Here is a 61002-nt window from a genome sequence, read left to right as displayed (position 1 = left end):
TCTGGCTTTAAGCAGGAAACCCACACACACACTGCTCTTACACATGTGAAAGTAAAACACTCATACACATTAAAAATAAATCTTAAAAAAATAAAAGCTAGGATTTGTACTAAGCCAATTTCTCTCTCTCTTTTTTTTTTTTTCCCAGAGAAACAGTGTACTGGAGAACTAAGTAAAAATCACTGCTAAAATGTACAAAACAAAATTAGAAAAAAAATGTAATAAATGAAAAGATAGTTATCCCTTGTAAAAGCTTTTAGAAATAGTTTGAGAAGCTTCTATGTCCTTAAACCTTGAAAGACGGAGGCCAAACCATGAGTTTAAACCTGCTTGTAGCTGCTTTTCTCACTCCCAAAAATCTAGATACATAACCATATCTCCATAAAACTCATATAACATGTGATTGATCAGTGGCGAAGCTTTGTAGATTATATTTGATTTGATCGTTGCCAAACAGAACTGAGGACCAATGAGATGGCTCAGCCCGGTTAGCTGTTCACTGGCAACTCTGACCAGTTCAGGGCAATTCCTGAGTCACACAAGATAAAAAGACAGAACCCAGTCACCCGAATTATTCTCCGACCTCCACATGTGCTGTGGCAAGCCAGCAGTTGCCGCACCCCCAACACAAATAAATGACCGAACTGCAATAAACTCTGAAAGGTGAGCAAAGACAGCGGCCTTTTATCCCAGTGGATCACTGTGGAATGGCTGTGCCTCTCACCCTGCAAATTCAGGCAACCGCCACAAGAGGGCAGAGAGAAACCACAGAGAAGAGCGCGCCTCTCAGCTCTTTCCTGCCTTCCTCTCTTAACCAAAGGAGCTTCTCAGAGCAGAGAACCGCAGGGGCAGAACCAAAGCATGTGGACAACTGGGCACCCCTTGTTTACAAGGCTGGCAGGCTTAGTCAGGGATCTAGAGAGTAACAGAACACACACACACACAGGATAGATAGATAGATAGATAGATAGATAGATAGATAGATAGATAGATAGATAGATAGATAGATAGATAGACAGACAGACAGACAGATAGATGAGTTTAGATAGATGACTTACAGGCTGAAGTCCAGCTAGTCCAGAGATGGCTGCCTATCAATGGAAGGTCCAAAAGTCCAGTAGTTTTTCAGTCCATGAGTGTGGATGTCTCAGCTGGTCTTCAGTAAAGGCCAGAATTCTACACAAGTAGACTGCAAGGACAGTGAAGGAATGGACTTCTTCTCAGCGAGGCAGTAACAGGCAAATAGCAAAAGCTCCCTAGTTCCAGCGCCTTTTATAGAGGCTTCTAGCGGAAGGTGTGGCCTGGATTAGAGGCACGGCTTCCCTGTTCAAAGATGAGGATTAAAATTAAGCAAGGAATCCCTCACAGGTGTGCCTTTTCATTTTGGGGTTTTACATAATACCAGATAACTGGAATCCAGTTCTCAGTCAAGAATGGCCGTCACAGCTGCCTTTCCAAACCCCACTTCATGTTCTGGACACAGTTTGACATTTTTGACATTTAACCTTGTGTTCTTTCTTTCTGTAGCTTCTGGTGTGTGTTTGTCTGTGTTCACGTGTGTACGTGTGTGCATATGTGTGTGTGCCTGTGTGCAGGCTTGCTCAAAGAAGTCAGCATGTGTGGGCTGAGTTGTGGGGAAGCAGAGCTGGGCTGGAGTGGAGTGGAGCTCACTTGGTGGAACTCTTGGCCCAGCAAATAAGAACCCTGGGTTTGCTTCCCAGACCACACACAACTGCTTGTGATGGGGCACGCCTCTTCTCCTAGCGCTCTGGAAGCAGAGGCAGGAGAACCACAAGTTCAAGGTCATCTTAAGCAACGTGGGGATTTCACAGTCAGCCTTGGATACAAAGAGCCCCGAATGATAAAATACAGGATATAGGAAGGGAGGTTGTAGATCAGCAATTACTGAGCGTATGCCTTGCATAAACAAAGGCCACGGTTTAATCCCTACCACCTTCAAGATCCTCTTAGTTTGTTCAGTCTACAAAGCTGGCTGTCTAAGCTGGTCCTCAGTATATGTTGAAATCCCAAAGAAGTAGGCTGTAATGCCAGTGAAGAAATGCCTCAGCAGCAAGATGGATGAACTTGCCAGAGAAAGGGAGGGTGAGTGGACAAAAGGCAAAGACTCCCTTCTTCCAGGATCTTTTATGCAGGCTTCCACTGGAAGGTGTGGCCCAAATTTAGGGTGGGTCATCTGACCCCAAAGGATCCCTCTCAAATGACCCAGTCCAGGAAAATCCCATCTGAAGGGGGCCAGCTTCATGAAGGGCACACAGATTAGATACCCAGTGCAGAACAGCCTCCCAGAAGCTCCTCACACCAGCAATGTTTTATGGACTTAGCAGGTTATATTTGGGATTATGCATACTGATATACATATTTGCCATGCCATAACAATTAATGAAAGGAGAGGAGGCCATGGATCTGAAGCAGAGTAGGGAGGGGAAATGCCAGGGTGTGGAGGGAGGAAAGGGAAGGGAGAAATGTAATTATAGTATAATTTCGAAAATCTTTTTAGAAAGTTAAAAAAAAAAGAAAAAGAAAAAGAAGGTTCTAAAATAAAAAAAGAAAAGAAAAGAAAATTCCTGACAGATGTGCCCAGGTGCTTGAGTTTTAGTTGATTCCAGATGTGATCAAGTTGACAACCCAAGATTACTCATCATACATGACATACACACAATGGAATAATTTTCATATGAAGAAAAATTATGGCTGAACATGGATAAGGTATGTCAAGTGAAATAAACCTGATAAATGTTGTATTATCTCACCTCTGTGAGATAAGATAATCTGAAAATCTCTGGTTCATGGAAGAGAAGAATACAGTGATGGTTTCCCAAGTCGGAGATGCGAGCAAAAGGAGGGGAAGACAGACCTCAGACACAGGTTATGGGTTTCGTGCTTAAAAGCTCACCTTAAGAAAAGCTGAGGGCTACCCTAGGATCCTGAGTGCTCACTGTAGTTGCCAGCTCACTAATATTTTCTATCAGCTTGAACCCTGTGTCCAAGCAGTTTTTCCTGGTGGACACACCACAATTCTACAAGCCTGATTTAATTTTAAGTTTTTCTATTTTAAACTATCATTTAGCAAGAGAGAGAGTATGTGTGTGGACAGAGTATGTTTGTAGAGAGCATAGGTGTGTACAGTGTGTGTGTGTGTGTGTGTGTGTGTATACATGTATGAGTGCATGAATGTGTCCCATTGTGTATTTGTGGAGGCCAGAGGACAAGCTTTAGAAGCTGAGCCTCATTGCATGCTGGATCCCAAGGCTACATCTCAGGTTCATAGGCTCACCTGACCAGCACTATTACCCAGTGGACAATCCTGCTGGCCCCAGGCCTGCTGTAGCAACAATGAAACAAAAAGTTAGGAAGGCATGAGATAAGGGCAATGCCACCTGGTGCTTGTAATCCCAGCTTTATCTGTACCTGCCCATTTACTTTATCTTTTTTTTTCTGTCTTGTACTGAAGAAACAATTAGTTTTTAGAGATGTGTTCAATGAAAACTGTCTTGTCAGCACCATCATGGGCACTCAGGTAGTAAAACTCTTGATGTGCTTTAGTTCTGAGCTTCACATGAGTAGACTCACCTGGAGAATTCTTTTCCCCAGTCAATATTTGGAACTTCTGGTGTCTTTGCTCCTCAGAATGGCCTTCGTAGCACACCTCCTCAGAGCTTACTGGAACTTCAGCATCTCAGGCTTTCCTCTGAAGAAGGACGAGATCTCCCTGTGCCCCATATGCGCATTGGTCCTGAGAAGTGTCGTCTTAAGTGTAAAGTGGTGTGTCTGAGTCTAAGACAGACTCTAAAGTGCTCTGATGTTGGTTATGACATGTCCCAGGACTGGATCCCAGACACTATCACTGAACGTGTAAGTGCATGCAGCCCTAAGGCGACTTGATATGCTGGCGTGGGTCGGTGATGGTGGGGGCTCCCACTTTCCAAGGAGAAGGGGAGGGGGGCAAGGGAAAGAGTGAGGGGGTGGGATAAAGAGGAGAGGAGGAAGGGAGCTACAATTGGCAGGAAAGTGAATGAATAAAAAGAAACAGCTTTTTTTTTCCTTTTTTTTTCTTTTTTTTTAAACATCAACTCATTTCATTACAAACAAAACTCTTTAATCTTCTTTTGATGAAGCCTCAAAATGTGCCTGGCCTTGCCTACATTCTAGAAGAAAGACATTTTGGAATCAAACTTGCAAAGGGAGGGGGCTGTGTGATCTCTTGCCAGTCCGTGGCTTGAGCTCACTCATGCAGGTCAAGATGAGAATTAGCACTAGCAGAGCATTTCCATGAAAATTTCTGCTCTTTTCATGACAAAGAGAGCTGTGCTACCCTGCACTCAGTCTTAACTGCAGCTCGGCTGTGCATGTCTGAACGTGTATGTGAACTTGGCACCAACGGTGCATTTCCATTTGCTATTTTAAAATTTGTTTCAGAGTCTGGGAAGATGGGTCAGTTGGTCAAGCGCCCACCGTGAAAGCATGAGTTTGGATCTCCAGCAAATGTAAAAAGTCCTCAGTGTGATGGGGTGAGTCTGTAGGTTCCCAGCCTGGAAGGCGGCAGGAGAACACCTGGGCCCCACTGCCTAATCAACCTAGCCAAATGGGTGCACCCCAGGTTAGGAGGGAGACCCTGACTCAAGAGCTGAGGTGGAAAGGGGCTGAGGAACACGTGATGTCAGCCTATTTCCTTCATATGTATAGATGCATGTATACACATGCAAGTGCACACACAGACACACACACACACACACACACACACACTGACACCATTCAATTACTCGGCACTGAAGCAAAGCAATGCTTCTGTAAGTGACAATGTTTGGCCACAGGCCCTGGTGAATACCCCTACTTCCACCAGGGGTAAAGGGTCACATGGGACAGGAAGCTCTGCTTCTGGAAACTTGGACTATCCAGAGAGGGATGGAATCTCACCAGCAGGCAAAGTTCTCATCACATACCTCTGAAGAGTGAAAAGATGTGAATTAGGAGGCAGTAGAGAGGAGCAGAGGGCTAAGAAAACAGCCACCACAAGGTGGAGCCAAGTCACACAGGACTGATGGAGGAACCAGACTTCAGGTACCCCAGACTTTAGCTGTCCACCATTTTCAAATTTGGGAGTCGGTTTGGTTCTTAAGTCTGAGAAAGATGATGGCACTGAAGGCCAGGTGAGGAACAAGATCCATCAGTATAAAGCCATGATCAGAAGTGCTCATCTTGCATGCGTGAACCTGCTTCCCAGTGGCAAGGAGTTACAGGTCCACAGGAAACAGTAGACAGCAGGAAAGAAGAGTCAATCCGGGTGCAGGAAGATGTGTGCTGGGATTACATCCTCGTTATGTCTGATTTATAGAATCTTTAGTCTCCAGATTCCATTTAGGAATATTAGGGCAATATTAGTGTCATCTTGTGGGGTTCTTGTGAGACTGTGTGCAAACTGCTCACTTTTAGTGAGTAATCCCCAAACTTGGAAACGTTAAGCCACGAACACTCAACATATCATATTGATTGCTGAGTGAACACAGTGGTAGTTAATGTTGTCAACTTGTGGGGGTCCAGAGGCATCCAGAGACAAACCTGTAGGTGCGCCTGTGAGGGATTACCTACATGGGAAAACCCACCTCAACCTTGTTTGGGGCTCTATTCCATAAGCTGGGCTCCTGGACTGAATAAAAAGCTAAGCAAAACTGACTATGAGCATTTAATTCTCTCAACATTGAACAAAATACCCCAGGTTCCCCCTGAAATCCCTTCCCCAGGATTGACTGGAATTCAGAATAAAACCTGTTATCTCTTGTGCTCTTTCTCACGGGATACCTCATCACAACTTCCAGGTAAGTTCACATTACAGAGACCCTGGTGAAATCAAGTGTGTGTAAGGCATTGTCTCTCATTTTTAAACTGTTTCCTGTTAAAGTCTGTTGAAGCTGAGTGTGGTGGTCGAGGAGAGGAGGCACCATGAGTTTGAGGGCAGCTGAGCCACACAGCATCTCTCTCAACAGGAACAGTAAGAGGCACAGATTATAGATGATCAAATGCAGTTGGTGTGTAGAAACTGCTTGGCTGCTGTGGCTGAGGCTGTAGGCCGATGCTTCCTGCGGTACCTATGCTGGTCTCAATTCCCGGGAGGAAGCACTCCTCCTTTCTTAGCCTCTAGATGCTTCAACTATAGGGCCGAGGGGGTTTGAGTTTGTCCCCATAGGCTCTGCTGTTTGAGTGTTTAGGCCTCTTTCTGTTTGTTTGTCTCTCGGTTGCTGTCTCAGTATGGAAGCCCTCACTGCCGCTCCACCCCCATGCCTGCCTGCCACCCTGTGTGACACCCTGGTGTCCATGGACTCACCCTCCAAACCTGTGAACAAGCCCCTGGGAAAAGGCTTTCTTTTGTAAGCTGCCTTGGTCATGGTGTTTCTTTACAGCAACAGAAGAGTGACTAAGACAAGGCCTAAGCCAGAGGCCCTTCTGTTAAGCAATTTTAAATAATCATCTCAATAAGAGTTTATTCCATTCCAGGGATCTAAGAACTAACACATTTTAAAGATGAGGAAACTGAGGCCTAGGCAGGTAGTGATTTTTTTTAATATACTATTTAGCAGCAGAGCTAGGATTCACCACTGAGGCCTCTGTACCTCCGAGTCCGTTCTGGGCTCAGGCAACAATTCCTCTCTAGTAGTTCAGCCTCTTGTCTCACATTGCTTTTCTCAGGTACAAATACAGAATAAACCCCAACAGCACCATGGGTGATAGGAATCCCAGGTCCAGGCTAGAGAGATGGCTCAGAGTTTAAGAGCACTGGCTGCTTTTCTAAAGTTACTGAGTTCAATTCCCAGCAATCACATGGTGGCTCACAACCATCATTTGTGAGATCTGGTGCCCTCTTCTGGCCCGCTGGCACACATGCAGGCAGAATACTGCATAATAGATAAATAAATAAATCTTTTTAAAAAATGGGGTATTCATATTACCTTAAAAAAATATGAAACGAAGAATTCCAGTTCCATTTAAATGAATCCCACTTAAATGTGACTTTGATTGTGACCCCCTCAGGCTGCCTGTGTCAGTATCTTGCCAGGTCAGCCTCAGTAAAATATCACCATTTCTTTGATCTTGTATACAGCATTAGCCAAAAAGGAGAACATGTGGTCCCTTCCGTGAAACTGAGTCGATGGAGCCGCCTTATCAAGTGCTGTACATATTCACACTTAAGAACACACACTTACAGTTAGGTATGATTAACCTTTATTATTCATAAAAAATGAGCTTTCTAAAATATTAGTAAATTTCCACTTTAGTTCTGTTTTGAAGTGTTGGTACCAGTGAAGTAACATTTTTCTTCTTTGAATCTTTTCTTGTAAAGTTACAGTCTTCTCCTTTTCTAAAATGGCAGGAAGCTCCTCTTCCAGTCCTTGATGAAGATAAGGGGGGCACCCATGGCCTTGAGTAACTGCAGAGGAGCGCTGTGGTGACTTGACATGTTTCCACAGTGGCCAGCTGTCATCACATCTTCTACCATAGGAATGGAGCCAAACGAGCAGGCCTCATATATTCTGTAACACTCTGTGTTCACTCCTACAGGACACAAAGTGAGGTCACTCTGAAGCAAAGCATCTTGGTAATTCTTATGACTTTCAGGCCTATCTCTCTTATGAACATTGACGCAAAAATACTCAATAAAATACTTGCAAACCGAATCCAAGAACATATCAAAGATATCATCCACCATGACCAAGTAGGCTTCATCCCAGGCATGCAAGGTTGGTTCAACATATGGAAATCCATCAATGTAATCCACTACATAAACAAACTGAAGGAGAAAAACCACATGATCATCTCCTTAGATGCTGAGAAAGCATTTGACAAAGTCCAACACCCATTCATGTTTAAAGTCTTGGAGAGATCAGGGATACAAGGAACATACATAAACATAGTAAAGGCAATATACAGCAAGCCTATAGCTAACATCAAACTCAATGGAGAGAAACTTAAATCAATCCCACTGAAATCAGGGACAAGACAAGGCTGTCCATTGTCCCCATATCTCTTCAACATAGTACTTGAAGTCCTAGCCAGAGCAATAAGACAACTAAAGGAGATCAAGGGGATACAAATGAGAAAGGAAGAGGTCAAAGTGTCACTATTTGCAGATGATATGATAGTATACTTGAGCGACCCCAAAAATTCAACCAGAGAACTCCTTCAGCTGATAAACACCTTCAGCAAAGTGGCAGGATACAAAATCAACTCAAAAAAATCAGAAGCCCTCCTATATACCAAAGACAAAAAGGCTGAGAAAGAAATTAGGGAAACAACACCCTTCACAATAGCCACTAATAACATAAAGTACCTTGGTGTGACTCTAACCAAGCAAGTGAAAGACCTGTTTGAGAAAAACTTCAAGTCTCTGAAGAAAGAAATCGAAGAAGATATCAGAAGATGGAAAGATCTCCCGTGCTCATGGATTGGTAGGATTAACATTGTGAAACTGGCCATCCTGCCAAAAGCAATCTACAGATTCAATGCAATTCCCATCAAAATACCAACTCAATTCTTTACAGACCTTGAAAAAAAGATTCTCAGCTTCATATGGAGAAACAAAAAACCCAGAATCTCCAAAACGATCCTGTACGACAACAGATCATCTGGAGGTATCTCCATTCCTGATCTCAAGCTGTACTACAGGGCAAAAGTAATAAAAACTGCATGGTATTGGCATAGAAACAGAAAGGAGGATCAATGGAACCGCATAGAAGAACCAGAAATAAATCCACACACCTATGAATACTCGATATTCAACAAAGAAGCCAATTCCATTCAATGGAAAAAAGACAGCATCTTCAACAAATGGTGCTGGACCAACTGGATGTCTACATGCAGAAAAATGAAAATAGATCCATATTTATCACTCTGCACAAAACTAAAGTCAAAGTGGATCAAGGACCTCAACATAAAACCAGATACCCTAAATCAATTGGAAAAAAAAGTGGGGAACAGCCTAGAACTCATTGGCACAGGAGACAACTTCCTGAACAGAACACCAACAGCACAGGCTCTAAGAGCAACAATCAATAAATGGGACCTCATGAAACTGAAAAGTTTCTGTAAAGCAAAGGATACCGTCATCAAAACAAAACGACTGCCTACAGATTGGGAAAGAATCTTCACTAACCCTTTATCTGACAGAGGACTAATATCCAGTATATACAAAGAACTAAAGAAGCTGAAAAGCAGCAAACCAAGTCATCCAATTAAAAAATGGGGAAAAGAGCTAAACAGAGAATTCTCGACAGAGGAATATCAAATGGCAGAAAAACACTTAAAGAAATGCTCATCCTCATTAGCCATCAGGGAAATACAAATCAAAACGACCCTGAGATATCACCTTACACCCATCAAAATGGCCAAGATGAAAAACTCAAGTGATAACACATGCTGGAGAGGTTGTGGAGAAAGGGGAACCCTCCTCCACTGCTGGTGGGAATGTAAACTGGTACAACCACTCTGGAAAGCTATCTGGCGCTTTCTAAGACAAATAGGAATAGTGCTTCCTCCAGACCCAGCTATACCACTGCTAGGTATATACCCAAAGTTTGTTCAAGTACACAAAAAGGACACTTGCTCAACCATGTTTATAGCAGCTCTATTTGTAATAGCCAGAACCTGGAAACAACCCAGATGGCCATCAACGGTGGAATGGGTACAGAAATTGTGGTATTTTTATACAATGGAATACTACTCAGCAATCAAAAAGGAGGAAATCATGAAATTTGCAGGCAAATGGTGGGATCTAGAAAAGATCATTCTGAGTGAAATATCCCAGAAGGAGAAAGACAAGAATGGGATATACTCACTTATATAGACCTATAAGATATGATAAACATAATGAAATCTATACACCTAAAAAAGATAATCAATTGAGCGGACATGGGGTAAGATGATCAATCCTCATTTAGAAAGACAGATGGGATGTGCATTGAACGTATGACAGGAGTCTACTGAGTGCATCTGAAAGACTCTAACTAGCAGTGTTTTCAAAGCAAAGACTCATGACCAAACCTTTGGCAGAGTACAGGGAATCATAAGAAAGAAGGGGAGTTAGTCTGATGGGGAAAGGATAGGAGCTCCACAAGGACCAAATATATCTGGGCACAGGGTCTTTTCTGAGACTGACATTCAACCAAGGACCATGTATGGATATAACCTAGAACCTCCACTCAGATGTAGCCTGTGGTAGCTCAGTAACCAATTGGTTTCCCAAAGTGAGGGGAACAGGGACTATTTCTAACAGGAACTCAATGACTGGCTCTTTGGTCTCCCCACCCCCGAAGGGAGGAGCAGTCCTGTTAGGCCACAGAGGAGGGCTTTGCAGCCAGTCCTGAAGATACCTGATAAAACAGGATCAGATGAATGGGGAGGAGGTCCCCCCTATCAGTGGACTTGGAAAGGGGCAGGGTGGAGATGAGGGAGGGAGGGAGGGACTGGGAGGGAATGAGGGATCGGGACACGGCTGGGATACAGAGTTAATAAAATGTAACTGATAAAAAAAAAAAAACAAATAAATAAATAAAAGAAAAAAAAGAAAATAACTAAGTTCACATGAAATAAATAAAAAATGAAACAAAAAGATCCAATATGCATATAAATAAAGAGTTTAATGAAAGACATTAGAAGATCCAGGCTGGAGAAAAGGCTCGATCAGTAAAGTGCTTGCAAAGAAGAACAAGGTCCAAAGGTCCCAGTTCTGTCCCAGGACAAGTAATCCCAGGGATGGAAAGGCAGAGGCAGGAAGATCCCCAAAGTCCCTTGGTATCTGTCCTGGCTAATCTTTTGTTAACATGAGCTAGCGTCATCTCAAAAGAGGGAGCCTCAATTGATCCATAAGATACAGCTGTAGGTCATATTCTTAATTAGTGATTGATGAGGAAGGGCCCAGCCCATCCTGAATGGTGCCATCCCTGGGCTGATGGTCCTAGTTCTATAAGAAAGCAGGCTGAGCAAGCCCTGAGGAGCAAGCCAGTAAGCAACACCCCTCCATGGCCTCTGCATCAGCTCCTGCCTCCAGGTCCCCACTCTGCTTGAGTTCCCGTCCTGATTTCCTTCAGTGATATGTAAGTCAAATAAACCTTTTCCTCCCTGACTTTCTTGTTGGTCACAGTGTTTCACTGTAGTAATAGCAGCCCTAACTAAGACAAGTTGGTACCAGGATTGTGGGGTGTTTTGTGAGACTGAGCTGACCGTGATGTTTTGGGAGGATTGCAGAAGGACTTAAAAGTTTGGATGAAAAAAACCATTCAGTGTTGACAGCTTAGTGGGCAGCTGCTGGAGCATGGAAGATAAGGATGTTGAGAGCGGTGCTGACAATAGAGGCCTGGCTTGGCAAGGTTCAGAGGAAAGCAAAGACTCTGCTGGGCCATTTGTGTGAGGAATCTGTGGTGTCTGAACAGCTGGAGCTGAAGAATTAGCTGTGACTAACAAAAGACCAGCACTGTTGAAGAGAAATTTTTGTGTGACTGAGACAATCAGTGCTGGTCAGCCTCAGCTGAGGAACTAGCAGTGATTAAGAGCCCAGCATCATTAAGGTAAAGCCTTCTGGAAAGTGTTTTCTCGGGGTCAACACACAGGTGCTGTGTTCCAGAGGTGGCCAAGGCTGTTGCCAACAGAACTTGGTAGTGTAAGAGTTACCCAGGTGGTATTGGTTTTGAAGGCCTGAAGGAGTGTGGAGATCAGCTGAGACTTGGCTCTGTGAGAAGCCAGGAGAGGCCACTGGTGAAGGTGCAGCCTCAACAGCAGTTGAAGGCCCAGGATTAAAGGGACCATGCAGAGAGCCTTTGAGAGGCTATTGGGGAAGTCCATCCCAGTTGCAGTAACATAAGATGACCACCAAGAAGAGCAACAGCAATGGAATGGAGCCTTCTGGAGCTTAGAAGACAAGCTGTGTGTGCTGCAGGTGGTGGGGCTGGAGAAGTGACCCAAGCCCCTTGGAGGAGCCCAGAAGATCATCTGCAAATATTAAACAAACCCACAAAAGAGAAACACGAACACAGTGTACAAATCTGGGGCAAAGCAGTCACTGGTAAGTCAGTGTAAGAGGAAAAGCATGAGAAGACAGTGTAAACTGTATCCTGTCCTGGTGTAGAATTTGCTAGATTGTGTATTTCCTTTAACAAAGTCAGTTTCAGGGAGTCTGTTCTTAAGGCAATGTAGGTTTTCTCTACTGTGTTCCTTGCTCTCTTCTGAGTCTTGCTCACTAAATGAACTGTGAGCATCTGAATTATTCTGCAGTCTGTTTCAGGCAATCTAAAGTAGACTTTGCTTACAAAAATAAAAATAAAAAACGTTACTCTTCAGAGTTCTTCCAGCCCCCCCCATTTCCCAGTTTCCAAGCCCCTTCCACATGTAACTGTTTGTTACAGTGGCACCTCCCTTCCAGGTGTTCTACCCACATAGCACAGTTTGCTGAGGCTGCTGTAGCGAACTGCCTGTGTAGTGATTGCGAACTTTACAGCTTCTGCCTTCCTCAAGGCGGGAGTCTGTCTCTGGAAGGCTCTGCATGTCAGCAGCTAGGTCACATTGAGACACTCTGCTGTGTAAGACAATAGTCACAGGATCTAGAGATTAAGGTATGACCTGGAGAAGCAGGGCATTATTTAGCCTAACACATTTGGATGTTTTATACAAGGGCCCACATTTTCACACTGGTTGTTAGTGTGGCTTTAAGAGCATGGCATAATGGAAATGGACCAAAGAATATCTTTCAAAATAACTGACAATGGGTTCTCAGAGGTTGTAGGCCTGCATATTAATGTTACCTCATGTAACAAAACAAAGCATCGTGGTTGCCCTTAGGAGACAGGATGAAGTGTCTGTCAGCTTGCAGAGGGGATCATGCCTTCAAGGACTTCTGAGCAAATGGGGAGGTGATATCTATCCCCTTGACACACTGAATGCTTTAGTGTACTTGTGGCTTCAACACAAGACATTTAGTCTCTCCAGTCACGATACTAAATTAATTCTAATAATGATGGTAATTTAGTTCATAATATACATTTTGCTTCAGAATATGAAGGGTAGCCAGGGTTTAGTGACATTTGGGGTTCCTCAGTATAAGTAAAATGTCCTGTCATCTTTACAACTACAGCCACTGAAGTCTACAAGCATACAGTAAGCTGCCACACATGACCGAGGATTGTCTTGGTCACCGCCTGCAACCGACCATGGAGAGAAATGTGGCAGCTCAGAGTCAAAAGAGAAAAGAATAAAACATACATTTTCCTAACATTCTAAAAAGGCTAAGACAGCAGATGTGTCTGGTTTTGTTCTTTGACTACCAGGTTTGTATCTGTGGGAACATGTTTTCGAAGGCACTCTTGATCCCCGGACGTGACTGCGCAATGGAGGGAAGGACAGTTGATTGTAGAAAGAACACAGTACAGGTACTGTTAGACAACACTGACCTTGCCTGCCGCGTGACGCCTCATGGACCTACCTGAGGGAATATACTCTCATAAGTATGCTCTATATTTTATCATATAGTATGCACAGTATATTTATACTTTTATAAACCTATTTTATATCTTTATGCTTCAGCTTGGGAAGAATACAGAAATCTATCCTGGGAATGAATAAATAAATAAATAGGTCCTGCTTACACTTTAGTAAATGTTTTCTTATTAAATTAGACATTTCAAGGTAATTTTGGAGGGAAAGCTGGAGACCTGCCTCAGTGGCAGATGAGTTGCCTGGCATGTGCCAGGCCCCGGATTCAGTAACCAGTGCAGAGAAGAAAGAAATTAAAAGTCTGTAAATAAATCCTGGGGAGTCTTATTTCTGTTTTGGTTTTAGCTGATGATATGGAAAACTTCATGTCCTACATTTCATACACTTGACTGGTAAATGAATACAATGTTCTATGCCTTAGAGGATGAAAGTAAACATTACTTTCATGATTTTCTTTTCTTTTGTAGCTAGGTTACCTGGAAATACTCAGAGTCCAACTTTTACTTATTAAAACATTGTATGTCATATCTACTATGATTTACGTAACTATGTAGGCTCCCTTTTTTTCCAAAATTCAAAACTGTTTCTGTTTTGATTTTTAGATTCTAAAGAACCAGTGCATTGCCAACACTTTCAAGGGTTTTACTTTTATTTAACTTACTTATCACTGTATAATTTATTAAGTTTCAAATAGAATTAAGATGATTTTAATTAGAAAAAACATAGTTTTATCATGAAGGTACTGTTTCCAGTTGGCTTTTAACGGAAATAAATATTAGTTCTTTTTACATGTTTACTTGGTTTTTGTTATTGTTGTTTCAAGACAGTGTTTTTCTGTGTAGCCTTGGCTGCCCTGGACTTGCTTTGTAGACCAGGCTAGCCTCAAACTCACAACGATCTGTCTGCCTCTGCTTCCTCAGTGCTGGGATTACAGGTGCATATCACTGAACCCGACTTGTCCCTTTTTGTGTTCAATTAAATATTTTATATAATGTTAGTACAAGAGGACATGAGGACATGAATACATGTTAGATCATGAATACATGATCCAGTCCAACCTGCATTCCCTCCCCACCAGTTCCTTCTCTGTACGACCCACCACTTCTCCCTTTAACCTTATGTTCACATGTGTGCCCACATACACACCTCGGCAGCCTGCAGCTACCAGCTGGTTTTGAGAACAGGTTTCTCGTAGAAGCTTAGTGATTAGGCTAGACTGTCTGGACAGTGAGCACCAGGGATCTGCCTCTCCATCATGAATCAGCCTTTTATCTTAGTTCAAGAATTGTCCTTAGGTCCTCATGCTCACGGCACAAGCACTTTACCAACTCAGCTAGCTCCCTGGCCTGTCATTGCTTGACTCTCTCAGAGGAATCATACATGCAGTGTAAACAGGTATTTAGCCTCATTGTTCTAATCTCATTGTAGGTTGTATGTATACTCCTAAACTTCACACTAGTTAGATTTCACTGCTTGAAAGAGTAAGTGGATCTTAGTGGTAGGAAGGCTGTCATAGAATGTGCAACACCTTGGGTTCAATGGCCAGTCCAAAAAAAAAGTGAATGTCTATTGCATGCATAAATTGCTTTCTGTGTTTGTAGTTGAGCAGTGAACATGTCAGTGGACTAACATTGCAGAGACGTTTCTGGAATTGAACTAGTATATAGAGTGGAATATGTGAGACTCTCATTTCTTCACTGAAGGCACAGTCATGCCTGTCACCCTAAGCTTATGATTACTTGGTATTACCACAGTGATAGAAAAGGGATTAAAGCAAAACATCATTAACTACCACCAAGAAAGGCTAAGCCCAGTTTGCCTTTCTGAGGTTTGTATGCAAGATTTTATGTCATCATGGAAGAAACCGTGTTATTTCCTCTTAGAGAACTTTGTAGTCAAGTTCTGTGACAGATTTTTAAAATACCTTATTAAACAATGAAAAGTAGTAGATAATGTATCCAAAATTGATGAAGTCTTATAGAATCGCAAGTTGTAGTCTCAATGAAGTTACACTGCTACTAACTTAAGAGAATTCCAAAACTACACTGTTTGCACAGTTGTTTCAGACTCAAATGATTTCTCTGGGCTCTCTATATGGAAGTGCTTACTCTGAAGACATTTTTCAGTTGAGGCAAACAGTAGAAAAATATATTGAACATTGTAAGTTCTGATGCTTACACATATGCTAAGTAACCCACAAGAGCAAATTAGAATTCTGTACATGATTATTTTCAGTTAATGGATTATCAGTAATAACCTTAGATAATTAGAACATAGCACTCACTCTGAACATTATACTACTCATACACAAGCCTTATTTTTATAATGTTAGTGTATAGTAGGAAATTTTCCTGTTTTAAGTGTAGTAGCTAAGGGTTGGAAATACAGCTCAGTTGGTAGAACTCTTACTGAACATGCACACATCTGGGCTTGGCTCATGGACAGGGAGTGGGGCGCCACATGGACAGGGAGTGGGGCGCACATTCTTATTCCTAGCACACCGAGAGTGAGGGCATCCATAATTCTCTCCCTTAACTAGATGCTCAGGCATCTTTACCCCTTCTTCTCTTGGGCCTTCCCTCACCCTGAGCTCTCTGGGAGGTGATCTCCCTACTCCAGGATGTTCTGTGCATTCCATCCTTCTCTTCTCAGACCATGTTCTGTCAGGTGCTGCCTCTCTCTCCTTCATTTTCCTCCCCAAGTACTCTCCGTTGATCCTCATCCAGAATTTCAGAACGGTTGTCCACACAACCGTTCTGAAGATGAGTTGCCGGGTAAAAGTGGTTGCCCTTAACTCAGACAACCTGAATTCAACCCCAAGGTCTGCATGGTGGAAGGAGAGAACCAACTCCTCCAAGTTGTCCTCTGGCTGTCACAAGCACACCTTGGCAAACATGCACACAAATCCTTTGAATTATGTTAAGAATCTCCTGAAGCTTGATGCTTTCCTTTACATTGTATCTTAATGCCTTGCCTTCAGTGAAGAAATGAGAGTCCACTCTCATATACTAGCTGAATTTCTACATCCAAAGCTTTCTATTATTCTGTCCCACTTGCTCAGAAGAACTTGCATTATACAAATTGCACTTCCAAGAGAATATTAATTAAATCTTATTCTAGATTTTATATAAAATTATTGAAATTCCTTTGTTCAGTTTTGTTTATCTCTTGCTTGTGGTGTGTTGTTTTCGACAGCTTCATCACTGGCCCCGGTGTGGTTCCAGGGTACTTCTCCATAGACGTGGACAATGTGGTCCTTGTGTTAAATGGAAGAAAAAAAGCAAAGATCACCCATGCCACCCAGTGGTTACTGTATGCACAGAATTTAATGCAAACCCAGAAACTGCAGCATCTGGCTGTTGTCTTGCTTGGAAATGAATACTGTGACAATGACTGGATAATGCAGTTCCTCAAAAGAAATGGAGGCTTTGTGGACCTGCTTTTCATAACATACGACAGCCCTTGGATTAATGGCGCAGATGTTTTCCAGTGGCCTTTAGGTGTAGCAACGTAAGTACAAAATAAGAAAGGCATCCCTCGGGTGTTCTGAACAGAACAGGGAAGATGGTGTTTTAAATGGCAGTAAGCTCACTGGTGATGAGGCATGCCTATCTTTCCTACCATCCAAAAGAGTAACCTGGAGCCTCAGTGGCAATAGTAACTGCTTTGTTGTATTTTACCATCTTCTGAGGAGAACTGAAGACTACTTGTTTGTTCTAAAAATAGATATAGGATAAAATTTTAAGCTTAGTAGTGTCCTGAAGAGATGTTTAGCAGAGAATGAACAAAGACAGAGCCATAATTCTACTGAAAACAAATACTGTTGTGGCAATATTTTTATATACTGTATAGACTTCCCTTGGGTTTGTGATTGGCTGACTTGATGTTAATCTCAAGTGTAAAAGCAGAGGTTAATTAAATGATATTTAGGGTCCTCAATATATAATCATCCTCCAGTTTAAAAAAATGGAAAACATTATTTAAACTTTCTGTGGATAGATTTTTAATAGTAAGAGATAGGCTCTCAGTAGTATATAAACGTTCTGAGGTCAGGAGTTTTCTTCCCTGATTTAAAATAGTTCTGTAGAAATGGGCTATAGAGGTGGCTCAGCAGTTAAGAACAATTACTGCTCATATAGGAAACTCAGATTCATTTCTAAGCACCCACATGCTGTGTCTCATAGCCATGTGTGATTACAGTTCCAAGGCTCTGAATCCCTGTTCTGAACTCTGTGGGCGCTTGGCTACACATGGAGATAAGCAGGCAGACAAATATACTAATATACACATAAATTTAAAAAAAGTAAATTTTAAAATAATGCTTATACACTGTAGGTACTCACATATTTGTGTAGGAAATGAATCATCTCACTGATAGAATTAAATCCGACATTCGTTATTATGTCACTGGTTACCACCATTTGTAGATTCAGACTGCTTTAGCTGTACAGATGTCACTAGAGAAATGCCAGGGACAGGTATTCCCACCCCTACATGGAAAACATTCCAGGCGAACAGGTTTAGGCTGGGACCAGCCTTAAAATTTCAAAAACTTTGTAAGTACACCCAACCTTCAGAAAAATCTATTTATTGAAAAGAGTCTGTATTTGTAGAAATATTTATACTTTATCCACATTGTATGACATCACCTACTCACCTAATAGAAGACAGAAGCATAGTAATTCTGGTGTTGCCAGCCTCACCCTGTTCCCGATGAGGAGATATTGGGTAGCATCCGGAAACCTTTTGGTTGTCTCAACTGAAGAGGGGGAATTATAACAACTGGTGTCAAGGGGGTAGAGCCCAGGAATGTTATTAAACATGGTGCAGTCTATGGCACTCTTTCAAACAAAAAGTTATTTGACCCAAAATGCCATAATAATCTTGTATACAGCATAGACTACAGGCACACATTTATATGCAAACCAGTGCCCATGGAATGAGCCTCCTCTGTATAATAACAGGTTTGTTGTAAGCGGTGATTGATATATCTTCTCGTAAACTGCTGTTAGTCCTAAACATCTGTATAACCAAATCACCACACAGAGACTGGGTTTATTTAGTTAACCTAGAACACAGTGCTGGGCAATAGCTACTCCATCCTAAACCTCCAAGCCCTCATGGTTTCCTAACATTTAGATTTCCCACGTTATACATGCTTTTTGTGAAATATTGATCCAGTCCATCCCCATGTAGTTCCAAGATCTCTCCTCCAGCTCTCTCTCCTAGCTCTCCTCTCCTCCCACTGCCCTCTGGCTCCTCCCCTCTTTCCTGTCCTCTGGCTCCTCCCAGCTCAACATTGTGTCTAATTTCTTTATTTTGGACTGTTTGCACACAGTTGAGACAGGATGCTTAAAATAAGTATCACAAGGCAATTACCGGATTGAAACCAGACAGATGGGGGGGGGGGGAAGATATCAGCATTTGAATAAACAAGGGTAAGGTGTATACATTTCAAAAGAATGTTATACCAACACAGGTTTTATTCATTGTTTTATTTTTGGAATTTTTTTGAAATTAACTTTTCAGAGTTCATGATTATAACAGTATATTTTCTTTTCAGTGGACAAATAGGACTGTTTATGTCTATGGTGTACAATGTGCTTAGAAACCATTGAACTTAACACATGGCTTAACAAGCCAAGCTGTGGGGCATCCTGCCATATAGTAATTCATTACTTGCTTTTATAGATACAGAAAGTTTCCCGTGGTTGAAGCAAACAGGTCGATGATGCATGATGAGAGGCCCTACATCTGTAATTTTTTAGGAACTGTCTATGAAAACTCATCAAGACAAGCACTGATGAACATTTTGAAACAAGATGGAGGTGATAAACTTTGTTGGGTTTCTGCAAGAGAGCAGTAAGTTCAATGTTTGCATGGTTCCTTCCTGTTGCTCTCCAATCCGAATGTAACCTTGTGTACGAATAGGTTTCCAGAGAAACAATGGTAACTGCTTATTCCAGCCTCCTGTCTGAAGGTACAGCAGTAACTAAAACTTAGGAAACTGGCTTTTCTCCAGTCTTTCCCATTATACTCAGGAAGCAAGTATTGATGGAATAATTGAAAGTCATTTTGCAATAATTTCTTTTGCTATTAAATAAACACATGGAGTATAAAGCTGAGTGGCCAGGGAATGGATGCCTAAAACATATGCTTCTAGATCTAGAAATTTATTTTTTAATTGTGACAGAAATTGCCTTCTAGATGGATATCACTAATTACAATGAATTTAATACAATTACTGTTAATGTAATTGTATTAAATTCATTTACTCTGAGTTACCAAACAACTGCCAAATGCCAGAAACCATCTTACTCTTAATAACAGTGAAAACAAAACAAAAACAGTGCCCTCATGCCACTTGTTGGTGGAGACAAGTAAAACAGTGTGTGTCAGGAGATGGTAATGCCTTGTAAGAAGAGAATTAAAGACAAGAAGGCCACAGAGAGGACTGAGGTGGAGGGTAGAACATTTGTTTTCAAGGAGCGAAAGAGAGCACCAGGTGGAGGGCTACATTATATACAGGCCTGAAGAGGGCACAGGAGTCAGCAGGGTCCATTTAGAGAGGGGAGCCAAAGCAAAGGACATAAGGCACGGGGGGTGCTTACACAGCAGCTGAAGGGCTGGTGAGTGAGAGGTTGTATGAGAAAGGAAAGTCTTACTGGAGGAAAAGGACTAATAAAATGGTTCTGGTTGAGCTGAGTTAGAGGTCAGGTAGTACCCTCTGCTTCTGCTGCTTCTAGACCATTCTGTCCTAACCTCTTGACGCCTCTTCAGTCTCCCTTTAGAGATTGGAGCTTATTTCACTAAGAGAATACAAATGGAAAAGAATGCCAGGCCCAGCTTCTGCATGTATGTGGCCTATATATTCATTCCATTCTCAAGACCACAGCCAGATTGAATGTTAAAATGTTTATTGCTTATGTCGTTCCCTCATCAGAACACTACAGGTGAGTCTTCTGTGAGCAGACTTTGTGGTTTTTGACTGCTCACCTCAGTTCCTCTATTTCCAACTTGCTGGCCTCCCGACCAGTTCTTGGGCATAACAAGTACAAGCATGACCTTCATCTTTGTTTATTCTCTACTCTTCCCCACGTCTAAACTAGCCTGCCTGTTCACATACAGCTCTTGATTCTGAGCCCTTGGCAGTGAAACATTCAGTAATCACCCATACGAAAATGCAGCCCTGTCACTCCAGAAGCCCCTCTGTGCTTTTCCTCACAGGGCTTCAGACTTTCTAGAAAATGTCCTGACTTAACTCAAAGACCTAATGCCCACCACTGGATACAGCACAGCTGCATCAGAGTAAGACAAGAGAACTCAACACTCGGGAATTACGCATTGAATGAATACACCCATTTGAAGATTGATCACCGGATATTTTTAAATATACAGCAATAAAATGTTCAGATTATTGTCAAATGTTCAAAACAAAAAACTTGTTTTAGGCAGTCTTACATAGCACAGGCTGGCCTCAAACTCGGTATTTAGCCCAGGATGATGTTAAACTCCTGATTCTTCCTATGCCTCCCAACTTGTAGAATTAGGGAATTATATACCCAGTTTATGGATAGATGATGATCAATACTAGGTCTGAGTTCTAGCAGCTGGGCTATACCCACACCCCCAAGCCTTAAAGAAGTTTTAAGAAATGTGTTTGGTCCAACATTTTCAATGCCTCTCATATTTATCATCTCTATGATGTGTTCACATTTTTGATAACTGACATTAAAAGATTTGCTTCAAAAAAGATGACATAGGAAAGTAAAACTTTACAGGGATTTCTTTGTTGTTTGTTTAATTTCCTAGGTGGCAGCCTCAGGAGACAAATGAAAGTCTTAAGAATTACCAAGATGCTTTGCTTCAGAGTGACCTCACTTTGTGTCCTGTAAGAGTGAACACAGAGTGTTACAGAATATATGAGGCCTGCTCGTTTGGCTCCATTCCTGTGGTAGAAGATATGATGACAGCTGGCCACTGTGGAAACATGTCCAGTCACCACAGCGCTCCTCTGCAGTTACTCAAGGCCATGGGTGCCCCCTTTATCTTCATCAAGGACTGGAAGGAGCTTCCTGCCATTTTAGAAAAGGAGAAGACTGTAACTTTACAAGAAAAGATTCAAAGAAGAAAAATGTTACTTCACTGGTACCAACACTTCAAAACAGAACTAAAGTGGAAATTTACTAATATTTTAGAAAGCTCATTTTTTATGAATAATAAAGGTTAATCATACCTAGTTGTAAGTGTGTGTTCGTAAGTGTGAATATGTACAGCACTTGATAAGGCGGCTCCATCAACTCAGTTTCACAGAAGGGACCAAATGTTCTCCTTTTTGGCTACTGCTGTATACAAGATCAAAGAAATGGCGATATTTTACTGAGGCTCACCTGGCAAGATACTTAAGTGGTTAAAGGTGCTTATTGCCAAGCCTGATGACCTAAGTGCAGTCCCCCAGAAACCACACGGTAAGAGAGAAGTGAATCACATGGGCTGTCATGTAACCACCCCACCAGCGTGCACACACAAACACATCAATTAGGTGGATAGATAGATTGGTGGGTGGATGGATAGGTAGACAGGTGACACAGGTTCAGTTCTACCGAGATCAAGAAGCCAGCATTTACTGACCATGTTCACTGACTTTAACCCACTTTAGGGGCTGGAGTGCTGGCTCGGTGTTTGAAAGTGCTCACTATTCTTGCATATAGCCTGAGTTCAGTGCCCAGCATGCATGGCACACACTCAGCCATCTGTAAGTATTGCTCAGTAGGTCCTGACATGTTCTTCTGTCTTCCATGCACACAAGTGCATATGACACATAAAATAAAGAACTAACTGATAGAGTACTATTTACTAGGGCTGACATCTGGTCATGTCAGTAGCAGGATATATGCTGAACAATGGCTGCAAGGTTAGATAGCATCAATGAACTTAATGGCTCTTCTATACAACATGAAAATTATTTTAATATAATTGAAAGGTGCCTGAGTGGGTGTTACGTGCTTTCACAAACTGTATCAACTCTGAGGTGATTTGTATGTGAATTAGCAAGTTGTGGCTAGTACACTAAATATATAGTCCCAAAACATTGCACTTGATAACACGTTCTATTTTATGTACCAATATTAGAAATTGCAAGCTTTAGGGAAACAGCATTATATGTTAAAACACTGGTTATTGCAGTCAGAAAAAAAAATATTAAAAACTTGTTTCCATGAGGATTTTGCTCAAGCCAACTAACTGGTCATACTCTCTTCTCAGTATGAAAAGCATTTGTGTCCTTAACATAGTAACAAGACAGCCAGCAGGAACAAGTGGGAAAAGTTTATTTTGGCTCATAGTTTGTGACATCTGCAGGGTACCAAGGCCAGAAAGGAGGCATGAATGGATGTATCCAGGCTAGCAGAACTGTCAGGCATCAACTATTTGCATCATGGCTGACCAGGTAGAAGAACGCCAGACTACAGAGAGGTGTGTAAAAATCTCACAGGACCTGCTTTGCCAGCCAGTCCCCTTCTAATGGCTCCACAGCCTTTAGAACAGACTCCATGCTGTGACTAGAGTTCAGGACGGTGAGTGTTCATCCTAGGAAGATGGCAGGATAGTGTAAACATGGAAGGTTAGGAGCCAACAGTTGTCAACTTGGCAATACCTGAGGCACCAGGTCATGTTTCTGGAGCTGTTAGCTTACTGCTGCTTGCTGTCTTACAGAAGATGGTTTGATGACACTATCTTAGCTGGTGATTGCTATGTGTCCCATCAGTCCAGCAGCCAATTACCTTGGATCTCAGGATGAAAAAAGAAAGAAAGGATTTTCAGTGTTTATCTGTAAGAGTGTCAAGTCTATCCCTTTTTGCAGAATTGAATTTGTGATAAAAGGAGGGAAACAGGCAATATAGATGCTTTGGGGGAGCTTGAGGAAATTTAAAAGGTGATCTGAAATCTTTTAGAACAGGTTCTGCTGAAATCATGCTAAAAGTTCAATAGTACTATTATTCAAGTAAATACCTTTCAAAACTTGTCCAGACGAACAGATACAGCTGTGTTCAGTCAACATAAAACAGATACACTGAACCAGATAGAAGAAAAAGCAGGCAACAGCTCTGTACTTACTGGCACAGGAGATGAATTTCTGAACAGAACACCAATCGCACAGGCACTAGGATAAATGGAACCTTATGGAACTGTAAACCTTCTGTAATACAAAGGACACTATCAATTAAAGTAGCACCCTACAGAATGCAAAAATATTTTTACCAACTCCACACCTGATGGAGGACTAATATCCAAACTATGTAAAGAACTCTAGAAACTAGATAACAAAAAAAGCAAATAATCCAATTAAAAATGGAACGGGGGCTACAGGTTAGTCAAAAAATGGACGCAGGCACTAAACCTCTTTGCATAGGAACTTATTCTGGTCCCAGTTGACAATGTGACCAACTGCTTGAGCTCCAGCTACCAACTAGGTCTTCCTATATATATCAACTGTACCCTTGAATTGTGGATGACAGTATGAACTCTCTCCTTGCTTTGTCAAAATATTTTTTCATAGTAAACAAGAAAAGGAACTAATACGGAAAATCAGTACTGGGAGTTGGGCTGTTGTTACAATACCCTGACCATGTGATTCTTAATACTTTGGAAGTGAGTTGCAGAAGAAATGTGGAAGATTGGAGAACTTCAGGCAACAAAGCCCTTAAGTGCTGTAATGAGAACTTGATGTAGGATGCTTGAATGACAGGAATGCTGATGGGTTATCCCCTAGCTATCTGCTCCCTAGGTTGTGTCAGAAAATCTTGAATGCATCATAAAAGCAGCAGTGGGAGCATAATCTTATAAAGTATGTTCTGGAAATCTCTGGACTTTGTAAAATAAAGACTTCATAATACCATTATAAATTATGCAATGAACAGAAAAGGTTAAACTATTACATGTAAAACCAATTATTATGAAACTGGAACTATTGAGGCTAAATACTAAATCACAGTGAGGATGTGAAGGGGAATAATACTCTTAATGAATAACAAATTAATTTCAGTTTAATCTGTACCAAAAATGTTAAAGTAGCTTTAAGTTGAGTACTCTTTTTCGAATAAACAGTTTGGTACAGCACTTAAAATATGGCTGAGACTTATATTAAAAGATACCTGTGTTGAAAATGTACGTTTGGAAATACTTCACTCAACTTCCAAAAAGACAGATCTCCTTACTTTCAGAAAATAAAATGTTTTTATTTGTTTATCTATTTATTAAAATTTTAACAAAGAAGAGACTTCATTCAGATGCTAGCACCAGATACCCACGGTGTGAAGACTGTGCCTGAGAGTGCTCTCAAGATACAGTCCCAAGGTACATTACTCATGCGTTTATAAAGGCTCAAAGGCTGTGTCCATCCTGGCTTTGTGCACCTAGAGGCTGGAACACTGGCAGACTTCCTGCCTTCATGTCCTCAGACACCTCCATCTAGGTGCAGTCAAGGGCAAGCAAGCTTGTCCACAGGAATGACCACATACTGTCTGTATCCTCCATGAACAAGACCAGGCAATCACAAGAACAACGCCTAGCATTCTGAGACCTCCTCTGTCCTTGGACAAGTAGGACTTACAGGCTAGACACACTTTTTGTTTTATAGTTCTCTTAAGCACAGCAACTTGAAACATAATGTTCACCATCACTTCCATCCCCCACTTAAGTTGTATCCTGAGTCAAGTTCTTGACCCTGTGCTGAGTATCTTTGAAAGGTACAGGCTAGATTTACAGGTTTCTTTATGAATTCTATACCCCATATTAATTAAACTAAGTTCTCCTGGTAGTCTTCCATAAAGCAGAAGGACACGGACAAAAGGAGAAGTGGGTGAATGGGGACAAGACCCACCCTGCTGCAGAAGAATGTCCAGGCCTGCAGTATGAGATAGGGTGCCTGGCAACCAGTCCAGAGGGCCACAGCTCCCCCATCCAGGACATTCTGGGTGTAACTTGAAGATCAGATATCCACCAGATGTCGGGGGCAGGCCTGACTGGACGTGGGTGCCTAAAACGAACCAATGATATTTAAAGTCAACTACCCATAAGCCCATTCACCCAATCCTGTACTGCCAAGCTTGCAACCCCCACGCCTCCCTTTCTTTTTCCTTTAAAAACCCCATGCCTTTGTCTCTCGGCACTGTTCCCTGATGACTTGCAAAGCAGCCCCATCACTCACTGGCCTGAATAAACCTCTTCTGATTGAGGCAATCCATCTCCAAGTTACCTTGATCTGTCTCTCTGGTAATTGGGATCTCGGTGGGCCTAACACCTGTTCACATTGGGATTTAATAAACATCAGTATACTGGCACCCAGACCAAAATTTCTGTATCTAGTTAAGACATTTATGATGCATAATCCAGCAATGATCAGCAGAAGCAGAAGTGTCTGGTGTTCTGCAATAGCTGAAGACAGAGTTATCACCCGGAAAATCAAAGAAATGAGAATGGCAACCATGGGCTTCCCCTGTTCTGGGTCATTTTTCTGTCTGCAGTGTAGGGGTTTGTTTGTTTGCTTGTTTTTGTTTTTGTTTTCCTGAGAGTACAGGAATCTCTAATGATTGCTGAGTGGTTTGCATAGAACAACGTTTTCTCTTACAGCCACACAATCACATCCTTGTTCTGCACAGAGTATGGTGAGTGCTCTATCATGTTATCGTGTTGCAAAACTGCTTCAGCTAATGGATCAACCTGCTGATGGATCTTGATCTAGTTGTTTTACAGGTACCTTTTTTTTTTTTCTAACAAGGGAGCCTGGAGGTCAGTATGAGCCAGCCTGGTTTGTTGGGTAGGCACTCCAAGTAGCCATTTGTCTTCCTTGCCAGAGAGTTTCCTTTGGACTGAACATTTTCAGTCTTTTGTTGAGGATAAGGGGTGACATAGATGATTTTGTAAATGGGCCTCAACTGAAATTAGGATGCCATTGTAGGGGCCCAGGAAGCCTGGAATGTTAACCAAAGCCTGGGAGGGGATTCATTCAGGAAATGGGGCACTCATCAGAAGCATCTGGTTTCCTGATCAAGGTAAAAGACTGGAAGCAATCACAGCAGCTGGACTGGAGCACATCACCTAGCAAGCCCAGGCTCTCCACTTTTGTAGGACTGCCTGGGGCTTGGGTGCTGTAGATCACTTTTGAAGTGCTTTATTGTCTGATTCTGGTTCCTGGGTGGTGACTGTCAGGTGAGTGGAAATCTGCTGAGACATATTCAGACTAGGGACAGAAGCTAAAGTTAAGGAACTTAAAGGAAACTCTTACATTTGGAGCACCCCTCAAACACACACACACACATATTCCATCAGGAACAGGCAAGAGTTGGGGAATCTTAGTCTGTTGATTGGAGTTCAATTGACCTGTGACAGGTAGATAGATCCAAGTTGCAAACCCAGTGAGGCTCACATTAATTCTTTGAAGTTACAAAAGATGAACTTCTGGAGCCTTCTACTTTTAAGTCATAATAAAAGCTTGGGGATTAAAAAAAATTATCTGGGGTTAAAAACATCAACATTCTTTTCTTTGTCCAGAGGTCTGGACAGAGGTGGTTTTAACATGATGAGAAGTAATTTTAGGTATCAGAACTCCATTGATTACTATGTTAAAACTTTGAATTTTTGAAGTCTTGATATCACATATATATTTTTTTTTTTTTGGTTGTTCTGTTTGGTTTTTCAAGGCAGCCCTGGCTGCGATATTGAGCTTCTCCCAGGATGAGGACAGGTCTTGGCTAAAGTGCCCTGTCTTCACGTCAGAGGTTTGGAAGGAGAGCAATCTCAGCATGCAGATGTATGAACAGGTTCCAGCTTACACTGTTGGATCTTGTCTCGGACATCTGCTTTCCAGTTCTCTGGGACAACCTCACTACACCATGAAAGGAACAGCAGGCACAGGATCTTGCAAAGTATGTTCAAAAAACTCCAAACTTTATTAAATAAAAACTTTATTGAATAACAACACAAATGTAAGATTTACTGCTAATAAAAAATTAAAGTTTCCTGTATAAAAATAGATTATCATATAGTTGGCAATATTCACACTAAATATATTAAGTCTATACCAATAGTGGGGCTAAGGTGACAGAATATAAATATTAACATGACATATTAAATTTCAGCTTAATATATACAAAGAAAACATCTTAAAAATAGCTTAAGAATATATATATTTATATATATAATATATAAAATATATTTTTATTTATATATAAATATTTGTTTATTTAAAATATATATAAATATATATATATATTTTTGGAATAAACAGTTTAGTACAGCCCTCAGCAGGGTGAGGCTTCAAGGAGTCCCGGGTTTACAATGCACATCTAGCATTAGTTACTCCTCTCCCGAGAATAAAATAGATGTCTTTACTTCCAGGCTGGGAAGTATCTTGAGATGCCTCCGGCGCGTTTCTTACTTCTCCTGGATTGCTCGGGTCCCATGAACAGCAACACACTGCTACGCTTCTATAGTAGCACACAGTACCGGAAGGCAACCGGAGATTCACGTGGAGACAGGCAACTGGTGGCCTTCCTTTCAGAAATAACTAATGCAAACAAGCAGTCCAGAACGAAAGGCCGAAAAGCACCGGAAGCCGTCCACTGCCAGTTAGCTAAAACTTGTGAACAAGAACAGCAAAATTCAATCCAGCGTCGACCTCAGTCACAGATAAATCTCCAAAGCCGCGTGCTTGTGAGCATGCGCTGTGCAGGCCGGATAGTTTCTAACTTTCGGTGGGCACACGTATCTTCTGTTGTTGTTGTTTCTGTCCCAACAGGGTTTCTCTGTGCAGCCGCGGCTGTCCTAACCTCAGTCTTTACACTCAGAACTTGTTCAAGGCTCTTCCACACCCAGTACCTGCAGTCCTTAGCCTCACCTGGGAAAGAGCTCAGAGCAGCTGCCTCGCAGTGGCCGCCAGGGGGCGCTACTACAGTAAGCGCTTGTGCAGGATCTCCCACACCATCTTCTTCCTGAACAGAGGCATGTGCTGCTGGGAGAAGGTGATGGGCTGGCCCCTGGAAATGTAATCTGCATATTTACAGGCGAACACGCCGCAGTCGCCCCCGTTCAGCTGCTGAGGAATCTCCTCTGCCGACATGCTGTGTTGCTTCCACTCTGCAGGGCTCAGGTCGCTGTTCCTTCTCGCTTTGCTCTCCTCCCTCAGATAGCAGAAAAGCAGCTCAAGGATGTCGGGTCTCTTCTGTCCCAAGGAGTCCAGGTAGACAATACTCTTCTTTCTTAGGTCTGTGACCACCAGGCTCCAGTGCATGCCCAGGTGAACTGGGACCAGGAGAAGTTCCTTGGCAAAGATGTTTACTGCCCGGGTCCATCTTCTGACTGACCTGTAGCCACCAGACTTTAACTTGGTGTAAAAGAAGGTATTAAATGCGTGAAGTGCCGGGTAGCCTTGACTTTGATTTCTTTCCATGAGAAGATTCATGTAAAAATTGATGACTTTGTCGTTGAGCCACTGGGTGTTCCTTAGGGTCCACCGGTCTCCTCGAGTCATTTGCAGTTTGAAGGCAGAGCTCAAGATCTCATCTTTTGACCCAGGGCCTAGCGCACTGCTGATTTCTTTCTCCATGTCCACTGTGACATCAGGACCACGGTCCAGCCCTCTGCCCTTCTCTTGGTCTTCAAGAGCCTTTTTCTTGACCTCAGGTGTTGACACTTTGCTGTTGGGCATGCCATTGCTGACACTGTCTGTGCAGATCTGAGGTGTTTCCAATTCATGATTCTGCCCTTCAGCACAACCTTTGATAGTCTTGGAGGTGTCCATGGTGCTTGTGTGAGTGCTGTGAGGGCCAGAGCTCACAGGGACATCAGGTTGGAGGAGTTCCAACAGCCCTGGGCACTTTTCATGGTGGTGTTTCTGAACTTCTTCCTCCCTGTTGATGTGGGGGGGTTTCAGACCCTGGCCTCCACCCACAGACTCCTCAGTCACAGCCTCTTCCTCAGGGCCTTTGGCACACTCTGGGGCCATTAGCTGTAACAGAACCTTTTCCTGGGGTGTCCATATTCGGCTCTTGTCAGGCTCTTCATCCCCAAGCTCTATTTCATGCTGTTCCTGTTTCAGCTTCTTCCAGGACTGGACTGGCTCTTCGGAGCACACATCATCCTCTTCCTCTTCTTGGCATTTCCTCTTCTGGCCTTTCTCTGGCTGTTCAGGGCTCATTGTTTTACCCTGCTTGCAAGGCTGCCTTATAGAGGGACTACTCGGATTGTCTTTGCTCAGGTGTTCGCTGCCGGCCGAGACACAGCTTTCTGTTGTCCAAGTCAAAGTGCAGGTCAGCTGGGCGTTCTGTGGGAGTTCTTGGGTTGTCCCCTTGATGGCTGAAGGGTCCCTTAGTCTACTGGGAGATGTCTTATCCACACCAGACATGGTGGTTCAAGGTCAGAAACCACAGGGGAAGAGCACAGGTTTCTTTTGGCGCTGGGGTCAGTTAGGCCAGGAAGACAGAAGGAGGTGGCAGTGTCAAAGAACACTTCTCACATAGCTGATCTTCTCTAATCTTGTCTTTCAGGTGGCATTTCCTCAGTCCCCCTATAGAAAGGTCTGTGGAGTTCCGACTCTGCGTTTTGTTTTTTCCCTACCGAGGGAGAAGGATCCCTCTAGGGCACAAGGAGCCTCTGTAGAACCTGAAATTGTGGAAATCACAATGAGTGTCAGAGACTTTCAGCCAAAGACAGCAGTCAACACATGTTAGAAGCAAGACTACTGTTTGCCTCCCTCCACTGTCACCAAGGCTCTGGAAGGCCAGTTTCCACAAGCTGGTTATGATGTGGTTTTATGCACCAGGGCAACATTCATTGGTGAATGGAGGCCCTGCCCACCATCTACCAGGTCTAGGGTCTTAAAGCTTGTTTTCATTCCTGGAATTCCTGTTGGAACTCCTGCTGGCTGAAGCAAACCCAAGATCAGTAAGAACTCAGAGGAGCAGAAGTTCAGCACATATCATGAATAAATAAATGTAAAACCCCCCAAGTGCTGGGATTAAAAGCGGCAGCACCACTGCCTGGCTGGAGAGATCTTTTTAGGATGACTCAGCAGATATGGCTCCGTGGTAAAGAGTGATGCTTTTCTAGAAGACCACAGTTTGATTCCTAGCCCTGTCTTTGCAGTTTACAATCAGCTGTAACTCCAATGCCAGGGGAGCTGACACTCTCTTCTGGCTTTAAGCAGGAAACGCATGCATACACACACACACACACTGCTCTTACATATGTGAAAGTAAAACACTCATACACATTAAAAATAAATCTTACAAAAATAAAAGCTAGGATTTGTACTAAGCCAATTTCTCTTTTTTTCCCCAGAAAAACAGTGTACCAGAGAACTAATTAAAAATCTTTGCTAAAATGTACAAAACAAAATTAGAAAAAAATGTAATAAATGAAAAGATAGTTATCCCTTGTAAAAGCTTTTAGAAATAGTTTGAGAAGCTTCTATGTCCTTAAACCTTGAAAGACGAGACCAAACCATGTGTTTAAACCTGCTTGTAGCTGCTTTTCTCACTCCCCAAAATCTAGATACATAACCATATCTCAATAAAACTCATATAACATGTGATTGAACAGTGGTGAAGCTTTGTAGATTATATTTGATTGGATCGTTGCCAAACAGAACTGAGGAACAATGAGATGGCTCAGCCTGGTTAGCTGCTCCCTGGCAACTCTGACCAGTACAGGGCAATTCCTGAGTCACACAAGATAAAAAGACAGAACCCAGTCACCCGAATTATTCTCCGACCTCCACATGTGCTGTGGCAAGCCAGCAGTGGCCGCACCCCCACAAATAAATGACCTAACTGCAATAAACTCTGAAAGGTGAGCAAAGACAGTGGCCTTTTATCCTAGTGGATCACTGTGGAATGGCTGTGCCTCTCACCCTGCAAATTCAGGCCACGGCCACAAGAGGGCAGAGAGAAACCACAGAGAAGAGCGCGCCTCTCAGCTCTTTCCTGCCTTCCTCTCTGACCCAAAGGAGCATCTCAGAGCAAAGAACCGCAGGGGCAGAACCAAAGCATCTGGACAACTGGGCTCCCCTTGTTTACAAGGCTGGCAGGCTTAGTCAGGGTTCTCGAGAGTAACAGAACACACACACACACACACACACACACACATGATAGATAGATAGGTAGGTAGATAGATAGATAGATAGATAGATAGATAGATAGATAGATAGATGAGTTTAGATAGATGACTTACAGGCTGAAGTCCAGCTAGTCCAGAGATGGCTGCCTATGAATGGAAGGTCCAAAAGTCCAGTAGTTTTTCAGTCCATGAGTGTGGATGTCTCAGCTGGTCTTCAGTAAAGGCCAGAATTCTACACAAGTAGACCACAAGGACAGTGAAGGAATGGACTTCTTCTCAGCGAGGCAGTAACAGGCAAATAGCAAATGCTCCCTAGTTCCAGCACCTTTTATACAGGCTTCTAGCGGAAGGTGTGGCCTGGATTAGAGGCACGGCTTCCCTGTTCAAAGATGAGGATTAAAATTAAGCAAGGAATCCCTCACAGGTGTGCCTTTTCATTTTGGGGTTTTACATAATACCAGATAACTGGAATCCAGTTGACAGTCAAGAATGGCCTTCACAGCTGCCTTTACAAACCCCACTTCATGTTCTGGACACAGTTTGACATTTTTGACATTTAGCCTTATGTTCTTTCTTTCTGTAGCTTCTGGTGTGTGTTTGTCTGTGTTCACGTGTGTACGTGTGTGCATATGTGTGTGTGTGCCTGTGTGCAGGCTCTCTCAAAGAAGTCAGCATGTGTGGGCTGAGTTGTGGGGCAGCAGAGCTGGGCTGGAGTGGAGTGGAGCTCACTTGATGGAACTCTTGGCCCAGCAAATAAGAACCCTGGGTTTGCTTCCCAGACCACACACAACTGCATGTGATGGGGCACGCCTCTTCTTCTAGCGCTCTGGAAGCAGAGGCAGGAGAACCACAAGTTCAAGGTCATCTTAAGCAGCGTGGGTCTTTCACAGTCAACCTTGGATACAAAGAGCCCGGAATGATAAAATACAGGATATAGGAAGGGAGGTTGTAGATCAGCAATTACTGAGTGTATGCCATGCATAAACAAAGGCCACGGTTTAATCCCTACCACCTTCAAGATCCCCATAGTTTGTTCAGTCTACAAAGCAGGCTGTCTAAGCTGATCCTCAGTATATGTTGAAATCCCAAAGAAGTAGGCTGTAATGCCAGTGAAGAAATGCCTCAGCAGCAAGATGGATGAACTTGCCACAGAAAGGGAGGGTGAGTGGACAAAAGGCAAAGACTCCCTTCCAGGATCTTTTATCCAGGCTTCCACTGGAAGGTGTGGCCCAAATTTAGGGTGGGTCATCTGACCCCAAAAGATCCCTCTCAAATGACCCAGTCCAGGAAAATCCTGTCTGAAGGGGGCCAGCTTCATGGAGGTTACACTGATTAGATGCCCAGTGCAGAAGAGCCTCAGGGAAGCTCCTCACACCAGCAAGGTTTTATGGACTTAGCAGGTTATATTTGGGATTATGCATACTGATATACATATTTGCAATGCCATAACAATTAATGAAAGGAGAGGAGGCCATGGATCTGAGGCAGAGTAGGGAGGGGAAACGCCAGGGTGTGGAGGGAGGAAAGGGAAGGGAGAAATGTAATTATAGTATAATATCGAAAATCTTTTTAGAAAGTTAAAAAAAAAGAATAAGAAAAAGAAAAAGAAGGTTCTAAAATAAAAAATAAAATAAAAAACAAAAGAAAAGAATATTCCTGACAGATGTGCCCAGGTGCTTGAATTAGTTGATTCCAGATGTGATCAAGTTGACAACCCAAGATTACTCATCATACATAACATGCACACAATGGAAGAATTTTCATATGAAGAAAAATTATGGCTGAACATGGATAAGGTATGTCAAGTGAAATAAACCTGATAAATGTTGTATTATCTCACCTCTGTGAGATAATATAATCTGAAAATCTCTGGTTCATGGAAGAGAAGAATACAATGATGGTTTCCCAAGTCTGGGATGCGAGCAAAAGGAGGGGAAGACAGACCTCAGACACAGGTTATGGGTTTTGTGCTTAAAAGCTCACCTTGAGAAAAGCTGAGGGCTACCCTAGGATCCTGAGTGCTCAGTGTAGTTGCCAGCTCACTAATATTTTCTATCAGCTTGAACCCTGTGTCCAAGCAGTTTTTCCTGGTGGACACCCCACAATTCTACAAGCTTGTTTAGTTCTAAGTTTTTCTATTTTAAATTATCATTTAGCAAGAGAGAGAGTATGTGTGTGGACAGAGTATGTTTATAGAGAGCATAGGTGTGTACAGTGTGTGTGTGTGTGTGTGTATACCTCTATGCGTGCATGAATGTGTCCCATCATGTATTTGTGGAGGCCAGAGGACAACCTTTAGAAGCTGAGCCTCATTGCATGATGGATCCCAAGGCTACATCTCAGGTTCATAGGCTCACCTGACCAGCACTATTACCCAGTGGACAATCCTGCTGGCCCCAGGCCTGCTGTGCAGCAACAATGAAACAAAGAGTTAGGAAGGCATGAGAGAGGGGCAAGGCCACCTGGTGCTTGTAATCCCAGCTTTATCTGTACCTGCCCATTTACTTTATCTTTTTTTTTTTTCTGTCTTGTACCATCAATGTAAAATATCTTCTGGCCCCGTTACTTCTCTTATATCTATTGTATTCATTACAAAAGTAGCTAGAAAATGGCCGTGTAGTGGAAAACACTCTGAGACCCACAGTGGAGTCCCAGAATCCACATGGTGCCTCACAGCTTCCAGGAGACCAGCTTCCAGCGCCCTGTTACGGCTGTCACCAGGCATGCAAATGCGGCACAGATATACATGCAGTCAAAACACCCAGACACATATAATAAAAAAAATTATAGTATGTTAATGTAGGCAACATCTCTTCCCATCTCATCGTGACTTCCCATATTCAAAACAAAAACCAAAACAACAAAACAGCCCAGTTTAAGCATAGGGGCTGTAGCTCAGGACCTCCTCTAAAGGGTCAGTCTCCCAAAACCACAGTCAAAATAAAAATTCAGTTTCTTCCACAGTTTCTCCCTTTTTAGACAGTTTCACTGTGTAGCTCCCATAGATATTCTTTGTTGTCAACTTGGCTACATCTGGAATGAACAAAAGCCAAGGTTCTGGGTACACCTGTAAGGGACTTTTCTTAATTGAATCACTGGAAGTGTACAGACCCACCTTTAATCTGGCCACTCCTTATGGTGGCAGCCCATACAAAGGAGGTGAAAGCAGGAAGCTCTGACCTTGCCTGCTTACCCTCACTCTGACTGGCAATTCCACTTCTTCACTGGCATTAGAGCCTACTTCTTCCAGGATTCCAGAACATGCTGAAGACCTGCTGAGACATCCAGCCTTGTTAACCAAACAACTATTAGCCTCTTGGACACTCCTTTGGAGACAGCCATTGTTGGAATAGTCAGGCCACAGCCTGTAAGCCACCATAATAAATCCCTTTACACTTTCCTGTACATATTCATTCTATTAGTTCTGTTTCTTCACTGAACCCCGACTAATACAGTAGCCTAGTATGACCCCTAACCCAGGCAATCTCTCTACCATACCCTTCCTGAGTTCTGGAATTACATATGAGAATCAAGCATGTCTCCATCCTATTAATTGACATCGGGGACTCAATTTTCCCTCTAGGACCCACCCCAAATCCATTTCCAAAGCATAGTATGCAAATATATTCTATGTCTGTCCAATCTTTTATGATGGAAATGATCATGACTGAATATGACAGAAAGGAGGGTTTAGACCAAGCATTTTGTCTCGCTGCCACTACCCACTTCTGATGGCCTGTGGGATGTGTGACACCTCGAGGCACTCATTTGATAGGAATGCTGCTGGTGCTTGGAGCGAGAGGCTGAGGGTTTTCAGGTTCTTGGCCTCTTCCTCAAGAAGGAGCTAAAGCCATACAAACATTACTTTCCTCAAAAGCTAAGTGATAGTATCGATCAGAAGGAAACATGCTGTCAAGAGTGGCAGTGGCCTGTACAAGTGAGGGTACACAGTGCCCCAGTTAGTTTGGGGCTTCTTTTTCTGGGGTTCAGGGGGAGGTTATGCGCCATTCACCAACCCTAGACTGTTTTCCCTGGGCACATATCTATCAACAAGTCAAGACTAATGCCACAGCCTATGTCTCTAGGGAAGAGGCTAGAAAAACAGGCACCCTCTTAATACCTTCTACCGAAGTGTAAGGAAAAGAGAGCCTGACCTTTGCCTTCTAGAATATGGGCAGAGATCTGTAGCTGCTAAGAGTTCTTTTTGTCATGCTTTGCTCTGAATACTTACTATCCCACCTTTCACCCTGACTGTTGAGTTGCAGCTGACAGTTCTTGTCTGGCCTAACTCTTGCTGCGTTCCTTGGAGTGCTAACACCATCTTATTAAAATAAGAGATGGGATTTAATATTTTCATCGGTATAGGCTCCTGGAATATTCATATTCTGACTACACTGTGCATGAGACACATGGGAAACCTTAGTAGGATTCTAAGAGCAGAAAATAGTTGTCCTAATGAGAGGCTGGTCAGGTTAGGTGTTCAGAATTACCGAGATGAGCTGAAAGTAGGCCAATCCATTGTAATTGAACTGTGACTTGTGCAGGATGGAAACAGATGGACCTGAGTACAAGCCGAATGCTCTTACAGGTGAGCAGGTGAAGAGAAAAAGTGTACTGAAGAAACAATTAGTTTTTAGAGATGCGTTCCATGAAAAATGTCTTGGCAGCACCGTCACTGGCACTCAGGTAGTAAAACTCTTTTATTAGGTTACCCTCTTGATGTGCTTTAGTTCTGAGCTTCACATGAGTAGACTCACCTGGAGAATTCTTTTCCCCAGTCAATATTTGGAACTTCTGGTGTCTTTGCTCCTCAGAATGGCCTTCGTAGCACACCTCCTCAGAGCTTACTGGAACTTCAGCATCTCAGGCTTTCCTCTGAAGAAGGACGAGATCTCCCTGTACCCCATATGCTCACTAGTCCTGAGAAGTGTCCTCTTAAGGGTGAAGTGGTGTGTCTGAGTTTAAGACAGACTCTAAAGTGCTCTGATGTTGGTTATGACGTGTCCCAGGACTGGATCCCAAAACTATCACTGAAGGTGTAAGTGCAAGCACTTTGTGAGGTCAGGGGTCACTGAGAGTCCAGACAGTGCTGGACGTGTGTTGAGAGTCTGATGTGTGCTGGGATGCTCCAGAGTGATCCCTAAACACAAGGGAGCATGCTGGCTTCCCCTGCTTCATTTGTAACCATTCCCCTTGGGGGCACAAGAATGTACCCTTTCATTTAAGGGGGGTCCCAGGATAGCCCATCAGACAGGAAATTCATTAAAGCCACAATTATAGCTAAAAAGTATGTGAACTTGGCGCCAACCGTGCATTTCCATTTGCTATTTTAAAATTTGTTTCAGAGTCTGGGAGGATGGGTCAGTTGGTCAAGCGCCCACCGTGAAAGCATGAGTTTGGATCTCCAGCAAATGTAAAAAGTCCTCAGTGTGATGGGGTGAGTCTGTAGGTTCCCAGCTGGGAAGGCAGCAGGAGAATACCTGGGCCCCACTGCCTAATCAACCTTGCCAAATGGGTGCACCCCAGGTTAGGAGGGAGACCCTGACTGAAGAGCTGAGGTGGAAAGGGGCTGAGGATCACGTGATGTCAGCCTATTTCCTTCACATGTATAGATGCATATATACACATGCAAGTGCGCGCACACACACACACACACACACACACACACACTGACACCATTCAATTACTCAGGACTGAAGCAAACAATGCTTCTGTAAGTGACACTGTTTGGCCAGAGGCCCTGGTGAATACCCCTACTTCCACCAGGGGTAAAGGGTCACATGGGACAGGAAGCTCTGCTTCTGGAAACTTGGACTATCCAGAGAGGGATGGAATCTCACCAGCAGGCAAGGTTCTTATCACATACCTCTGAAGAGTGAAAAGATGTAAATTAGGAGGCAGTAGAGAGGAGCAAATGGCTAAGAAAACAGCCACCACAAGGTGGAGCCAAGTCACACAGGACTGATGGGGGAACCAGCCTTCAGGTGGCCCAGACTTTAGCTGTCCACCATTTTCAAATTTGGGAGTCGGTTTGGTTCTTAAGTCTGAGAAAGATGATGGCACTGAAGGCCAGGTGAGGAACAAGATCCATTGGTATAAAGCCATGATCAGAAGTGCTCATCTTGCGTGTGTGAACCTGCTTCCCAGTGGCAAGGAATTACAGGTCCACAGGAAACAGCAGACAGCGGGAAAGAAGAGTCAGTCTGGGGGCAGGAAGATGTGTGTTGGGATTACATTCTCGTTATGTCTGATTTACAGAATCTTTAGCCTCCAGATTCCATTATATTAATATTAGGGCAATATTGGTGTCATCTTGTGGGGTTCTTGTGAGAATGTGTGCAAAATGCTCTCTTTTAGCGATTAATTCCCAACTTGGAAATGTTAAGCCACAAACACTCAACATGTCATATTGATTGCTGAGTGAACACAGTGGTACTTAATGTTGTCAACTTGTGGGGGTCCAGAGGCATCCAGAGACAAACCTGTAGGCACGCCTGTGAAGGATTACCTACATGGGAAAACCCACCTTAACCCTGTGTGGGGCTCTATTCCATAGGCTGCGCTCCTGGACTGAATAAAAAGCTAAGCAAAACTGACTATGAGCATTTAATTCTCTCAAGATCAAACAAAATACCCCAGGTTCCCTCTGAAATCCCTTCCCCAGTATGGACTGGAATTCAGAATAAAACCCATTATCTCTTGTACTCTTTCTCACGGGATACCTTATCACAACTTCCAGGTAAGTTTGCATTACAGAGACCCTGGTGAAATCAAGTGTGGGTAAGGCATTGTCTCTCATTTTTAAAATGTTTCCTGTTAAAGTCTGTTGAAGCTGAGTGTGGTGGTCGAGGAGAGGAGGCACCATGAGTTTGAGGGCAGCTGAGCCACACAGCATCTCTCTCAACAGGAGCAGTAAGAGGCACAGATTATAGCGATGATCAAATGCAGTTGGTGTGTAGAAACTGCTCGGCTGCTGTGGCTGAGGCTGTAGGCCAATGCTTCCTGTGGTACCTATGCTGGTCTCAATCCCCGGGAGGAAGCACTCCTCCTTTCTTAGCCTCTAGATGCTTCAACTATAGGCCCGAGGTGGTTTGAGTTTGTCCCCATAGGCTCTGCTGTTTGAGTGTTTAGGCCTCTTTCTGTTTGTCTCTCAGTTGCTGTCTCAGTATGGAAGCCCTCACTCCCGCTCCATCCCCATGCCTGCCTGCCACCCTGTGTGACACCGTGGTGGCCATGGACTCAACCTCTGAACCTGTGAGCAAGCCCCCGGGGAAAGGCTTTCTTTTGTAAGCTGCCTTGGTCATGGTGTCTCTTTACAGCAACAGAATAGTGACTGAGACAAGGCCTAAGCCAGAGGCCCTTCTGTTAAGCAATTTTAAATAATCATCTCAATAAGAGTTTATTCCATTCCAGGGATCTAAGAACTAACACATTTTAAAGATGAGGAAACTGAGGCCTAGGCAGGTAGTGATTTTTTTTTCATATACTACTTAGCAGCAGAGCTAGGATTCATCCCTGAGCCCTCTGTACCTCCGACTCTGTTCCGGGCTCAAGCAACAATTCCTCTCTAGTAGTTCAGTCTCTTCTCTCACATTGCTTTTCTCAGGTACAAATACGGAATAAAACCCAACAGCACCATGGGTGATAGGAATCCCAGGTCCAGGCTAGAGAGATGGCTCAGAGTTTAAGAGCACTGGCTGCTTTTCTAAAGTTCCTGAGTTCAATTCCCAGCAATCACATGGTGGCTCACAACCATCTATCATGAGATCTGGTGCCCTCTTCTGGCCCGCTGGCACACATGCAGGCAGAGTACTGCATAATAGATAAATAAATAAATCTTTTTAAAAAATGGGGTATTCACATTACCTTAAAAAAAAAAAACACTAAATGAAGAATTCCAGTTCCATTTAAATGAATCCCACTTAAATGTGACTTTGATTGTGAACCTCTCAGGCTGCCTGAGTCAGCTCTTGCTCTCCCCAGGCTGACCCATCCTTTATCTGCCACTTATCATTACAGGACACCAATCTCTTCATAGCATTCCTCTGCTTAAAAGGCTCCCGGTGCTCTGCATGGCACAGGAGGGCTCCCTTGCCCTGGGCATTCTGGAGCTTCTCTGTACATCGGCTCCTTTGTCAGATCCACATGCCATCAGGGCAGCCCAGACTGACTTTCAGACCCTGAGGGCTCAGCGGTGAGTCTTAGCCCCCCCATTTCCTAGCATCAAAAAACTCACAGTCTAACCTCATGTGCAGTACACAGAAAAAAAAGTCCTTTGGGGCTGGAGCTCAGCTGCCAGAGGGCTTAGCTAGAATGCTCCAAAGCCAGGGTTTGTTCCCCAGCACTACAGAACACCAGCTGTGGAGGCATCTGCCTATAATCTCACCATTTAGTGGGTAAAAACAGAGGCATCAGGAGTTCAAGGTCATTCTTTCCTACTTTGCAGATTTGGGGCCATCTTGGGCTCCATGAGATCTTGTCTCAATAAACAAGTTCAAGGCCAGCCTGGTCTACATGAGACCTGATCTTCAAAATAAAAGAGCCTTACTCTTACATCCTATTCTAATATAGAACAGTACATCGCTAAAACTTAAATTGAGGCAAATAGCAAGTTAAAAAAATGCCAGCTCAGTGCACCTGCATGTTTAAAAAATGTGAAATATTTTTTTCTTCTATCATACCTAAACTTTGAGTGGATCTCTGGAAAAGTTATTTGCAGTGACCGAGGGTAAAATTTGTCTTTTCTCTGGAATGCATTTTCCTCTCTCATAGATGGCCAAGTACTTACTATTCAACCTTTAAATGCAGGAACAGGCGGCTGCAGAGTGATGGGTGGGAGGTGGGGTAGAGAGGTGGAGGAGGGGCGGTGATGGCTCAGGGATAGTCTTGCATGTATGAGGCCTTGGTTAATTCCCCACCACTGCAAACTAACAATCAATTGTTGAAGAGCTGTTTTTCTATAACACCTTTTTCCCCAACCTGCCTCATATACAGTCTGCTTTTCCTCCTGTCCATCTCCCCAAGTCCTGAACTTGGATGACACTATTATTCCCACAGCCTGCAACTCTTTATTCATGCAATACACGGTTAAGATACTTCAGGACAGTTGCCTAACGCCGACTCCCCGTTCTTGGCTTATGTTTGTTCACCGACTAAGGAGCAGTCTAAAAGTCTCTCCGACCCTTAGATCTTGCAGTGAAAACATTTTGGCATGAGACACGCCTTTGCTATCTATCACCCAGCATTTGCTAAACTGGTTGAGAGGAGCCAGAAAAGGTCCTAAAGGGTAAACACAGCCGGATGAAAGCCAGCGACACTTAAGTGTGACCAATGCCAAGTATACCGCTCTTTCCCTGTCATCCTAGTACCTGAGCTACATCTGGGATCGAGAGGGCGATGGCGCGCGCTCAGGCAGTTTTCCTCCCTGCCTCACGGGACAGCTTTGCCCTCTTGTGCTTTTTGACAGGCAGGTCCTTCACAGCCCAATGTTCAGTTGCCTCCTGGGGTCTAGCATCTTGGATTCTTTAAGGGGGACACCCGACTCTGGACTTCCTCCCCTGGAAAAAACTATCGAGGGCCCACACAGAAGGAGGCAAGACAGTCTGTCCCGAGGTTTACAGGAGTCTCCAGGCGCAGACCACCCAGTGAAGGAGCAAGGATCAGCGGGCTCCGCCCAGGGCGGTCACCGCTGGTGCACAGGCCCCACTCGGGTTGGCCCCAAGGGGCATCCATCTTCCAGGACGAGCTCGGAGCCGGGACCGGGGCGAGGGCGGGGAAAGGGTCGGCCCGGAGCGCGGTCCCCTCGGGCGACAGGGCCCCGCCTCGCCGAAGTGCCGGGGGCCGGGGTAGCCACGGCCTTCCTCCCGGCGCCTCAAGCACAGGGCTGAGCGCGCGCCCAGGGCTGGGCGGCCGCCGGGCGGGGGCGCGGCTCCGGGTGCGCGTGTGGTCGCGGCCGCCAGGGGGCAGCAGCGACCGGTGGGCGGTGGAGACCTAGCACAGGCGCCTGGCGACCAAGGCAGCAGAGGACCCTCCTGGCACCGGCTCCAGAGACGCGTTCCCCGCCGGCGCTGAACCGGGCGCGTCCGAGGGGCATCGTCGTCGCCGCCCTTCGAGCCCCGCCAATCGGACTCGCGCGGGGACGGCCATCCCTTCGGCCTGCCGGGCGTCGGCAGCGGCGGCAGCGTCCCAGCCTCGGGGCTCCGGCAGGAAGGGAGGAGGCGGCGGCGGCCGGCGGGGTGCGACCCCTGCAAGGGTCTCCACAATGGTGCGCGGCGCTAGCACGGTCCCCGCGTCCGCCCCGCGGCTGTAGAGGAAGCAGCCGGGACCCGCCCCCACCCCGGACCCCCAGCCACTCGCTCGCCCGAGTTGGCATGGCCGGCCTCGCGTGCTGGGGCTCCTGCTCGCCAGGACCTACAAACCAGGACCCAACAGACACCTCGCTGCTCTTAGCATGCTTTTGTCCACTGTTTTGTTTGTTTGTTGGTTTGGTTTGTTTGTTTTTCACATCAAAGAAAAAAATGACACAAATATCTTCCAATATTTTGTCCATTTTTTTCCACCAGGCATTGGTTTTCTTGTACTGAGACTACATTTTTCATTGTTCGTGTATATGACTCAAAAACATTTTCTTTCAATCTGCTGCTGTTGATATTTTTTTCAGAGATTTTGCTTTTGGAGTCATATATGGAAACTTACCATCAATCCTCAAGGTAATGGACATCATTGTCTATGGTTTCTTTTAAGCACTTTATAATAATTTTATGTTTAATCTACAGTCCTCTTCAAGGTAACTTTTCATAGGCTGCGAAAATTGTAACTATTTTGCTCATGGATATCTAATTATTCAAACACCATTTCTTGAAAAAATTTACCTTTTCTTTATTGTTTTTGCACCGATGTCAAATACAACTAACTGTTCACTTACACATCGACATTAAGATGTTCTGTTGAATGCTTGGGCTCACTGACCACACAGTGCCTTGGTCGCTGTGGCTTTATTCTGTCTGGAGTACTGTGCCTCCTCCATATTTCTTTCACTTTTCCAGACTGTTGTCATTCTTGTGCTTCCCTCATGTGCTTTTACTTGTCCATGTTTCTAAAGCCTCAAGATTCACTATCTATTTGGATTTACTGAAGTCCATCAATAATTTAGGGAATAATTGTTACCTCAAGCACATGTTCTCTGATGAACACATATGCTATCCGTCCTCAGCAATTTGGGTCTTTCCTTTTCATTGTGTTCTCATTGTATTTTATCATAAAGATTCTGTGCATGTTTCTATTGGACTTAAGTTAATTCCCATTTTTGGAACTATAGTGAGATGGAAACTTCATTTTCTTTGGCAACTCTACATTGCCAGGCTGTAGGAAAATGACATGCTGTTTTCCACAGTGGCTCTCTCTGAAAGTATTAGGGGAATGATTTGACGTTGTGTCACATGAAGTACAGTTCAAGGAACCGGGAATGTTGTCACACTAATAGAAGACCTTGTCAAACAAGTCAAACTGTGTGAGCTAGGAGCGCCAAACATTGGCGACATTTTGGTAGGGATCAGAAGTGAAACTTCCCCTGCCCACTATGAAATTATAGAACTAACCCATAAGTATAGATGATGATTAATTATAGAGTTTAGTCAGAAGTCCCAGAATACTGACATGGAAATCAAGCTGCATCACCAACCTGGGAGTTTTCAAACTGTTATCTTTTAAAGCAGAGAGTCAAAAATAAATAAACAGCTGACAAAGTAAGGTGAGTCCTGGTGCAGTGTGGTGTGAAAGTGAACTAGTGCCCAGAGATCCCAACCGTCCTACTCCTATTGTGTGAGAACACAGCACACAGATAAATATTGCTTCTAGAGTCCAAGGTTGGGCTTCTCCAGACATGCACAGCCGAGCTGCAGTTAAGACTGAGTGCATAGTAGCACAGCCGACTTTGTTATGAAAGGAGCAGAAATTTTCATGGAAATGCTCTGCTAGTGCTAATTCTCATCTTGACCTGTGTGAGTGAGCTCAAGCCAGGGACCGGCAAGAGATCACACAGCACCCTCCCTTTGCAAGTTTGATTCCAAAATGTCTTTCTTCTAGAATGTAGGCAAGGCCAGGCACATTTTGAGGCTTCATCAAAACAAGATTAAAGAGTTTTGTTTGTAATGAAATGAGTTGATGTTTAAAAAAAAAGAAAAAAAGGAAAAAAAAAAAAGCTGTTTCTTTTTATTTATTCACTTTCCTGCCAATTGTAGCCCCCTTCCTCCTCTCCTCCTCATCCCACCCCCTCACTCTTTCCCTTGCCTCCCTCCCCTTCTCCTTAGAAAGTGGGAGCCCCCACCATCACCGACCCACGCCAGCATATCAAGTCGCCTTAGGGCAGCATGCATGCCGTATCAGCAGAACTGACAGTCCCACGTGCCTTTTGGCATCCACATCACTGTGGCAGTGTACACATCTCCCAGGGCGAGGAACAGTGCTATTCGTCTGGGTTTAGCCAGGGGTGGCGCGTGGAAGACATTAGCACAGCCAACCATGATGAAGGAGGAGGTCACTTGCACATCAGAGAGCAGGAAGAGTAGGGAGGGGACAAGCCTCAGTGCACACCTGATGGGGCCAACACAGAGAAATCTTTCTTTTTATCATTTTTATTCCATTTGTTCCCTCAGTTGGAGTGACCTAGAAATAGCTTGCTCATAAAAGATTACCACATTTACGAACACAGATATCTTTAATAACAAACCCAGAATTCTCTTTGTAACATTCTGTTTTTTTTTTAACTCAGAACAAGCATCACAAATTCACTGACACATAAGCACTCAACTTCTATAATCTATTTTTTAAAGAATTTGTTAGACTAGATCAGGAACCTCTAATACCATGGTCATATATTTTAAGAGTGTGCCTGCAGTGCCCTCTTCTGTTAACTATAGGTAAGTGCAGTTTCCCATCTGCCTTTTAGAAGAAAGTTATTTTGGCAGAACTGTTCGACTGCAAAATTTTGCAAATTTTGGACAGTTTATTTCTACTGACTTCTTTTGTATCAATTACAGTTTACTCATTTTGTTCTACTGACTTCTTTTGTTGCTATGTTAAGAAGCTACAGCATCAAAGAAATGTATTACAAAGATTGAGTTCTTTTTCCAAAACCCGCAAGATTTATGATTTGTAATAATGTTTCTCCAGGTTGACTATGTTACCATCTTCCAGGCATGGTGCCTGTTTGTAGGATGACCTATGCCACTCAGTATTTTCCAGCACCTGATCGTGGTAGCCGTCAGGCACACACAGGGGTCATCTACAAGACAGAGGTGGCCACAAACTGCATTTTGACAAAACCATGGTTCTGTTTGCTCTGCCACATTGCTAAAACAAGTGATGAGGATGTAGGGTGCTAAATAACTAATCGCTGCCTGCACATGTGTTTAAGAACATTCTCCAGATTCCAACAGTTTTCTAAAGAGAGATGCAAGTCAGTTTTACTGGACACTGGCCATGAGACCAAAAAACAAAACAAAACAAAACTTAACCAAAGCAATTTTAGATGGCCACAGATCAGACCAAACAACAGGACAAATACATAAGATTCTTCTGTGGGGATGGAAAAAAGTTAATAACTAATTAACAATCCTCAGGTACTAATAAAGGGATTAATAACACAACGGGTACTGAAAAATAGAATGTATGGTATCATGAATTTTAGATGTTCTCTGGGTCAAAATACCAGTAGTTTTATAAAGAGGATAAGTAAAAACATTTTTTAATGTATGATTTAAAATTTAGACTAAAGAGCCTTTCTACTCTTATCAACATTTATAAAACTTTTTGTGCTACTAAACCTGCCCAGGTTTCTTAGAAATCACAATAGAAAATAACTAAGTTCACATGAAAAAAAATAAAAAATGAAACAAAAAGATCCAATATGCATATAAATAAAGAGTTTAATGAAAGACATTAGAAGATCCAGGCTGGAGAAAAGGCTCGATCAGTAAAGTGCTTGCAAAGACGAATAAGGTCCAAAGGTCCCAGTTCTGTCCCAGGACACAGTAAACCCAGGGATGGAAAGGCAGAGGCAGGAAGATCCCCAAAGTCCCTTGGTATCTGTCCTGACTAGTCTTTTGTTAACATGAGCTAGAGTCATCTCAAAGGAGGGAGCCTCAATTGATCCATAACAGCTGTAGGTCATATTCTTAATTAGTGATTGATGAGGAAGGGCCCAGCCCATCCTGAATGGTGCCATCCCTGGGCTGGTGGTCCTAGTTCTATAAGAAAGCAGGCTGAGCAAGCCATGAGGAGCAAGCCAGTAAGCAACACCCCTCCATGGACTCTGCATCAGCTCCTGCCTCCAGGTCCCTGCCCTGCTTGAGTTCCCGTCCTGAATTCCTTCAGTGATATGTAAGTCAAATAAACCTTTTCCTCCCTAACTTTCTTCTTGGTCACAGTATTTCATTGTAGTAATAGCAGCCCTAACTAAGACATGTTGGTACCAGGATTGTGGGGTGTTGCTGTGAGACTGAGCTGACCGTGATGTTTTGGGAGGATTGCAGAAGGACTTAAAACTTTGGATGAAAAAACCATTGAGTGTTGACAGCTTAGTGGGCAGCTGCTGGAGCTTGGAAGATAAGGATGTTGAGAGCGGTGCTGACAATAGAGGCCTGGCTTGGCAAGTTTCAGAGGAAAGCAAAGACTCTGCTGGGCCATTTTTGTGAGAAATCTGTGGTGTCTGAACAGCTGGGGCTGAAGAATCAGCTGTGATTAACAAAGACCAGCACAGTTGAAGAGAAAGCTTTGTGTGACTGAGACAATCAGTGCTGGTCAGCCTCAGCTGAGGAACTAGCAGTACTTAAGAGCCCAGCATCATTAACGTAAAGCCTTCTGGAAAGTGTTTTCTCGGGGTCAACACACAGGCTCTGTGTTCCAGAGGTGGCCAAGGCTGTTGGCAACAGAACTTGGTAGTGTACGAGTCACCCAGGTGGTACTGGTTTTGAAGGCATGAAGGAGTGTGGAGATCAGCTGAGACTTGGCTCTGGGAGAAGCCAGGAGAGGCCACTGCTGAAGGTGCAGCCTCAGCAGCAGTTGAAGGCCCAGGATTAAAGGGATCATGCAGAGAGCCTTTGAGAGGCTATTGGGGAAGTCCATCCCAGCCAGCTGCAGTAACATAAGATGACCACCAAGAAGAGCAACAGCAATGGAATAGAGCCTTCTGGAGCTTAGAAGACAAGCTGTGTGTGCTGCAGGGTGTGTGGCTGGAGAAGTGACCCAAGCCCCTTGGAGGAGCCCAGAAGATCATCTGCAAATATTAAACAAACCCACAAAAGAGAAACACAAACACAGTGTACAAATGTGGGGCAAAGCAGCCATTGGAAAGTCAGTGTAACAGGAAAAGCTTGAGAAGACAGTGTAAAGTGTATCCTGTCCTGGTATGGAATTTGCTAGATTGTGTATTTCCTTTAACGAAGTCAGTTTCGGGGAGTCTGTACTTAAGGCAATGTAGGTTTTCTCTACTGTGTTCCTTGCTCTCTTCTGAGTCTTGCTCACTAAATGAACTGTGAGCATCTGAATTATTCTGCAGTCTGTTTCAGGCAATCTAAAGTAGACTTTGCTTATAAAAATAAAAATAAAAAAAAGTTACTCTTGAGAGTTCTTCCAGCCACCCCCATTTCCCAGTTTCCAAGCCCCTTCCACATGTAACTGTTTGTTACAGTGGCACCTCCCTTCAAGGTGTTCTACTGACATAGCACAGTTTGCTAAGGCTGCTGTAGTGAACTGCCCATGGAGCAATTGAGAACGTTACAGCTTCTGCCTTCCTCAAGGCTGGTGTGTCTGTGTCTCTGGAAGGCTCTGCACCTCAGCAGCTAGGTCACATTGAGACACTCTGCTGTGTAAGACAATAGTCACAGGATCTAGAGATTAAGTTATGACCTGGAGAATCGGGGCATTATTTAGCCTAACACATTTGGATGTTTTATCCAATGGCCCAAATTTTCACACTGGTTGTTAGTGTGGCTTTAAGAGCATGGAATAATGGAAATGGACCAAAGAATATCTTTCAAAATAAATGACAAGGGGTTCTCAGAGGTTGTAGGCCTGCATATTAATGTTACCTCATGTAACAAAACAAAGCATTGTGGTTGCCCTTAGGAGACAGGATGAAGTGTCTGTCAGCTTGCAGAGGGGATCATGCCTTCAAGGACGTCTGAGCAAATGGGGAGGTGATATCTATCCCCTTGACACACTGAATGCTTTGGTGTACTTGTGGCTTCAGCGCAAGTCATTTAGTCTCTCCAGTCACGATATTAAATTAATTCTAATAATGATGGTATTTTAGTTTATAATATACATTTTGCTTCAGAATATGAAGGGTAGCCAGGGTTCAGTGACATTTGGGGTTCCTCGGTATAAGTACAATATCCTGTAATCTTTACAACTACAGCCACTGAAGTCTACCCGGCATACAGTAAGCTGCCACACATGATCGAGGATTGTCTCGGTCACTGCTGCAACCGACCATGGAGAGAAACGTCTCAGCTCAGAGTCAAATGAGAAAAGAATAAAACATACATTTTCCTAACATTCTAAAATGGCTAAGACAGCAGATGTGTCTGGTTTTGTTCTTTGACTACCAGGTTTATATCTGTGGGAACATGTTTTCGAAGGCACTCTTGATCCCCCGACGTGACTGCGCAATGGAGGGAAGGACAGTTGATTGTAGGAAGAACACAGTACAGGTACTGTTAGACAACACTAACCTTGCCTGCCGCGTGACGCCTCATGGACCTACTGGAGGGAATGTACTCTCATAAGTATGCTCTCTATTTTATCATATAGTATGCACAGTATATTTATACTTCTATAAACCACTTTATATCTTTATGCTTCAGCTTGGGAAGAAAACAGAAATCAATCCTGGGAATGAATAAATAAATAAATAGGTCCAGCTTGCACTTTAGTAAACGTTTTCTTATTAAATTAGACATTTCAAGGTAATTTTGGAGGGAAAGCTGGAGACCTGCCTCAGTGGCAGATGAGTTGCCTGGCATGTGCCATGCCCTGGGTTCAGTCCCCAGTGCAGAGAAGAAAGAAACTAAAAGTCTGTAAATAAATTCTGGGGAGTCTTATTTCTGTTTTGGTTTTAGCTGATGATATGGAAAGCTTCATGTTCCACATTTCATGCACTTGACTGGTAAATGAACACAATGTTCTATGCCTCAAAGGACGAAAGTAAACATTACTTTCATGATTTACTATTTGTTCGTGGTTAGGTTAACGTGGAAATACTCAGAGTCCAACTTTTACTTATTAAAACATTTTATGTCATATCTACTATGATTTACGTAATTATGTAGGCTCCCTTTCTTTTCCAAAATTCAAAACTGTTTCTGTTTTGATTTTTAGATTCTAAACCACCAGTGCATTGCCAAGACTTTCAAGGATGTTACTTTTCTTTAACTTACTTATCACTGTATAATTTCTTAAGTTTCAAATAGAATTAAGATGATTTTAATTAGAAAAAAACATAGTTTTATCATGAAAGTACTGTTTCCAGTTGGCTTTTAACGGAAATAAATATTAGTTGTTTTTACATGTTTACTTCGTTTTTGTTATTGTTGTTTCAAGACAATGTTTTTCTGTGTAGACTTGGCTGCCCTGGACTTGCTTTGTAGACCAGGCTGGCCTCAAACTCACAATGATCTCCCTGCCTCTGCCTCCTCAGTGCTGGGATTACAGGTGTACATCACTGAACCTGGCTTGTCCCTGTTTGTCTTCAATTAAATATTTTATATAATGTTAGTACATGAGGACATGAATACATGTTAGATCATGAATACATGATCCAGTCCAACCTGCATTCCCTCCCCTCCAGTTCCTTCTCTGTACAACCCACCACTTCTCCCTTCACCCTATGTTCACATGTGTGCCCACATATACACCTCGGCAGCCTGCAGCTATCAGCTGGTTTTGAGAACAGGTTTCTCATAGAAGTTTAGTGATTAGGCTAGGCTGTCTGGACAGTGAGCACCAGGGATCTGCCTCTCCATCACGACATCAGCCTTTTATCTTAGTTCAAGAATTGTCCTTAGGTCCTCATGCTCATGGCACAAGCACTTTATCAACTCAGCTAGCTCCCGAGCCTGTCATTGCTTGACTCTCTCAGAGGAATCATACATGCAGTGTAAACAGGTATTTAGTCTCATTGTTCTAATCTCATTGTAGGTTGTGTGTATACTCCTAAACTTCACACTAGTTAGATTTCACTGCTTGAAAGAGTAAGTGGATCTTAGTGGCAGGAAGACTGTCATAGAATGTGCAACACCTTGGGTTCAATGGCCAGTCCAAAAAAAAAAAAAAGTGAATGTCTATTGCATGCATTAATTGCTCTCTGTGTTTGTAGTTGATCAGTGAACATGTGAGTGGACTAACATTGCAGAGAAGTTTCTGGAATTCAACTAGTCTATAGAGTGGAATATGTGAGACTCTCATTTCTTCCCTGAAGGCACAGTCATACACGTCACCATAACCTTATGATTACTTGGTATTACCACAGTGATAGAAAAGGGATTAAAGCAAAACATCATTAACTACCACCAAGAAAGGCTAAGCCCTGTTTGCCTTTCTTAGGTTTGTATGCAAGATTTTACATCATCATGGAAGAAACCGTGTTACTTCCTCTTAGAAAACTTTGTAGTCAAGTTCTGTGATAGATTTTTAAAATACCTTATTAAACAATGAAAAGTAGTAGATAATGTATCCAAAATTAATGAAGTCTCATGGAATATCAGGTTACACTGGTGCTAACTTAAGTGAATTCCAAAACTATACTGTTTGCACAGTTACTTCAGACTGAAATGATTTCTCTGGGCACTCTATATGGAAGTGCTTACTCTGAAGACATTTTTCAGTTGAGGCAAGCGGTAGAAAAATATATTGAACATTGTAAGTTCTGATTCTTACACATATGCTAAGTAACCCACAAGAGGAAATTAGAATTCTGTACATGATTATTTTCAGTTAATGTATTTTCAGTAATAACTTTAGATAGTTAGAACCTAGCACTCATTCTGTACATTATACTACTCATACACAAGCCTTATTTTTATAATGTTAGTGTATAGTAGGAAATTTTCGTGTTTTAAGTGTAGTAGCTAGGGGTGGAGATACACCTCAGTTGGTAGAACTCTCACTGAACATGCGCACATCTCGACGTGGTTCCCAGCCCCACATGGACAGGGAGTGGGGCGCACATTCTTATTCCTAGCACACCAAGAGTGAGGGCATCCGTAATTCTCTGCCTTAACTAGATGCTCAGGCATCTTTAACCCTTCTCTCTCAGGCCTTCCCTCACCCTGAGCTCTCTAGGAGGTGATCTCCCTACTCCAGGATGTTCTGTGCATTCCATCCTTCTCTTCTCAGACCATGTTCTGTCAGGTGCTGCCTCTCTCTCCTTCATTTTCCTCCCCCACTACTCTCTGTTGATCCTCATCCGGAATTTCAGAATGGTTGTCCACACTCACTGTTTTCACTTCCCAACTGCTCATTCCCTTGTACTTTGACTCCCAAAGTTCAGAACACTTCGGCTGCAGTGATTGCTTGGGGCAGCGGGTGAAAGTGTGAGTTATCGAGCATGTCTATTCCTTTTATGAAGACTTAAAAATATATTGCAAAGAAGAAAATACAACATTCTCCCACTTGCTAACCACTCAGACTTAACATATCTCAGCTGTCAGGAATTCTTTATGTTTAACTTTCCTCCTAACAGAATTGTTTCCAATAAAAGCCTTTTCTTTGTTTCCTACTCTTTTTATTCTTCACTAAAGAATTGCTATTAGGAATTTAATGTATAATCTCACTCACATTTTTATATTTCTACTGATGGAAGATATATAAGTATTTTTCAATACTTATTTTTATGTACTTTCATATTTACATAAAATTACCCTTTAAGGGCTGGTAAGATGAGTTGCCAGGTAAAAGTGGTTGCCCTTAACTCAGACAACCTGTATTCAACCCCAAGGTCTGCATGGTGGAAGGAGAGAACCAACTCCTCCAAGTTGTCCTCTGGCTGTCACAAGCACACCGTGGCACACATGCACACAAATCCTTTTAATTATGTTCAGAATCTCCTGAAGCTTGATGCTTTCCTTTACATTGTATCTTACTGCCTTGCCTTCAGTGAAGAAATGAGAGTCCACTCTCATATACTAGCTGAATTTCTACATCCAAAGCTTTCTATTATTCTGTCCCACTTGCTCAGAAGAACTTGCATTATACAAATTGCACTTCCAACGAGAATATTAATTAAATCTTATTCTAGGTTTTATATAAAATTATTGAAATTCCTTTGTTCAGCTTTGTTTATCTCTTGCCTGTGGTGTGTTGTTTTCGACTGCTTCATCACTGGCCCAGGTGTGGTTCCAGGGTACTTCTCCATAGACATAGACAACGTGGTCCTTGTGTTAAACTGAAGAGAAAAAGGAAAGATCTCCCATGCCACCCAGTGGTTACTGTATGCACAGAATTTAATGCAAACCCAGAAACTGCAGCATCTGGCTGTTGTCTTGCTTGGAAATGAATACTGTGACAATGACTGGATAATGCAGTTCCTCAAAAGAAATGGAGGCTTTGTGGACCTGCTTTTCATAACATACGACAGCCCTTGGATTAATGGCGCAGATGTTTTCCAGTGGCCTTTAGGTGTGGCGACGTAAGTATAAGATAAGAAAGGCATCCCTCGGGTGTTCTGAACAGAACAGGGAAGATGGTGTTTTAAATGGCAGTAAGCTCACTGGTGATGAGGCAGGCCTATCTTTCCTACCATCAAAAAGAGTGGCCTCGAGCCTCAGTGGCAATAGTAACTACTTTGTTGTATTTTACCATCTTCTGAGGAGAACTGAAGAGTACTTGTTTGTTCTAAAAATGGATATAGGATAAAATTTTAAGCTTAGTAGTGTCCTGAAGAGATGTTTAGCAGAAAATGAACAAAGACAGAGCCATAATTCTACTGAAAACAAATACTGTTGTGGCAATATTTTTATATACTGTATAGACTTCCCTTGGGTTTGTGATTGGCTGACTTGATGTTAATCTCAACTGTAAAAGCAGAGGTTAATTAAATGATATTTAGGGTCCTCAATATATAATCATCTTCCAGTTTAAAAAAAAATGGAAAACATTTTTTAAACTTTCTGTGGATAGATTTTTAATAGAGATAGGCTCTCAGTAGTATATACACTTTCTGAGGTCAGGAGTTTTCTTCCCTGATTTAAATTAGTTCTGTAGAAATGGGCTATAGAGGTGGCTCAGCAGTTAAGAACAATTACTGCTCATATAGGAAACTCAGATTCAGTTCTAAGCACCCACATGCTGTGTCTCATAGCCATCCAAGGCTCTGAATCCCTGTTCTGAACTCTGTGGGTGCTTGGCTACACATGGAGACAAGCAGGCACACAAATATACTAATATACACATAAATTTAAAAAAAGTAAATTTTAAAATAATGCTTATACACAGTAGGTATTCAGATATTTGTTGATGAAGTGAATCATCTCACTGACAGAATTAAATCCAACATTCATTATTATGTCACTGGTTACCACCATTTGTAGATTCAGACTGCTTTAGCTGTACAGATGTCACTAGAGAAATTCCAGGGACAGGTATTCCCACCACTACATGGACAACATTCCAGGCGAACAGGTTTAGGCTGGGACCAGCCTTAAAATTTCAAAAACTTTGTAAGTACACCCAACCTTCAGAAAAATCTATTTATTGAAAAGAGTCTGTATTTGTAGAAATATTTATACTTTTTCCACATTGTATGACATCACCTACTCACCTAATAGAAGACAGAAGCATAGTCATTCTGGTGTTGCCAGCCTCACCCTGTTCCCGATGAGGAGACATTGGGTAGCATCTGGAAACCTTTTGGTTGTCTCAACTGAAGAGGGGGAATTATAACAACTGGTGTCAAGGGGGTAGAGCCCAGGAATGTTATTAAACATGGTGCAGTCTATGGCACTCTTTCAAACAAAAAGTTATTTGACCCAAAATGCCATAATAATCTTGTATACAGCATAGACTACAGGCACACATTTATATGCAAACCAGTGCCCATGGAATGAGCCTCCTCTGTATAATAACAGGTTTGTTGTAAGCGGTGATTGATATATCTTCTAGTAAACTGCTGTTCGTCCTAACAGCTGTATAACCAAATCACCACACAGAGACTGGGTTTATTTAGTTAACCTAGATCACAGTGCTGGGCAATAGCTACTCCATCCTAAACCTCCAAGCCCTCATGGTTTCCTAACATTTAGATTTCCCACGTTATACTTGCTTTTTGTGAAATATTAGATCCAGTCCATCTCCACGTAGTTCCAAGATCTGTCCTCCAGCTCTCTCTCCTAGCTCTCCTCTCCTCCCACTGTCCTCTGGCTCCTCCCCTCTTTCCTGTCCTCTGGCTCCTCCCAGCTCAACATTGTGTCTAATTTCTTTATTTTGGCCTGTTTGCACACAGTTGAGACAGGATGCTTAAAATAAGTATTACTAGGCAATATCCGGAGTGAAACCAAAGAGTTGGGCGGGCGGGAGGAAGAAATCAGCATTTGAATGAACAAGGGTAAGGTGTATACATTTCAAAAGAATGTTATACCAACACAGGTTTTATTCATTGTTTTATTTTTGGAATTTTTTTGAAATTAACTTTTCAGAGTTCATGATTATAACAGTATATTTTCTTTTTAGTGGACAAATAGGACTCTTAATGTCTGTGGTGTACAGTGTGCTTAGAAACCATGGTCTTTAACACATGGCTTAACAAGCCAAGCTGTGGGGCATCCTGCCATATAGTAATTCATTACTTGCTTTTATAGATACAGAAAGTTTCCCGTGGTTGAAGCCAGCAGGTCGATGATGCATGATGAGAGGCCCTACATATGTAATTTTTAGGAACTATCTATGAAAACTCATCAAGACAAGCACTAATGAACATTTTGAAACAAGATGGAGGTAATAAACTTTGTTGGGTTTCTGCAAGAGAGCAGTAAGTTCAATGTTTGCATGGTTCCTTCCTGTGGCTCTCCAATGCGAATGTCACCTTGTGTACAAATAGGTTTCTAGAGAAACAGTGGTAACTGCTTATTCCAGCCTCCTGTCTAAAGGTACAGCAGTAACTAAAACTTAGGAAACTGGCTTTTCTCCAGTCTTTCCCATTATACTCAGGAAGAAAGTATTGATGGAATAATGGAAGTCATTTTGCAATAATTTCTTTTGCTATTAAATAAACACATGGAGTATAAAGCTGAGTGGCCAGGGAATGGATGCCTAAAACATATGCTTCTAGATCTAGAAATTTATTTTTTAATTGTGACAGAAATTGCCTTCTAGATGGATATCACTAATTACTATGAATTTAATACAATTACTATTAATGTAAATGTATTAAATTCATTTACTCTGAGTTACCAAACAACTGCCAAATGCCAAAAACCATCTTACTCATAAGAACAGTGAAAACAAAACAAAAACAGTGCCCTCATAGCACTTGTTGGAGGAGACAAGTAAAACAGTGTGTGTCAGGAAATGGTAATGCCGTGTAAGAAGAGACTTAAAGACAAGAAGGCCACAGAGAGGACTGAGGTGGAGGGTAGAACATTTGTTTTCACGTAGCGAAGGAGAGCACCAGGTGGAGGGCTACATTATATACAGGCCTGAAGAGGGCACAGGAGTCAGCAGGGTCCATTTAGAGAGGGGATCCAAAGCAAAGGACATAAGGCAGGGGGGTGCTTACACAGCAGCTGAAGGGCTGGTGAGTGAGAGGTGGTATGAGAGAGGAAAGTCTTACTGGAGGAAAAGCACTAATAAAATGTCAGGAGCCGCATTCGCCATTACAAGATGGCGCTGGCTTCCTGTTTCCTGGTTCTTCTTGTCAGTGCTGTATCTTGCAGCAGCACATGCGCCACAGGATGCTAATATGGATTTGAGTGCTCTCCCTATCAGAGAACACATGCTAATTGGGTATTGTGCGGAGCACCAATTACAGACGAGCACGTAGCCCTGCGGGCTATTTAAGCAGAGCACTCACAAGGCTTGAGGTCCTTCTCCATCTACCTGCAAGAGCTTCATAATAAAGATTCTGCTGGACAAATCTTCTGTTGCCTCGTCATCCTTATCGGTGAAGGCTGCGCGCGACAATAAAATGGTTCTGGTTGAGCTGAGCTAGAGGTCATGTACTACCCTCTGTGTTCCTGCTGCTTCTAGACAATTCTGTCCTTCCACACCTGGAACCCCATTTCTCAGTCTCATGCCAGTGTGTGTAACTGGAACTCTGTAGCCCTGAGCCTTCACCTTCGCCTTAAAACCCTGATTCCTTAAAGACTGGAGCTCCAGTGCCCCTCTGGCTGACACCAGTCTTGTCTGAATTCTTGGTGACTTCTAAGTCTAGGCAATCCTTCCATCACCTTGGTATAAGGTTTCTTTCTTTCTCCCCTTCATAGATCATAGGCTTCGATCAGCCATTTCCTGTTATGGTCATTTCCTAAATGACCACTTTCATTTCACATACCACAAGGTCTCTCCATGACCTCGAGTTCTAGCATTTCTGTTGGTAACCATCCTATCTTGCCATTCCAACTCATTCTCTGTAATGGGACTCCACACTTCAGCTGGAATTTACAACATGGTTTTTACTATCCCCTGATTGTTCTTCCTGTCCCTGTATCAACTTCTGAATTACACAGCTTAAATTCTACAGTCAACCAGCCCTGCATATATGTTCCCCTTTCTAATTCCCCCATCTAGCGAACCCTACCTGTCTAGTCTCCCCTTCTGCCCACTCCATAGCCATACTAACGCAGCTGTGCATAAGTTTAGACAGTTTGAAAGCTGAAGAACCCATCACTCATGTATTTCCTAAAGTATTCCCCCTTTCTCCTCAAAGACTGCTTTATACCTTCTGTCCTAACCTTTGACACCTCCTCAGTCTCCCTGTAGAGACTGGTGCTTCTTTCACTAAGAGAATACAAATGGAAAAGAATGCCAGGCTCAGCTTCTGCATGTATGTGGCCTATATATTCATTCCATTTTCAAGACCACAGCCAGATTGAATGTTAAAATGTTTATTGCTTATGTCGTTCCCTCATCAGAACACTACAGGTGAGTCTTCTGTGAGCAGAATTTGTGGTTTTTGACTGCTCACCTCAGTTCCTCTACTTCCACCTTGCTGGCCTCCCTACCAGTTCTTGGGCATAACAAGCACAAGCATGACCTTCATCTTTGTTTATTCTCTACTCTTCCCCACGTCTGCACTAGCCTGCCTGTTCACATACAGCTCTTGATTCTGAGCCCTTGGCAGTGAAACATTCAGTAATCACCCATACGAAAATGCAGCCCTGTCACTCCAGAAGCCCCTCTGTGCTTTTCCTCACAGGGCTTCAGACTTTCTAGAAAATGTCCTGACTTAACTCAAAGACCTAATGCCCACCACTGGATACAGCACAGCTGCATCAGAGTAAGACGAGAGAACTCGACACTCGGGAATTACGGAGTGAATGAATACACCCATTCGAAGATTGATCACTGGATATTTTTAAATATACAGCAATAAAATGTTCAGATCATTTTCAAATGTTCAAAACAAAAAACTTGTTTTAGGCAGTCTCATGTAGCACAGGCTGTCCTCAAACTCGGTATTTAGCCCAGGATGATGTTAAACTCCTGATTCTTCCTATGCCTCCCAACTTCTAGAATTAGGGAATTTTATACCCAGTTTATGGATAGATGATGATCAATACTAGGTCTGAGTTCTAGCAGCTGGGCTATACCCAAACCCCCAAAACTTAAAGAAGTTTTAAGAAATGTGTTTGGCCCAACATTTTCAATGCCTCTCATATTTATCATCTCTATGATGTGTTCACATTTTTGATAACTGACATTAAAAGTTTTGCTTCAAAAAAGATGCCATAGGAAAGTAAAACCTTACAGGGATTTCTTTGTTGTTTGTTTAATTTCCTAGGTGGCAGCCTCAGGAGACAAATGAAAGTCTTAAGAATTACCAAGATGCTTTGCTTCAGAGTGACCTCACTTTGTGTCCTGTAGGAGTGAACACAGAGTGTTACAGAATATATGAGGCCTGCTCGTTTGGCTCCATTCCTGTGGTAGAAGATGTGATGACAGCTGGCCACTGTGGAAACATGTCCAGTCACCACAGCGCTCCTCTGCAGTTACTCAAGGCCATGGGTGCCCCCTTTATCTTCATCAAGGACTGGAAGGAGCTTCCTGCCATTTTAGAAAAGGAGAAGACTATAACTTTACAAGAAATGATTCAAAGAAGAAAAATGTTACTTCACTGGTACCAACACTTCAAAACAGAACTAAAGTGGAAATTTACTAATATTTTAGAAAGCTCATTTTTTATAAATAATAAAGGTTAATCATACCTAGTTGTAAGTGTGTGTTCTTAAGTGTGAATATGTACAGCACTTGATAAGGTGGCTCCAGCAACTCAGTTTCACAGAAGGGCCCAAATGTTCTCCTTTTTGGCTACTGCTGTATACAAGATCAAAGAAATGGCGATATTTTACTGAGGCTGACCTGGCAAGATACTTAAGTGGTTAAAGGTGCTTACTGCCAAGCCTGATGACCTAAGTTCAGTCCCCCAGAAACTACACGGTAGGAGAGAAGTGAGTCTCATGGGCTGTCATGTGACCACCCCACCAGCGTGCACACACAAACACATCAATTAGGTGGATAGATAGATTGGTGGATGGATGGATATGTAGACAGGTGACTCAGGTTCAGTTCTACCGAGATCAAGAAGCCAGCATTTACTGACCATGCTCACTGACTTTAACCCACTTTAGGGGCTGGAGTGCTGGCTCAGTGTTTGAAAGTGCTCACTATTCTTGCATATAGCCTGAGTTCAGTGCCCAGCATGCATGGCACACACTCAGCCATCTGTAAGTATTGCTCAGTAGGTCCTGACATGTTCTTCTATCTTCCATGCACACATGTGCATATGACACATAAAATAAAGAACTAACTGATAGAGTACTATTTACTAGGGCTGACATCTGGTCATGTCAGTAGCAGGATATATGCTGAACAATGGCTGCAAAGTTAGATAGCATCAATGAACTTAATGGCTCTTCTATACAACATGAAAATTATTTTAATATAATTGAAAGGTGCCTGAGTGGGTGTTACATGCTTTCACAAACTGTATCAACTCTGAGGTGATTTGTATGTGAATTAGCAAGTTGCGGCTAGTACACAATGTATATAGTCCCAAAACATTGCACTTGATAACACGTTCTATTTTATGTACCAAAATTAGAAATTGCAAACTTTAGGGAAACAGCATTATATGTTAAAACACTGGTTATTGCAGTCAGAAAAAAAAACATTAAAAACTTGTTTCCATGAGGATTTTGCTCAAGGCAACTAACTGGTCATACTCTCTTCTCAGAATGAAAAGCATCTGTGTCCTTAACATAGTAACAAGACAGACGGCAGGAACAAGTGGAGAAAGGTTTATTTTCGCTCATAGTTTCTGACATCTGCAGGGTACCAAGGCCAGAAAGGAGGCAAGAATGGATGTATCCAGGCTAGCAGAACTGTCAGGCATCAACTATTTGCATCACGGCTGACCAGGTAGAAGAACGCCAGACTAAAGAGAGTTGTGTAAAAGTCTCACAGGACCTGCTTTGCCAGCCAGTCCCCTTCTAATGGCTCCACAGCCTTTAAAATAGACTCCATGCTGTGAGTAGAGTTCAGGATGGTGAGTGTTCATCCTAGGAAGATGGCAGGGTAGTGTAAGCATGGAAGGTTAGGAGCCAACAGTTGTCAACTTGGCAATACCTGAGGCACCAGGTCATGTTCCTGGAGCTGTTAGCTTACTGCTGCTTGCTGTCTTACAGAAGATGGTTTGATGACACTATCTTAGCTGTTGATTGCTGTTTGTCCCATCAGTACAGCAGACAATTACCTTGGATCTCAGGATGAAAAAAGAAAAAAAGAGTGATTTTCAGTGTTTATCTGTAAGGGTGTCAAGTGTATCCTTTTTTGCAGAATTGAATTCGTGATAAAAGGAGGGAAACAGGCAAAATAGATGCTTTGGGGGAGCTTGAGGGAATTTAAAAGGTGATCTAAAATCTTTTACAATGGGTTCTGCTAAAATCATGCTAAAAGTTCAATAGTACTATTATTCAAGTAAATACCTTTCAAAACTTGTCCAGACCAACAGATACAGCTATGTTCAGTCAACATAAAACCAGATACAATGAACCAGATAGAAGAAAAAGCAGGCAAAAACTCTGTACTTACTGGCACAGGAGATGAATTTCTGAACAGAACACCAATCGCACAGGTAATAGGATAAATGGGACCTCATGAAACTGGAAACCTTCTGTAATACAAAGGACACTATCAATTAAATTAGCACCCTACAGAATGCAAAAAGATTTTTACCAACTCCACATCTGATGGAAGACTAATATCCAAAATATGTAAAGAACTCAAGAAACTAGATAACAAAAAAAGCAAATAATCCAATTAAAAATGGAACGGGGGATACAGGTTGGTCAAAAGATGGACGCAGGCACTAAACCTCTTTGCAAAGGAACTTATTCTGGTCCCAGTTCACAATGTGACCAACTGCTTGAGCTTCAGCTACCAACTAGGTCTTCCTACATATATCAACTATATCCTTGAATTGTGGAATACAGAATGAACTCTCTCCTTGCTTTGTCAAAATATTTTTTCATAGTAAACAAGAAAAGGAACTAATACGGAAAATCGGTCCTGGGAGTTGGGCTGTTGTTACAATACCCTGACCATGTGATTCTTAATACTTTGGAAGTGAGTTGCAGAAGAAATGTGGAAGATTGGAGAACTTCAGGCAATAAAGCCCTTAAGTGCTGTAATCAGAACTTGATGTAGGATGCTTGAATGACAGAAATGCTGATGGGTTATCCCCTAGCTATCTGCTCCCTAGGTTGTGTCAGAAAATCTTGAATGCATCATAAAAGCAGCAGTGGGAGCATAATCTTATAAAGTATGTTCTGGACATCTTTGGATTTTATAAAATAAAGACTTCATAATACCATTATAAATTATGCAATGAACAGAAAAGGTTAAACTCTTACATGTAAAACCAATTATTATGAAACTGGAACTATTGAGGCTAAATACTAAATCACAGTGAGGATGTGAAGGGGAATAATACTCTTAATGAGTAACAAATTAATTTCAGTTTAATCTGTACCAACAATGTTAAAGTAGCTTTAAGTTGAGTTCACTTTTCCGAAAAAACAGGTTGGTACAGCACTTAAAACAAGGCTGAGAATTATATTCGAAAATACCTGTGTTGAAAATGTAAGTTTGGAAATACTTCATTCAACTTCCAAAAATACAGATCTC

At 42.8% G+C, this 61002-nt stretch overlaps 1 protein-coding gene and 2 pseudogenes across 1 annotated transcript; 2 read left to right on the top strand and 1 right to left on the bottom strand.

The window, feature by feature from the left end:
• The first annotated feature begins 11997 nt into the window (after positions 1–11997).
• LOC132648642 (ribitol-5-phosphate xylosyltransferase 1-like) lies at positions 11998–21721 on the top strand (annotated as a pseudogene).
• A 6717-nt stretch (positions 21722–28438) lies between these two features.
• Positions 28439–29158, bottom strand: LOC132648485 (sentrin-specific protease 2-like; the record flags this gene model as incomplete). Its single annotated transcript, XM_060370009.1, has 1 exon — positions 28439–29158. A coding segment is annotated over one exon (720 nt), but the record flags the coding sequence as incomplete, so codon positions are not given.
• Positions 29159–46882: 17724 nt separating this feature from the next.
• Positions 46883–58016, top strand: LOC132648700 (ribitol-5-phosphate xylosyltransferase 1-like; annotated as a pseudogene).
• The last annotated feature ends 2986 nt before the right edge of the window (positions 58017–61002 follow it).

This window comes from Meriones unguiculatus, chromosome 17 (genome assembly GCF_030254825.1).
Source record: "Meriones unguiculatus strain TT.TT164.6M chromosome 17, Bangor_MerUng_6.1, whole genome shotgun sequence".
NCBI lineage: Eukaryota > Metazoa > Chordata > Mammalia > Rodentia > Muridae > Meriones > Meriones unguiculatus.
This window is presented reverse-complemented; position numbering and strand designations above follow the sequence as displayed.